Raw genomic sequence first — 72,089 nt, forward strand, 5'->3', positions numbered from 1 at the left:
CAGTCAGTTATTAAGGTGGACTGCCTTCCTTATTCATGACTTGGCTTTTCATTTGATAAGAGGTCCAAAATAAAAGTTAATGCTCCCTTGGGTATCTGTGTGACACCTGAAACTCAGAGCTAGAGCTCGGCAGAGATGAATGTCAATCTTAATGCATACAGCAACTGTTAAAAAAAAAAAAAAAAAAAAAAAGCTGAAGAAGAGCCATGACTTCAATTAGAGATATGAATGAAGCAGATCTGGTTAAGACTAGAGCAAACTGGTCCAAAGGGTAAAGGTTGAAACTGACTGTGTGTTAAAACTTCAACTTCCATGTGAGACCAAGGGAAGAAATGTTTATTTGGTGTAGGATCTTTATTTTCTAAACAATATAACTTCTACAGTTTGTTCAAATACCAAAATTACATGGAACTTTGAATAGGAAGTGAGATATGGTAGGTCTGTATAGGTTGGAGTGAAATAGCAACACATCCCAAAGTAATTGGGGTGGAGAATAAAAACATATATTCGGGCCCCCCCTAAGGAGCTGGTGGAGGATGAGGGGGTGTTGGACTTCCTCACCTGGATTGTTGCTGATGTTCTCACAAACACTGGGGACTGATGGCTTGACATGCTGAGCCCTTGGTCTTGGGGCTGGCCCCTATGAAGCTTGTTACTGTAAAGGAGAGGCTAAACCTGCTTATAATTGTGCCTAAGAGACTCCCCCTGTGTGCCTCTTTTTTTGCTCAGAGGTGGCCCTCTCTCTCTAACTAAGCCACCTTGGCAGGTGCTCTCAATGCCCTCCCCCATACGTGGGACTTGACTCCCAGGGGTATAAATCTCCCTGGCAACACAGGATATGACTCCCAGGGATGAATCTGGACCTGGCATTGTGGGATTGAGAACATCTTCTTGACCAAAAGGGGGATGTAAAATGAAATGAAACAAAACTTCAGTGGCTGAGAGATTTCAAATGGAGTCAAGAGATCACTCTGATGGACATTCTTACATGCTATATAGGTAACACTTTTTAGGTTTTAATATATTGGAATATCTAGAAGTGAATACCTGAAACTACCAAACTCCAACCCAGTAGCCTCGATTCTTGAAGACAATTGTATAACAATGTAGATTACAAGGGATGACAGCGTGATTTTGAAAACCTTGTGGATCGCACTCCCTTTATCCAGGGTATGGATGGATGAGTAGATAAATGGGGACAAAAACTAAATGAGAAATAGGGTGGGATGGGGAGATGATTTCGGTGTTCTTTTATATTTTTATTTTTTATTCTTATTCTAATTCTTTCCGGTATAAGGAAAATGTTCAAAAATAGATTGGGGCGATGAATGCACAATTATATGATGGTACTGTGAACAGCTGACTGTACACCATGGATGACTGTATGGTATGTGAACATATCTCAATAAAACTGAATTTAAAAAAAAAAAAAAAAAAAAAACAACAATAACAAAAAATGTTAATGCTCCCAAACTAGAAATGTTCAAGGCCATGATGCTTTATTAAGGACTGAAAAGTTAGAGACTTGTTTATAAATGAATGCTTCATAATATATCCCTCATTTAAAAATTAAATCAATATTTTTAGAAATCTTCCTCAAGGAAATAATATTCTTTAGATTTATAAGTATTAGCCTGAGCAGGGAAAAAAATATTCATACACATTGCTCATTGTGTGCTTTTAAAAACGTGAAGCTAGCTATTGTGATTGTCTAAATTGCCCTAATATAGTCTGCATAAAATGTTATAGCCATGTTTTTTCAAGGATGATAGAGTATCTTCAAGGTTGTAAGTCATTAAATATATCATTTGTTTCACCTGATCACCAATGATTTAAAAAAAAAAAAGACTTGGCATTGCAATTACTAAATGGAAAGCATTGGCAATTTTAACTTTACATGCGTGCAGTTTTATATATTTCTGTCACTAATAAATTGGATTAAGATTCTATGGCACAACAGTGAATTGGTTAAGAAATTCAGAGAAAGTAAAATGCATGTTTAAATTGGTTATTTTCTAAAATTTTATCCACAAATCCATTTTTGAAGTTGTTTCTTCTAATACAATCAAAATATATAAACACATTTTCATACTGTCAACAAAGATTATCTGATACACAATGTCCCTTATTTACTTCACTGTGTGAATATTACAAAGAACCATATGTAACAATGTTAAAAAAAAAACTCACATAATCTAATTTAAATTATCAGGAACATATTTCCAGTCAGATTACAAGTTACTTCTTCTTTCTCCAAATATAAAGGCAATGGTGACTTCTTCAATTCTAAGAAAGTGATTATGCCTCTCAAGGCTGAAGAAGGAATTCTAAGTAGTTAAGGTTTAGTGATGAGATGAAAATCCTGTAGATTAACATTCATCTCAGCAACTAGAGTTGGAACAGCAGCTTTAGGTAGTGGAAAATAAAATGAGACTCCTAAAAACATCCCACATCTCAGACCAACTGATGTCTGCCCACTTCCTTTCCTTTTACTAATGCCACTTTTTCCTTTTGCCCCTTCCACTACCCTACACTTCTAGCCGAGAACTCTTTCCTCCACAACTGACCAGATAATAGAATACAGCTACAACTACACAGTGATTTCCTCCACCTAAAACAAATTCATGGTCTATTTATTTACTTACTTACTGTTGGTAGTGTTAGGTTAACAGAGATAGGATAAAACATTTACCTTTCTTCATTTGCCAGTCTCTTTTTGTATACAGACATGGAGTGGTAAAAACAAATAAAATACATATCCCTACACTCTCAAACAAAGTAAGTTCCTAGTGCACAGATTAAAAGTAAACACAGACAAAACCCAAGTATATGCCAGGGGGAGCGATCAAGGAAATATCATCATAGAAACTAGGCCTAGAGCTTTGCTCTTATAATCAGGGCACTTGCTGGGAATTGTGAATGAAGAAATGGAGCAGGCAAATACAGATCTCTTGGGCTGCTGAAAACAAAGGTGGGAAGAAGGAAGAATGCATTTGTGGTTTCCTCGTCCAACTCTTTCCCTTCATTCTCCTTTCTTTATTTAAAGTCCTCTTTGTCACCAATACCTCTACCTTGCACCAGCCCAAGGAGTCTGTGAATGTGTAGGAGGTTAAAGAAGAATCCCAGACAGGTATCTTGAGAATGGAGAGTGAGGGGAAAGGAAATTTCAAGTGCAGCAACAGAAAAATACTTGGGCTCAGGAGACAATGATTTGTGACTATTCTTAGTTGGCCATTCCAAAGTAAGATCTTTGAGTGAGTCAGATTTTGGAAACTGTCACCATGTATAGTCTGAAGTTAATTCATATCAGTGTTGTTTTAAAGTTCAATTATCTAAATGCCTCGCCATTTGTTATCCAAAGTAAGCTAATTGTAAGGGTTTGTGGAATATGGTCACAGAAAGGTATCCAGGAAAAAAAAAAAACTACAAAGAATTTCTTCTTGCACAATGGATAAACATTCATTTGTGCATAATATATTTTATATTATTACTCAACTGTTATTTCAGACTTCAGGAGTATTCAAAGCAATCAAAGTAAATGAAGGATAAAATTTTCCAGTTTTCAAAATTTAAGTTTTATATATACCAAAACATGGATCAAACAAATTCAAAGTTTTTTAAATGCATGATTCCAAAAAAATTATTCCATTATTTAACTCAGTAAGGACTTTCAGATGGTCATATAAATTATGTAATAAAAAGACTCTAAACTATGCAAAATATCTAAAAAAAGTCAAAATCAAAATTGTACAGAACAAGTAGGGCACTTGAATGCAAAACAAAAAAGAAGTCCTATATTTTATACATTGAATCATTACTCACATTAGCATAATTTGTCTAAAAGTAAACCAAATATGATGAGTATTTTGGGATACTTCAGTAATTTGAACATTTCTCTTTCTAGAGAAAGAGTAGAGAGAATGAGAAATTTGCAAATAAACAAACATTCCAAGGAAGAATGTCAAAAATAATACATCTGTGACACACTTGAAATAAGCTACATCAAACAAAATGATACAGATAGAAAGGGAGACTAATTAACAGTAAGAGGTCAATATTTCACATGGCTGTATATGTTAAAAACTCTTCTCTGTCTTTATTTCAATTAAACGGCACCTGATTTCAGATTATTTGTAAAAAGTATAAAAAGAGATGAATTAAAAAAAAAAAAAAAAAAAAAGAAGACTTCTACTTAAGGCAGCCCTGGCATTGGCTATATCTGTTCACTCAATCTCTTATTAAAATTTTCTGGAACAATCTTATATTTAACAATGACGTCTGAGGATAAGTAACTCTAGCTAACATCTTTATTTACTGTCCCCCATATCAGGTGACAAACATCTATGCAGCTGAGGAGGTACAGCCTACAACTAGAACAATAGTAAGTATCACTCTGTCCTGAGAACATGGAGATTATACTCACAAGTTTTCTTGGCGTTATTCTCTGGTGGTGATTGATAGGATAAAAAGATTGCTGAAAGATTGTGCTGCCCCTTCCTTCCGACTTTTAACATGTTTGAATGTGTGTGGCTTATACTGACAATGTTCATGATTGCTTAAATAAATTTTTAAAGAGAGCAAAAAGCGAAAGAGACAAGCAACTCTTCCCATAAAGCTTACATAATACACACATGCACACACATAAACATAAAAAGTCTGCTGATCAGAGGAGGCATGATTTGCTTCTTCAGTTTTCGTATATTTACAGATAAAAAAATGTGTGTTGTACCAAGGTTAAAATTACTGGCCATGAATATTCCTCTTTTTTAGTTATCCAATGGAGATAATAATAGCATTGAAATATTGAAAATTTAATGTGTACTTAATCATTTTATCATACCTAGTTGGATTATCTTACAGAAAAGTTATTTAATTTCCCAAGTTTGAATTTTATTTTTAAAAATATCACAATCACAAGACTAAAGAAATTTCTGTGGTTTAGATTACACTTAAAAAGGATAAGCACAAAATCTTTCTGTCTTATTCAGAAAAGAATCACAGAATCATATTACTATAGAGGAGTTATGTTTATATATAAGAAACTATTTACATTTGAGTTAAAGGGTAATTTTATAAAGAAAGAATTATTTGTTCATTTGAACATAGCTTTCATGAAATTTAGTTGTATTATTGAAGTAGAATTAACATAGAGAATTCAGTGTACCACTAAATAAATTATAACTGAGTGTAATACCAAAATTTATTTTCACTCAAGTTTATAGTACCATAAATTTACATAATCATTATAACATTCAGTTGATGCAAACAAGCTACACACTTTTTGCCAGTTATTGAACTGATGGTGATTTTCAAATCAAATTTAGCTGAGCCTATATAAAAACTGATAACTGCCTTAAATACACTCTGTTTTTCTATTAGTACCCTATATGAAAAATGTCACAAATTCAGTTTAAAGCAATGTTTCTAAAAAAACCTTTGATATATAATAATGAAAACATAAATAATTAGATATAATGATTAAGATATATTAAGCTTTTTAAAAGTCTTGATTTAATCCTCCCCGTAATTTAGTTTTTTTCCCAATATACAGAACTACAAAAAGGAGATTAGCTGTTCTCTTAGGTGCCTCCATTTGCTATTTGGCCTTACCAATAAGATGAGTGGATGGATCTGCAGGATTATCATCTGTGGGGCTGAGCTGGCTTTCCTACCCTTCATCTCCTACTATCATTGCTGTCACATAACGCTTGGTTCTAGAGCTCGATGCATGTTCTATAGGCTTGAAATCCCTTTTGATCTCCGACACACCTTCAACATGACATCATCTCATGAGGCAGAATGCCATAACACATTAACACTTCAGCAAGACTACACTGAACTTCAGATTAAAAGGAAATCCAAACAGAAAGTAGAGGTATAGTTTATCTACTTTAAACAGTGGAAACTAGGAAAATAGGTTAATTCTGAGAAGATACAGCAAATTTCTAAAGTTATGGACAGCTAGAACATGAAAATATGAACAATTTTCAAACCTGAAAGAAATGTAAAAAAACTAAAGAGGGAGCACAATATAGAGCAATATAGTTTTTCACTGAATTGAATATTGTCAACATGCAAAAGATCTATAATCACCATAAAATATTTTTGATTTCCTTATATGTACATATGTCAAAACTTTAGACACTTTGATTTAGTCACCGATTTTATCTGGCTCATTGCATTTTTAAAGAATTATTAGATAAAAATGCAATTTCATATACAATGCATTAAAGGAATAGGCTACACTTGGTACTGAAGTAGACATTTTAAAGATGCAAGAATCAAATGCAAGTATAGCAATGAAGGCCATACTAGTACATCATGAAATGTAGTCTAACAATAATGCAAAAACATGAATCAGATTTATGTGAATGAACCCGATTATTCATGTGAATAATTCACTTCATAGAAACTTTTGCACCAAAATGTTGTATCCATTGGGGAAATAAAAAAAAAAATGGGGAAAAATGTGAGCCCTAAATCCCAAATCTTAGTTAATACATTGTGCCATTCCAGTTATAAAACAATAATTCTAACCAAATACAAGAGAAATATATATTAGAACAACGATATAAAGCTTAATGGTAGTATTTTGTTATCATGAGATATTTCTAAGGACATTAGCTTAAAAAGAAAAACACATATTTTGTATTAATCAGTATTTTGCTTTAGTATATATATTATATCCTTTCCTGCTACCAACAAAACTCAGGATTCAGTTTTGTTTCATTATTGAACCAGTAATACGGATAGAGCATATTAAAAGGTTTGGAAATACAGTACTTACCCAATAAAAAAGTTTTAATCGCAGTTACAATTAGGAGTTATGTTTCTATGTAAATACAATGTTGAGGGACAGCCATTTTTATGAAACAAAAACCTGAATTTGTTATGAAGAGTAACTCAAGGTTTTGCTTGTTATATTTTAAGAAGAGAACAAGCAGATGTAACTCTCATAAAATAGGATAATGTTCAATATTCACAAACATTGAGAAAAGAAAAATAATTCACCCTTACAACCATGGCTGTTACTTAGTAATCTTGGGAAAATTAATTCAGAATTCTTTGTTCTGCTGGTTAATTCATTCACTACTTAAATTACAACAAGATTAAGAAAATTTATAACTTGAACATATTTTATGCTCTTGTGACTTCATTGAATCAGATTAATATAAAACTAAAAATTAAATTATCTGAACTTTTACACAATTAAAATAGTATTCCTGTTGATTATAAATGTGTATTGAATTCATATAAATTCAACAGCAGTTCATGACTGAAGAAAATCTTTGGTATAAAGAATGATTTTTATTTATTTTAGGGAGATTTTCTTCATAGCACCCTTAGGTCTAGTGCTACAGTTCCAGATGACAAGAACTACATAGGGTTTCAATTACAGAATGACTAAAGGGGAAAAATAGCAGCAGCAATAACATGAGTCACTTGAAGACAATCAGATCAAAGAAAATTCTCTTCAATACCTGTAATATTTCAACATATGCATCTGATAGCAATGTTGCAACAGATAATCATGTGGTGGAATTAAAGAATTATTTTCAAATCATTTATCCAAAATTCCTATGTGATATTCATATTCATTGAGGTAGGTATTTATTTACTACCTGAAAGATACAAAATTCAGAACTCCTTAAAACTAACGTTGGGTTTATTATTTTGACAGTTGTCTTCGTTTGATCAGATTCACAGCCTTGGTTTCCTTTGCTTCTTTGTAGCCCCATTCCATCTGCAGAGGAAATTTCCTGTGTTACAGAAAGAGAAAAATTTTCAAATTCAGGGCAATTTTAATTAGCAGTAAATATAATATATACTAACCAAACATTGCTGCTTCTATTGCAATATTTACAAATTTGTCATGTCTGTGGCTCACTGTATGCATATATAATTATTACTATTTTCTTTTTTGCTATTTTGAAATAGTATTTCCAAAGGGGCTGTCTTTAGCAGGTATTTCAGGTACTGGCATTAGTTAAAATAAGTATGAAAATCCATATTAATAATCAAATGACCATGCAAAACACCTAGAGGTCAGACTTAGATTAGAATTTGTCACGCAAATATATTTTCCCAGTTGTTTTTAAGTAATAATTACATCTTTCATTTAAACTATTTATGCCTTCTTTCTCTGGCACTGTAGGTAAATTTGCCTTTAGTATTATTCATATCATATAGCAGACTAACTTTTAATGTAATTTTATTTTTAAAATAGTTTCAAATAGAAATTTAAGCATATTTTTAAAATAGTTCCAAATAGAAATTTAAGCATATAAGCTTTGGTTAAACAACTTCAATATAAATACTCAATTTCTAAAAATATGAATATGACTTTAAGTTACTTTAGAAAAATATGCATAATATTATGTGATATATTATGATGTGATATTTTATCAATATTGAAAACGTTACATTTTCTCAATTAGTTGTACAGATGTTATGCCATTTTTCCATTTCAACAAACATAAATATAATTCAACCTATTAACACTATCTTAATAGTGTAAACAGAAATCTGCATAACAGAACAGATGAGGGAATCATCTTTCAAAGTTTTGGAAAGAGATTAACATTGGAAAACTTCATTTTTCTCTTTAAAAGTATTTACAATGCACTAGAATAGTGATAAAATGGCTCTACTATTCAACATTATATTTTATATTTCTAATTTATGAAATTCATCACAAAAATGGATATGTTTAGTTTAAATGTCACTTGAATGTACACAGAAATAGCTAAATCAGGTTTATTTATGGCTCTGTCAATTTTTTTTAAATATCAAAGAGTATTTTTATTTTCATATATTAAGTGGAAACTCAAATTGAGCAAATGCTATAATGAATATTAATAACAAGAAGCTGATTTTGTATTAGGATAGGAGAGAAAATAACAGATGGAAAGGATCTTTCCCACACACAAAAACTAAACTTTCATTTTTATTATATTAGTTATTTTGAAAAGATGTTTCTCTGACTTTTATTACTCATAATTCTACATAAAGCTAGTATTTCTTAAACGCAACACACTTTTCATATTTATCATCAAATTTCTATAAAATATTTTGATAGAATTAATATATATTGTGAAACAGATTTATTCACTATGGCTGGGTCATTATATGACTGCATATTTTGCGTGGAAAAGTAAAATATCAACATATCTTAATGCATTAACATTAGATATTTAATATATAATTGGTTTTTATTTTAGACAGTAAATTATACAAGTGTTAAAAAAACGCTAAGTACTGAAAATACAAAAAAGATCTGAAATAGTATTCCAATATTTTTAACATGGGCCAAATGAGAGAATTTTGAAGAGCTGTGGATATTTTGAATTTTGTAGAATAGTGAATTATGAAATATATGGATTTTCAACATAATGTTGAAGGATTGAAAGCTGTAATTACAAAGTCAAACAGCTTCTCATTCTAAACTCAAAAACTTTCCAGAATATTAGAAGTGAAGACAATAAGTTAATTACTCACATCCAAGTGTTCATCAAGGTTAAAATCAAATAGGTATGGATGGAATGAATGAAGAATATATATTTCATTACCCAAACAGTTTAAAAGTCTTCTAAAATTGTGCTGTCTTGGGTTAATAAGTGAAATTGTGAAGCCACTCTTCACTTAGCCTCTTGTTCTCTGATTCTAAACTTAACAAAACATGTAAATTACATACTAATGATGATCTATTTAATATAGCTCAAATATGAAGACAGCTAAAATATTTCACAATAAATAAAATTTCCTAATTATAATTCATGGAGGAAAAGAAAAGCTTAGAAAAACGTATCAATATATATCCAAAAATATATTGTACCCTATAGTCACATTGCTTTATTGACTAAATGTAGTATCTTAAAATGTTAAAACTCTCCCGCTGAAGAATACTTACAGTTAGCCTCAGGGAAGTGTCTGTCGCCTATGCATGCAACTGCCCTAAGGAATGTTTTATTCCTTCCGGATCACTTTATGCCTGGAGGTAACATTTTCATTAAAAAGATGAACTGATTTCTCAATCCCAGGGGAAAACACGCTATGTTCCAAAAGTCTTGTAAATAGAGAAACATCTCTCCAGGCTTAAAAACACCAGAAGCACATCTTTTGAAAATGCTTGAGAATTTCACTAATATCTCCATTAAGCCAGGCTCAGAACTTGAATACAGTAAGTACAGAACAGCAACCATGACTTTTCTTAATTATTTGAAAACTTAGCCAATTATACCAACAGAGTAAAATTAATAATTAAAATTTAAAACTGGGATATGGATTTTATGACCAAGTGTCCCATCTTATCTTCATTTTCCTTATCAGAACATTTTTGGAAATGTTCTACTAAAATGGAGCCATATAGAAAATATTATCTGCATTTATTTAAAATATATTTAAAATTAACTAGGAACACCCCAGAGAGCTTTCTTGCATAAATTTGCATGCCACGTTACTAAAAACTCACCTAATATACTTATTGATATTTCAGCCATCCTTGCAGTTTATGCCAAGGTAGGTAGTGATGTGATGGACCATTCAGGAAGTGTATGGTACTCACTGAATTCACTTTACTCTGTAGATATCTATAAATACATATTTGTTAATTCATTAGGTGAATACCTTCTAGGTGGCTGGCACAGTTCTAGGATCTGATGTTAGAAACAACCATTATCTCAACTGTATGTTTTTCCAACTGTACATTTATTTAGATGAACTTTCACCAGTTAATTGAAAGAAAAAAATATGATAAAAATAATTCTGGAATTACCCTATTGCATGGAATAGAAACATAAGATTTGTATTAAATAATCCAAATGTTACAAGATGATATACACTAAGACATTTTTATTATTATAAGTGTCAGCTTGCTACACTTACAATATTTTTGAAGACATTAGTTTTGATGCACTTGAGTGTCTTTTCATTAATAGACAGGGTAATGATTTAATTATTTTATTAATAGATTTTGTCATTGCTATTATCTTAAATTCTAATCGGTAGAGCTCTCTAGTTACAACAATCCATAGAGATTCCTTTATGCATTACTGGAGGAAATCAGACTGTCACTGAAACTAGTATATAGGAGTAGAAATGACAATTTAAAATATTGAGAGTGAAAATGATTTCATTTTTGGTTGCCTGTATTTATAACACAGCAGATAAAAGGAAACTGGAACTATTCATATTATTAATCTTTATGAAGGAGAGCAGTTCTAAGTTTAGAATATTTAAATGTTGAATGAGACATTACACATTTATTGTCCCTTTTCCAATTAACTAAATGAAAAAAAAAATTAAAGCACCAGGCCAAAGATCCCTTGAATACTTTATATGGTAGAGATTATTGATAGCCTTTGTCTCCTATTTATTATGGTATCTTAGCTAATAAATAATAGCAATGTCCAGGATTGTTTGAATTAAAACCAAAATAATGGAAAATACTTGAGACACATAATTTCAGAATATGTTAAATGCAAACAAAATAAGCAAAGGTAAGAAAACAACAATTATCAGATAGTTTAGAAATAACACTCAATTTTTAGAGAAATAAATACTGATCATATATTTTTAAGATATACTAAAATGAAATGTTTTCATTTCCAAGAGTAAGAATATGTAATAAGGCCAATAAAACAATATGAATAAGTTTTTTCATTTTAAAAGGAGCTGTGTCTTTAAATATACTATCAGGAGCTACAAATTACCTATTAATTATATATTTTTAAATGTTTATATAGAAATTTAAGAAGTACATTTAAAACTAATATTATTTTATGAATTCTGTATATACGCATATAATATGTATATATATGCACACACAGAGAGTGAGAGAATTTCTTTCATCCGAAAGATATAATCACTACCTTTTATAGGTGCATAGTTGTAAATAGCAAAGATAATTAATTGCATTTTTCTTATTTTAGAAATAATCACACTTGACATACACTCAGTAGAGAACATGAGAAAACCAAAGTTCTTTAAGCTTGTCTTAAAAATAAAAAAGCACATTGTATTCATTTTTATGAATTGAAAATAAGGCAAAGACCCAAGGAAGTTGCCAAAGGACACATCATCAATCTGTGACAGAAATGGGAACATAATTTAGAATTCTAAAATCACTATTATTCTGGTTTTTTTTTTTTTAATTTTTTGTTGTTGGCTATTACTTGGTATAAAACAACAGTGAATAATTTGCAATTATTATTCTATTATTTGAGGCACATGATATTTCACTTCTACTGAGGAGATAAAATAAGATCACAAGCTCACCAAACCAAATCAACAGTAAGATTAAAAATTCCAGCTAATTATATTTATATATTATATTATATATATATATATACATATACAGTAAAGTTAGTTCACATTTTGACAGAAAAATGTTAGAAAGATTCTATGTAAATTTCTTTACATTTCATGTCAGATGTTAGTCTCAGAAGAATGGAAAAAAAATAGAAATCGAAGAAAACAGATTTGAAGGAATCTCATTACACTGAGAATTTCATTACATCTCACTTCTTATATTAAGCATCAGTTTACAAATAACTTATTCCTAATGCAGTCAGCTAACACCAAAGTCAGTACTTTATTTACCCATCATTTTGTCTAAATTTACTGAAAGACAATTTCCTTTTTGTTTGTGGGTGTTTTCTTTTTCTTTCATTCTTTCTTTATTTTTTTTTTTTTTTTTTTTTTTTTGGTTCTAGATTTGTTGGATAGACTTTCCAAGTTCTATCTTACTCTAGATCCTGTAAGTGATATAAACTATTTGATGTTGTGACATTATCTATATTGAATTGAACTTCTGCACTGGTTTCAAGTAGAACAAGAGTTATACATTTTTGGAATAGATTTTGGTGCAAGCTGCAATTATAATTTTCCTTCTTGTACTAACACATTTCTTAAGTTACTCTTGCAGCTTCCCTTACAATGACCATGTGACTGTTGGAGTCAGTGCAGTTTACAAAATCACTTAAGTTAGTGTCCCTGGGAGACTCCAGATCACTGCAAATCATTAATTTTAAAACTTACATTTAAATTTCTAACAAAGGATTCATGCAACAGAGATAAACCATGTCCCCTTTTGGTGATTTTGTTCCCATATTCAATTTGATTTATTTATAATGTAAACCTACATAGTCTACCTCTTGTATTATACATAAAACATTGATAAACTCTGAACCCCTAGAGAACAGTACCTGAAAATCCATGATTATGAAACACAAATTTTATTATTGGAGGAACAAATTTTATTTAAATATGTCTGAAAATGCAAATACTTCCACAGTCCAGCAGGTAGTAGTATGAGAAGCTGCTAGGTTAAGACGATATGGATGGAGCACATCCTGACAAAATGGATTCAAATTCAAACTTGTTTTTTAAAAAGGAAATAAAACTGTTCTGATTAAATAAATTACAGAAGTTTCAGGAAAGCAATCACTTTTTGAGCACTGCTTTAGCATTTATAAGCACATGATAGTGACATTTTGTGAACTATGAGCTACCTTCTTAATCAAAGTGTGTTATTTTAAATATATTGACATTCAAATAAATTTTCACTTCTATATTTTAGATGTATAGTAAAGATGATCACTGATGTGACAAATTCATAAGGATAATATAAATTCTGCTTCCTCACACTCACATTGCCATGTTTACATAGTACTTAGATAAGTACATTACGAATGATATGAGGTGATCATGTTTTTAACACAACAATATGCAGAGGGTATCATTAATTTGAATGTATCCTTAAAATTCATGTAAATGAATTGGAGAAATATGTCAATTTCTTCTATATTTTTGGGGGGAGAAAACTGACTTTAGTGACAAGAATTGAACATAGAGACCATTTTTGATGTGTGTAACCTTGGGCACAGATCCATTAAATAAAAAGTATAAGGCAAAGCAATAATGAGACAATGAAATGACCGAATTGCATACTATGCTAGAAATATATTCCCTTAGGTAAAAATTCTTAAGTGAGGACGTAGTTAGTTGTTAACTTAAATATAAGCCATATGGAATTAACAATTTTACAAATGTGGAAGCTTATACAAAGAACATTTGGAAATGGTTTTCTGTGCAAATAGTTTAACTTTGGACAAATAGTTTAAAATTGTAATCTGCATATTCAATATTTAATAAAAATTTTTTCTTGTTAAAATTCCTAATGATAATTTTCGTCTGAGAATTGTGGGTTTGAACATAACAGGGTAAAAAGAAGAAAATTATATTAACTTGCTGTGTTCAAATGAAAGTTTGATGAATGACTTTGAATATTCTTTCCCATATACGAGTAATTTTTGAATCTGAATGTTCCCCTTTTGTGGCCTCTTATGTGAATAATGCTATTCATTAGCTTTAAAATTTAGAAGATAATCATAAAATTGAGGGACACTGTTGAAGGGAACAAAATATGATTTCAATGTTAACAATTGCTAGTTCATAATATAGTATTTTATTATCTGGTACCTAAGTATCAAACAACTACGAACAGGAAAAATATTCTGTGAATTAGTATATTTCAAGGAGACAGAAGGAACAGAGTTCAGTAATATAAAAAAAATTCTGTATTATAAACTTTATGTTTGGAAGTGGAAATTTAAAATAGATAGTAAAACCCAAAATTTAAATAAATATGATAGTTATTGTTTTTCCATTATTATTAGGATTTTCAGAAGTGAAACACTTTCTTCTTTCAGCTTTAATATAGAAAAAAAATCTATAGTTGCAATGTTATAAAGCAAGATTTTTCTGTGGATAATCTATGTGCAGATAGTACTACAGATAAAATATATTTATTGGTCAGGGTTAAATTTTGAGTATCAATTTTATACTTAGTATTTAAAATTTCAGTCTACATGACCCTGATGAATCTCTTATCCACAAAAAATGCTGATCAAATTCTCAAACATAGTATCTGACGAAGAACTTTGCTAGTCAATTAACATGGGGTTACTTTGACCCCGCATATTTTATTTAAATAACTACATACCTATTTACAAATTGAAATTATAGAGGGTAATTTTGGATTCACATACCCAATATTAAGTTTTGCTTTAAATGAACTGTACAGTATGTTTCTTAATGAATATGTTACAGTTAGGAACACTAGAATTTATCCCTGGTGGTAGAAATCAATTTGAAAGAAAATCTAAAATATGTATATTTCCGAACACTACAAAGTATCAATTTCATCACTTGCATATTTATATGAATATATTATTACTAATTATTGAAATGCAACAACTAGAGTTTAATTGATATTATATTGTGATGTTGAAAATATTTCTTAAAACATAATGATCCACAAGTAAGTGTTTCCAAAGTATACCAAGGTATTAGTAGCCTTCAGGATAAAGGCACAATTATATCTATGCATATATTGAATTAAAAATAAAAAGAAACCCAACTCATCCTTGAAAACAGCAGGTCATAACATTCACTTTTAAAAACACATGAGTATTTTAACATGTACATGTATACCTTATAATAGAAATATACAATATTCCTTCATGTTTACTAATAATATAGCTAATTAAAAAAACTAACTGGAAGAGTTCCTTTCAACATATCTCCAATATTACACTTTCTATATAACAACTTTCTTAATATCGAATAAATATATCTCTGATATGCTTAACACAATGCAGTTTATCATTACATTTTAAATCTGACAAACAAAATGAAAAAGTCAAATTATTTAATATTTGCATTACATCAATTTTCTATTAAATATTTATTTATGATATTTAAAAGTTATAAGAAACAGTCTAGATCACTCAAACTAAATTTGGATTAAATGTAAAAAATTAAATTTAAAACATGGGTTCAAAAAACTTAATTTGAAAGTCTTTTTTTTTTGCGGACCACAGAATGGAAGATTTATTTTGGATAGTGATAGTAAAAGGACTTTATATTTGTAAAATTGGTGTTAACCAGTTTATTAGTTTACAGTACTTTGTACATAATACTGGTAAAATTACCATGAGAAATACTTGATCCGTGTCTTGTAAGTCAAATGTTTTTCTAAAAACAGAGGAAGAAAAAAATGTTAAATTATTATCATATTCAAAGATTATACTGCATCAGATTATTTTTTACTCCCCACCTGTGACCTTCCTAAAGCATAGAAGAAAGTATCCTTGAAATACTTAAAAATGTTAGATATAAAAAACACTGGATTAAAATTGCATATGTAATGAGCTTTTTGATAATACATTTGTTCTGTATGCCATATGCATGTTATATATATTCATGGACATAGCTATGAATATGTACACAGACATTAGACTCGATTAAAATAAAATTTATTATAAAAATGCTTAGAGGTTAAAAAAAATCTACCAAAAACCATTGCCAAATGCAATGTTAATGGATAAATGATTCACTTGGATAAAGGTGTTAGATAATTATATCTAGGCCCATGACTACTTTCTATCCAACTACCTTAATTTTCATTGCTATTATATTTGCATTTTCATGATATTGGAGAGCTCCAAGGAGTCTGAGGAACATTTTACATAAGATAAATAGTTTGATAATTTTAATTACCACTCTCACGTTTTATTCCCTTGAATATCAATTAATTAAATGTTCTAGCTCTTAGTGTTTAAAATGGCCTCTCTTCTATTACCAGCTCTTCTTTCTTAGTGTAAACATTTCCTTTTAAAAATAGCCATACCAAATATTTTGCCACTCCTGCAAATATATTAATTTTGGGCTATCTGAAAACTGCAACAACAGCATATTTCCCAATGAATTGGAAGTATATTTGTGTTTTGCCCTGTTTTCATTTATTTAGAGTTGTGTAACTTTGGGAACAATCTCTTGAGCTCTTGACATTAAGTAGCTAGTTTTTGGCATTTTAAACAAAGACTAAACTATTTTCACTTTTTCCATTGTCGCTGGAAAATGATGAAGAGAAAGGATAAAGAGAGAGAAGGAAAGAGAGAGGGAGGAGACCTAAAGAAAGGGGAAGAGTCTGAGAAAGAAAAATTAGAGTAGGGAAGAAATAGATACTTAATTTGAAGAATTTGGTGACAGCATAGTAACAAGAATAAAATCAACAGTGTAGGGCAACAAACTGATCTTAGATCAAGTTCTTAAAATATACCCTCTTCCATGTTATGTGTGGTTGTTTTCATTACACACTAGTTTAATTTTGCTATGAGGATGAGGGAGAAGTTCTGAGAGACAGACTAGCTATCCAGGAAATTTGCCAAATTTCCACTTCACATATGTAAAGGTGATTATTCTGCTTAAACTTAATATGTTTCAAGTATGAATTTTATGCTAACATTGATTAACTCATAACTCAACCAATAGTTTAACTCTAAATTATTTTATAAATTGGCATAACAATTACCGACAGTTATAAGAAATGTACTTACTTTTCTCTGAGTTAATTTTAGTATTTACATTATAATCTTACGTAGATAAAACAATATTTTGTAATACCCTCCTGGAAATATATTTGTATAGGATTATGTAATATATGAAATAGAACAAGAACAATGAGTTAGCTTAGTTTGCATCCACATTTTAATTGATGCCTGAAACATTACATATTGCTGTTCCCAAAATTCTATGGAGAGACTTTGCAGGGTTCCTTAATCCAATCATATACTACTGATTTCCCCAGTCTAATTATTTACTCAGTGAACCTGAAATACCAAAAATCAAATCTTCAAAAAACACAAAACTTGTGTTCTATTTTATATGTTAATGTACTGGCAGGAAACCCATGGACAAGAAAATAAATCATTCTAAATCAATATAGTTTCAGAATTCTGGCACATCAAAATTTTATCATGTTTATTAGAGTCAGGATGAAATTTACTTTTACCTTCTTAATACAGCTGGGAAAATTTAGTTTAAAAAATTAGAAGTAACTTTGCTCATAAATCATACAATTGACATTTTCTAGATTTAAAAAATGTTGCTCACCTTGAGAACTATAAAGATTTAAGTGAGTCACATGTGCCAAATTACGGAAAAAGTTATGGTTTGAAAATGATACTATTCTATAAAGCTTTGAAAAACATATCAACAAATTTTCTTTGGAAGCTAATTATGTTTTTCAGAACTGTTTTAATTTCCTTTAATTCTTATATCTTACTTTTTCAGCATCAATTAAGAAATAAAGCTTAGCTACATGGGTGATTCCACTTTTTATTAATATTTTGTAATTTATATAACACTGTCATATTTATGTATAGTAATGTTGAAGTGATTTTGATGTTTTTTTAAGGAAAATCCACTGTGAAAAAATATTAATAACAACCCCAATGTGAAGTCATATGCTAGTATTTATTTTTCTTTTCTAATCCTGGATCTAATATGGAGGAGGTAGATGGAGAGTATGAGATACATTTTTTTTCCCCATGATAGTATCATGGCATATTAAGCTTGTTCTTTTCCCTTTGAAAAAAATTTTGGAAGGGAAAATGTTGCAAAGGATGTGGATAATTTACTGGACTTGGCCGATTCAGCGTTACTATTTTTTTTAATTCCTCAGGGAAACTGTTACCACCTGTTCAATCAGAATTCAAGCAGTTGTTGTCAACTTAATCACGGGTGGATGCTGCCTCTTTGTGGCAGAATGCCACGAAAAGTGTTCCTTAAATATAATGTTCATGAACAGCCCTTCATATTGTACACATTCCAAGTGAGATTGTGGGAGATCCACCAATGGCAACGAAGCACATGATTTTTAGGTTTCAGATTAATTCATACAATCGATAGTAGAATGCACTGGCAAACCGTATGCAGAAGTGAACAGCTTATACCCATCAAAATTTTGAACATTTAGGGTATGGATCAAGTTTGGATAAAGTATCCATCATAAAATTGGTGAAGAGAATTTTATACATGTTAAAATATCGAACAATGGAAAACTGTAGAATGAATAAATAATACCAAAATGACAAAAACACATAACATGAGAGTAAAAGGAATACAAAATATATTACTTACCAGGTTCCATGTACTAGATGAATACTTCACTAAGAAAATGAAGTGTACAGCGGAAATATCATTAATAAACACATTAAATGATACATTTGTAAATGGATACTTCCTGGACCAAGAAAGGCATAAAGTATACGTATTTCAATTTTGAAAACTTTTTTCTATTTGTAATAGAAGTTTGCTACTATTGCCTAAATCGTGCATATTGGATATTCAGTCAATCACACATAGCTAAGCCTTTTGTACCTCAAGGAATCATACTTCAATCCCTCAGATTTGACATAGTTAACAAGTGTTTATTCAGAAACTATTTTAAAAAATTACATGTGCTGGGATACATATGAGACTGTAACAACAGTAGCCCCATCTTACAGAGATCCTGGTAATGGTTATCATCATTGCTTGCTGCCCAGAGGGATAAAGACATTGTATAGAGATTTGTACAGTCCATCATTTGGTCTTCCAAGGAGATGCCAGTACACGTGGATCTGTACAAATGCAACTGGGTTTGGTTAAACAATCAAAAAACCGGCTACAATAGTAGTCAAAACAATACATCATTTTGGTTGACTAATAAAAATACTTTCAAATCTTTTCTAATAAAACCAAAAACTTCCACATTATTCTCACTTACATGGCCCAATTATTTGCCCTAAAAGATTTTCTTTTATATATTGGGATACAATCAATTTTTTAAAAGTACAGATCCAACTGAGTGGGCTGCATTGGCATTTTAAGATTTTTCCATAACTTATCCACATTTTCAATGATGTTAAATGCCATTTTGACATCACTTCAGTTTTGGGAATACAGCTCCTAATATAGTGCAACACCTCTGCAAAAATCATAGGCTAAATAGTGAAGGAAAGAGAAATGCTAAATGTGCATATAAAAATAGGTGCTACAATAAAATATTTGTATATTTCATCAATAAGTTATTTTGAGACTAATCAATTATGGATCATATAGCTCTGTAATTTTAATGATTTGTCCACATCTATGGTGATCCTTTTCAAGATCACAATACTTTTGATTTTAATTCAAATGTCCAGAATGCATACAAACACATCCTTTAAAAGGAAAGGGAAGAAATGAGGGAGAGGAGGGCGGGGACAGGGGAGAAAACAAACTTCACTTAAAGTTGGAGTGTGCTAACCTCTCCACAAAAGCCATTTAGACCCACCCATGGTTTAAAAGGGGAGATGGGAAAGGGAGCAAAAGAGGCAGAGGAGAATCTATGCGCTGCCATCTTCTACCATTCTTAACACTTCCAAACACTACAAATGACTAAGACCTTTAACAAGTCCCGCGCAGCAAACTGCCCTCCATAAAGCCCTTTTACCCTCCTTCCCCACACGCAAGAAGAGAAAAGCCATGTGCCCAGTTTACACAAATATTTCCCGCGTGTAAAATTAAAAGGAAATTGCACACCCTTTCAGTATCTTCCGCCGAAGCTGAGAATCCCGTGCCAAGGCACTTCACCCTAAACGTTGAAACAACACAATTAGTCGAATGTGTTCAACGTGTGTGTCTCCTTGCTTCTTTGCTTTAAATGCAAAAGCTCCAAGGGAGTTTCTTTGCTTTTAGAACTGGCTAAATGTGGTCTGTTTTTCCAGCACTTCGAGGTAGTCCGGCTCAACGTTTAGTTTTGCTTTTAACTCCAGATACTCGTTCCGATTGGGTTCTACAAAGACCGAACTGGGGGGACTGTAGAGCACCGGTTCCCGCAGCCTGCTGTCCCCTGCCCCCGGGTGCAAATACTGATGGGGACGTCTCAGGTCATAGTTTGGGGAGAATGTGTAAGCAGCGGGGCTGCATGGGAATTTGGGATACTCCGGGAGACTATTGCCGGAGGGCGTAGAGGAACAGTGTTTGTCTGGTTCTAAAATACCCCTGTAAAAGCGGTCGGCGTCCTGCACTGGGGACAGCAGGTCCTCCCGGGGCTCGATGGTACTGACGCTGTAGGCGGGGCTCCGCAAGTGATGGCTTTCCCGCCTCTCCTCTTCCCCCGGCTGCAGCTGCAGCTGCGGCGGGGGCTGCTGCTGGGGCTGCTGCTGCTGCGGCGGCGGCTGCTGCTGCTGCTGCTGCAGGTGATGATTGCTGTTGTAGGTGACCTTGAGCTCGTGCAGGTCTTTGTAATCCTCCACCGAGTTGCCCTCTCGGGAGCGATAGATGGGGTTTTTGCACATGTGGCCCAGCGGATGTGGGATGTACTCGTATACGTGGCCTGCGGGCGTCTTCACCTTGGGCAGAGCCGGCCCGCGATGGTGCACGTGTGCGTGCGGGTGACCGCCCGCGCCACCGCCGCCGCTGTACACGCTGTACTGCATGTTGAAGGAGCTCACGTCCGAGTTATTGGTGCTGGTGTGGTCGCTCTGGTTCTTCTTCCTGCGCTTCATGACCAGCACGAAGAGCCCGGCGGCCACGAAGACAGACATGATGAAAACCAGCAGCAGGCTGAGGATCAACACCGACAGGGGCACGGAAGACGCACCTCCTCCCGCGCCCAAGCCAGCGAGGGCACCGCTACTGTTCACCCGGACGGTGGGGGTCACGGCGCTGGTCTTCGCGGGGACCTGGATGGAGGAGGGCGTGGGTGTGGAAACCACCACGTCTGAGTAGTCTGGACACAGCAGCTCCGACTTAATGGAGCGCATATCGGTCTCCGCGAACTTCTTGGGCGCCTTGCAGATCACCTCGTCCACCAGGACTCCCACTTTGAGTTGTTCGACCCACAGCTTCATGCCCACGACATCGCAGGTACAATCCCAAGGGTTGTCGTGGAGGTCGATTTGGATGAGCGACTTAAGCTGGTCCAGAACTCCACTCACGGGTAAGGAAGAGAAGTGATTACTCCTCAGGTTCAGCCTGAGGAGGGTCAGGCCAGAAAAGACGCCTGAGGGCATGGCCTGCAAGAGGTTGTTATTTAGAAATAGCAGCTGGAGGTTCGGGACCGGATCGAAGGTCCCAGACTGGATCTCTCGAATGAGATTGTACTGGAGGAAGAGATACTGCAGGCTCTGCAAACCAAAGAACAACTCGGGGCTCAGCCTCTCGATCCTGTTGCCATTCAAGTAGAGGCGCCTCAGGTTGGTGAGATCCCCGAAGGCGCGGTCCTGGATCATCGAGATGCGATTGTTGCCCAGGTGCAGGAGGTCCAGCCCCGTCGCCTCCAAAAAGTCCGTCCTGCGCACAACGGCAATGTAGTTCTCCGTCAGATACATTTTCTTGGGGTTATAGGGCTTGGGTTGCAGCTCAGCTATGCTTTCGATCTTGCGCTCCTGGCAGTTGACGTTGAGGCCCAGATCGGAGATCTGCAGGTTGCAAGTGCACGCGGTGGGACACTCCAAAGGCACCGGGGATTTGGTCTGATAGGCGATGCTGGGCCCATAGTTGCTGTAACCCAAGTCCTTGGAGGGCTGCCGAGAGGTGGGGCGTACCCGGGGCTTGTTGGGTTGGCGGGTCCCCTTAGGAGGTTTCAAGGGGGGTTTGTAAACAGCAGAGGAAGAAGTGGCCACGGAATTCACCGAGGCCGGAGTGGTGTATAAATACCCCGTGGTGCTCAAAGGCGTCTGCGGCCTCATCTCATAGTCTGAAATGAGTTTCCTTGGGCAAAGTTCCTGTTTGGACACCTCATCTAAGTCCCGGCCATGTAAGCGGAAGGGGGTCTCACAAACCACATCCCCCACTAGAGCCGAGTAGGAGATACTGTCCAACCAATCTTTCAGAGAGATCAGCTCACAGGAGCAATTCCAGGGATTTTCCTCCAGCTGTAATTCCACAACTTTATCCATATGCTGCAACAGCCCCACATAGGGCAGAAGTTTCAGTCGGTTCCCCCGTAGGTCCAAGTGCGTTAAGGGCACAAAACGGAAAAGGTTGTTGGGTAAACTGGACAAGAGATTGTCATTGAGAATAAGCACCTGCAACAAATGCAGCTTCCCAAAAGCATTGGGTTCAATAACGCTGATGTAATTGTAATCGACCTGTAGGTACTCCAGATTCTCCAAACCAAGGAAAGTGTCATCATGCAGAACTTCCAGCTTATTATTATTTAGATGCAATCTCCTCAAACCCCGCAGCCCGTGGAAGGCCCCGGTCTCAATGTCCTGGATAACGTTGCTACCCAGATGCAAAATTGAAGCCCCAGTGTAATTGACAAACTCATTGGGATAGAGTCTGCTCAAAAGGTTTCCAGACAACAAGAGGTGGTAGACTGGGAAACGGGGAGGGCTAATTTCAGAGAGGCTGATGATTCCCCGGTTTTCACAGCTGACTGTTAAAATGCCATCCTTTTCCTCACAAGGACATGCATTGTCACAGATTTCCCCATAATAATCGATGGTTTCTGCACACGAAAGGACGAGAGAAGTTATAGCAAACGCTAGAGTCTGCAGCATCCAGCTATGCATTTTTCTTTGAAGGTCCTGTTCCAGAGTTACTGGGGGGCAGCAAGCGTGCATTTTACTTCCTGCAAGAGAGAGAGGGAAAAAGGAGACAACAGAATATAACAGAAAAAAAAAAAATTAAAGTGATCAGTCAGAAAGTCTCTCGCCCTTCTCCAAGACTACTGCTCTGAAATTCAGGAGGGTATATGACTGACAACCAACTCCCTCCCCCATAAATATCGATATACTTCAGACTTTATTAAAATCAGATATTTATTTTGATTTCCTAAAGAGTACAACACTAAGATGCTGTTTTTTACAAGATAAGGGCAGGTTAGATAAAGTCTCATTTTAGTGTTCTTCGTCGCCCCCTCCTTTTACAAAATCAATCCATAAATATACATAAAATGGCTGTCAGTTCAGTTTAATGGTTCTAATTTAAGAGAAAAGCACCATTTTTCAAGGTTCCCCACCTCGTCTATACCCAGCCCCCTTCGTTTCATTCAGAACCTCTTCACTGTGAAGGTCTCCCATTTCCACAAAGAAGCAAGGAACCACAGTGCTTGGGCTATTTTAAACCACAGCTGGAAATGCCAGGGTGGGAACCTAAATAATACTTTGAGTATGGAAGATAATGCATCAAAAAGAGCCAGAAGAAGCTCTTAAATCACCAATTGTCTTCTGAAGCTCTAAGTAGAGGGGAAAAGGAGAGCGCCTTAGCTCTGATGGTGGACTTCACCACCACGCTATTAAGCAGATCAGCGTCCTAATTGCATGCACGGTGCCTCTAAGCAGCGCTTCCGAGAGCACCCTGAATTCACTTCTCCTCATTGATCATGTCAGCGACGCTACCAAACTGCATCTTTAAACCACTGAAATAGTTGGGCACCATGGATTACAAAGAACTCTGTGAAGGCATCCGCAATCCCGGAACACCTTCTGATACCTTGAATTTAAAGAGGACGTTCTCACCGCTTACCCGGAATCAGCTGAAACTGAACCAAAGACCAGCGCCAAAACCTCCCTTACCTCGGGCTCCGCGTCTGTTTGCCAAGGTATGCAAAACTAACCATACTGAATTAGCGAGATTTAGACTGAACTACAGCATCGCGAGCATCCCCGTCTTTGGAGTTGCTTATAGTAAGTGGTATAATATTTAATTATAAATGTTTTTTCTTCTTTTTTGTGTTCTTAATGGAAAAGGTACTTGAGTTGATTAAGAGACAAAATAGAAAAAGGTGGAGAAGAGAGAAAAGCAAGGGACATACGTCAGTAAAATATCCGAATTTCATCTCCCCCGGGATCGATCTGACCCCCCTCCCCCTTTTCTTTCTTGCTATATTTTTGTCCCCTGGAAGGCTTCCTTCGACTTCGTACTTTTGGACCACAGCAGCATTCACGAAGGAAAGGAAATAAAAGGAGTGAGTGTGTCTGAGAGCGAGTGCGCGTGTTGCGTTGGTTAGCAGGAGGTGGAGGGGGGAGGGGCGAGCACATTTGTTAGAAATGCTGGGCTCCGGGAACCGATACATTTTCTCTGGTCAACCCTGCGTTTGCCTCACTACCGAAGACTTATGTCCAATCGCAACCTCAAACTCAAGCCAAGGCGTTTCTGAAACACGATTCAAAGCTGAAGACCTTGCTATTGATTCCCAAGCAGACCCCAGCCCGTGTAAGAAAGCGCTCCGCATTCACGCGCACATGGGCAAGTGTGCCTGCGAATCATTTCACGTGTGGCCACCCAGACGTCTCGAGAGGAATCGGAACCACACTGTATATACCTCGCAAGTATCAGCGACCTCCCAAGCAACAGCAAACGCTTCCCGGTTAAAAAGCGGCAAAACAACCCCTATGAAAGCAAAAACGTTTACCTTGGAATTTTGGCTCTCCGCTGGATCGAATCTGCTCATCCATTCAGAGGGGTTTGGGTCCCCTCCCCCTCCCTCCTTGTGCCTCCCCGCCCCCATTCATCTCTCACCTCCCACCCCCATCTGACAGCACAGTGCAAATTGTGACCGGCCAGTATTAAACTGGAGCGTTTACAACTTTAATTCAATGCTGGGTAGCAAGGGTCGAAGAGCTTCCTCTCACCCCACTCCCCTTCCCCTCCTCCTTTCCCATCAAAGGAGGCCGAAAATTTGAGAAAATAAAGTTGAAAGTACTGGGGAAGGGTGACATTCTGACTGGGAACGTAAATTCGCGGGTGCGCTGCATATTCTCAGATTATCAGAGATTTTTTTTTTTTTTTTGAGGGCGGGGGTGGAAGGTTGGTTTTGGTTCCCCCTAAAGAATTTAGACCCTGGATCACCGCCCTTCATATCTCCGCATTAAGCAGCGAAAGAGCAGCGCTGGCTAGAGCCTGGCACCCAGGCCGGACCCACGGCTCCGGGCACAGCTGCCCAAGCGGTGGCCCAGGCAGAAGCACCAGGAGTTCCAGGGCACAAGACTCCCCCTCCCCCACCCAGCCCCAAAGCAAAGGGAAAGGGGAGGAAGATGGGGAGGGAGGAGAGGGAAAGAAAGCCACTTCGCCGCACACACAGGAACCTCTTTTGCAAAGTAAACGCAGACTTACCCTGTCTCACATCTCCAGGGCCCACTCATCATAGCCATCCTTAAAAAAAAAAAAAAAAAAAAAAATACCTCTTTGGGGTGTGCGCTGGGTTCCTGGAGCCCAGGAAGGGCGGGGAGGCGAACAGCAGTGCGGTCTGAGCGGCTGGTGGAAAGAGACGCCCGGACGCGGCCAGCCCGGGGCCGCCGCGGCGGTGGCGGCCCGGGGGCTCCGCGGCTCCCCAAGCGGCTCTCCCCGGTGCTCTCCGCTGTAGTCGGAGCCGGCAGCAAGGTTGGGGAAGGGAGAGCAGAAAGGGGGGAGGCGATCGCTAGCCACGGGATGGAAGGGGCGGAGGAGGGGGCGGCGGAACACCCGCTAGAGAGGCGCCTCGCGGTAGGGACCGGGAGCGGGAGCCGGGCGGGGCGGGGCGGGGGAGGTGTTCGCGGGGTGCGGGGTGCGGGGAGCAGGGAAGGGGGCGAAGAAGGCTGCCTGGTACCGCTGGCCCCTACCAACGTGACGGTCAGACCCGCCGAGCGCTCGCAACCCCTTACACTCACGCTCACTCGCTCCCAACCGCGCTGCAGCCGCCGTGCGATCGTGGGGTCCCCGGCACCCCCAGAAGCACACATCGCCCCACGGAGGGTACTTACACTTCCCATCTGCATAGGAGGCAACTTTCTCCGAGCCAGCCACAGTCGCCGCCGCCGCCGTCGCCGCCCCCTCCAGCTACCTCTGGCTGCTTGCACCCTCGGGCCTGGGTTCCCGCGGGCGACCCTCCCCTCCCCCCTCTGCTCTCCTCCGCGCCGTCTTCACCACATTCCCCCCTGGTCAGTGGCGCACGCCCGAGGACAAGCCAGAGGGAGCGGGGCGCGAGAGTGTGCGTGCATCGCCCGCCTTCTTCTTGCAGCGCACACTGTACATGGTAGTGAGGGGGCGAGCGAAGGTGGCACCGAGCCCCTCAGCTGCTCCCGCGGCGGCGGCGAGAGCTGTGGCTGCGGCTCCTGCGTGATTTTCCGCCCCCAGCGCCGCGGTGACCACCACGCTCCGAAGCCTCCGCCGCTGCTGCCCACTCCTTCGCCTGCCACCGCCACGGCCCCTAGGTTAGTATTTGAGAGGTTCCCACATCATATTGCCGGTTTCATCGCTCCCGGCGTTTGCAAGGCATCGCCAGGGGCTTTTCTCGATCTCTTCCCCAGATGCAGCGCACGATTCTCATTATTTGGGACTCTCCATCTTCGGCATCCTTTGGGAGGTCTGGGGGCAGGAACAGCGTTGTTGTGCGTTTGTGTCTAGTCCCCGAGGCCCGGCGGCTCTAAAAAATTCGGAGCAAGTTGCGTCTTCTCTTCTGGCGCCAGGAGGGGGACAGCGCTGCAAACAACACCCGGGTCCCAGAGACTACTGATCCGGCACGGACTCAGGGCCCTGTCCCGTGCACTTGTTTATTGTCGCGCCGCTGGTGCGAGCCAAGCTGCAGCAGACATGATGGCCCATGGCGAAGGGGGCGCTCCGTGACCGATAGATGGCAGGCGAGGGCGACGGCGTCCCTGGGCTCGGCGGCGCAGCAGGAGCCCCCCTTGGATGTCACATTCGTGGGAGACAGAGGAGTCTTGGACCATGTGCGTAACACTAGCGTGGGACCGTGCAGTCCTCGGTTTGAGACAGGGCGGCGCGGAAATAACCCCGACAGTACCAGGCTTTTTGGTGGTCAGGGATAGATGATTCCATCCTTGTGCTAATGGTCTGCCTTCCGACTTCCTTTTAAAATAGTAGAACCCACGCCGCTGTCTCCTACGTACTGTAAAGAACCCTGGAAGAGGCAGTGGCTCAGCCTAGCTGCAAAAAGGGGAGGTTTTTTTTGTTTGTTTGTTTGCTTGTTTTTCAGAAGTACGTTTTGTAGGTGTGTGTTTGTCTGGACACCACAAGAGAATGTGAAAGATTTTCAGAGAAAATGTTTGTGAATACATATGGTGTGCCCTAAAAAGCTGGAAAACACTAAGTAACATACAGTACCGATAGAAAGCGAGTTTCTTGAAGAGTCACCTGCTAAACTCCACTAGCGCCATCTCTACAGTAAGTATCCCTGGTTCTTTACTTGAAACCAGACACCTCCCTTCCCAAAAGGGGGGTCTTCACTTTCATAAGACGTGTTTTCAGTATTTGTAATGTAAGACTTGCAGTGCGTCCCAGATATAGAAGAAAAGGTCATAGTAAGTGGTCCAGTGCAGGATGAGTGCACATTAAACTCTTCCTTTTGTAAATAGGTACTTTTACCATGAAAATATATTTCATCTATTTTGTTTTGTAATTAATTTCATAGTAACCTTTGGGACTGTCTTAAGCATTAGTGATACTGTTTCATTATTGTTAACATGGTATAATATGGTTATAATATCCTGGTTAAATATATAATTAACATAGATTCTTTTATATATATATATATATATATATATATTATAGCCACAAGCATACGTCTTTCCGCATCTCAAGTATATGTTGAATTAGAAGCGTTTACGTAAAGGTGGTGATGAATATTGGGGTCTCCTGCCGTTTTGCAACATTTCTTGGAATTTCCCTTGAATCTGTTGTGTATATATACATTTTTTAGTTGAACCATAAATACTTTATTTAGAATCAATTTTGTTTACGTATGGGGCATGTACAAAAGCAGGGAGAAAAATAATCTGTAATATCAGATAATGAAAATAAAATCTTACCATAGGACCTCCTGTTAAATTTAGAAACATTTGGCCTAGGAAATAGCCACTGGCTGTGGGTACTTTATTTAAACAGACAAAAACTTAACTCACAAAAGGGTTGTAACTGTATTTATTATTTGGTTATTGTTTTTTGATATAAACATTTTAGAAAATTTGTTTTTTAAAGTACCAGAAGCTTTTATATTTTCAAAATGAAAGTATTAAAGCACTATAATTTTAAAATTATATCTTAATTACCGCTAGAAATTTTTGGCAAATAAACGTTGGGTACTATAGAAGCAGAATTTTCAATGTAGATAATTAAATTCTACAGAAGTTCTGATAAAGTGGCTTAATCATTTGGACTTCTCAAAATAGTTAAGTATAACTATTTTACTTCATTACTTTATTACTTTCCTAAACTTTGACAATTGCATTTAATATCAAACGTTTAGTTAATTTTTTGGATTTCTTTTATTTTAATTTTTAATACGTATTGTCCTAATTAAAATAAATTTTGTTAAACTAAAAATATTAAACATGTTTGCAATTAGTTTAGGTTATTGTTTTGTTAGTAACACACTCATTAATAATATTCCAGTTTACCCTCTTGTGGTTCAAAGGAATAAATGAAGAACAGTCATTAACTCAGTATTAAGGATGGAGTGAGAAGCCACCATTACCATTTACCACTAGGTGTCCCTATGAGCTGCTCTGCAGGAAACTGCGTTTTGAGAAAATACTGTGCCATGAAGAGAACAGAACAGACTATAATCATAAAAATAAGGAAAAGAGAAAGACTCATTTATAAATTTGTGGACTCCTATTTGCTTTGACTGTTGACTATTGCCAAGTAAAGAAATAAATGACTCATGCAATAATGATCAAACGTGAGTGACTTTTATCCATATGAACAAAGCATCTAAGTTGAAGTATATGCTATGCAACATATAGTCATATGATGTGTATACATGCTTCCACAAATACTCAAATCCATGCATATAATTACATAAATACACTTAGAAAATAAAAAAATAAGGTAATAGATGGAATAGTTCTCTCCAGAATTAATTTTACTAATACTAAATTAAATATTATACGGCTGGATTGGATATGAGAAGCTGAGAATCTTTGCCCAAATGCTCGAGGTTATATTTATACATATTATCATTAGCTCATTGCTAGTATCATGATACTTATCACATATGGTAATATATTTGGCAATAATCCATGCATATTATGGCCACAATTTAATACCTGAATATTAAAATTTCAAACTATGATTAGCATACTTGGCACTTGAAAATTATGATATATGTTTGTGAGTTTATATTTATTATTATCTGGGATTATTGTTTTAGTGCTCATGGACCCTTTGGAGGAATCCACGTTAAATGATTTCTTTTAGGATCTCGTACTACATTTGTATATCATTGTATATTATCTTTAGAATACTAAAATGTTTATCCAGGAATGATTGTACTTCATGAAGCAATGTAATGAAACAAGGGAATTATTTGGTAGTACTTGTAAGAGTCCACATGATCAGTATCACTTGAAATCTAAGGCTAGTACATCTTGCAATTCTTTTTGTTAGCCTAAATGGTGATTTAGGATTATGGAATTCTAGTACTAGATGTTTTGTACATTACTTTTTTTTATTACTTTTATGATAGTAATTGCTAAGAAGTCGATAAAATCCAGTTTAATAAATGACAATTTTTTTACATCTAAATTAAAGGCTATATGTTTTAAAGTTTTGAAATTTAAATTATATGTGTCACTTATCCTTAAAAGGACAAATCCCTAAAAGGAGAAAACAGAAGTTTCTCCTGGATGTAAACTATGAGTCATCATTTATGATTGTTTTGCTATGTAATTGCTGAAGTCAGCAACTGTATGGCATATGTTGTTGACTCTTCAGATATGTTTGGAATTATGATAATCAAATGTATCATGTACTGATACTTATCAAATCTAAAATGGCTAGCTAAAATGACTAATTTCACTGAGTTTATTTATTCACTTGAAAATTTAATTAGTTATTTACAGTCTTAAAAAATTTGCTCTCAGAAGTATAATAGAATGTTGGGCACAAAATAGTTGATTTTCTTCATTGCCTCATTCAGTTCCTTGTAAATGCTCTCTCATTTCATTTTTTTTCTCCTATCTTTTGATGTACTTATATACTGAAACATGCTCTTTGGAGTACTAATTGGAAATATCATCTGAAGTTTAAAATGTATATGTCTTTTGAACAAAAATTTTTGGAAATTAGCCAAAATAATTATACCAAAATAATATGTATATGACAATATGTAAGAGGATAATAATTGTAACAGATGCCTGCATTTGTAAATGACTAAGAATAACCTAAATGTGTCATTAAATGAAAAATAGTACTTATCCATCCATACCTCAGAATACTGTTCTACCATTAATGACAGTGTATATAGAAATACTTTTTAGTCAGTATTAATAGCACAGATAGCATCACTTTGTACACTGAGAGAAAGACAGAAGGATAGGGAGGAGAGGGAGAGAGACTTGTATAAGTGAATGCTTGAATAAGCACTACATCTTTCTGGAAGGGTACACATGCACACATCTAGTAATGGCAATTAGGACTCTTGGAAGGATTGGAAGAAGACTGGGGATACTTGAGTAGACTGGAGATTTATGTTTAACCATATACTCTAATTTTTGCTATTTGAACTTTTCAATTTGCATGCACTTTTGCAACAAAAAAATTGAAAGACAAATGTGTACTTGAGAAAATAAGTATGGTATTTGGAAAATGAAAGGAGAGATGTTGAAGAGGACCTGCCAATTTGTTCTCGAAAATGTTACGTTTGTATATGAAACACTATCAGTGGAGAGACTGAATATATTTCTGACAACATGAGTGTAAATTAATTGATTAAAATGGCTTCTCTTCATAGCTCTTATGGATATTCAGTCCTATCTGTCAATAGCTGTCTTCCATCACCTTCATTATACAGAACCATGCTGTGTACTGGGAATTTTAGTTTTTGATGCTGTGGTGGGTGAAGGGAAAAATAAAAATGGTTCCATAGGGAAGAGAAGCGATAATACTTGAAATTGTCAGCAGCAGCTCTTTACTGCTACTTGCAGGAAGATAAGTGAGTGTGTAATTGTGACATATTTTAAACACACAAACTATTGTCAGAATGTGTTAGAACAAAGGCAGCTGCCATCTGGCTTGTTCTTGCATTGAAATATGTACATTCCACTGGAAAAGAGGAAGCTTTATTATATAGCTAGATTAGTTTTTCTATGTACCTTTCTATTAGAGTTACAATTTGTCTCTTGAGACCCATTGGTTCCTTGTTCTCACATATTTTCTAATCAATTTTAGAAAACAATCGAGAACAGGCATTATTTCATATCAATATTTTCTGTGTCCTTTCTAGGTTTTCAAAGACAAACAGTTAATCATTCTAAAACACAATTTTATCACAAAATTTCATGAAGACCATTGTTTTATGAAAATGTCTAAATTGAGCAAAGTTTAGTTATTCAACTTTATCTACATGAAACTCCCATTCTCTCTCCATCCTGTCAAAATAAGTTAGCCTTTTCCCCAAGCTTTGAGCTGTTTTTTTTAATCAAAAACATTTTTTGCTTTTTTAAACTGTGGTTTTCCCCATCAGAAAAACGTTCTTGTCCACTCTGAACAACACTGATGACTTGCTCATCAAAGCATTCTCTTGCATTATCTAGCACTTGTTACATATGCTCGGTATTGCTATTTCCCACTTAATTTTGATGTTTTCTTCCAGATTAGATCATTACTTTTTGAGAAAAAAAATTTAATTTTTGCTTATTAGCCCCTTAATGACAAGATAAATGAACTCCAGAAAACTTATAAACAAGAAATACTTGTCCATTTATGAATTTACTCTTTCAAAATACCTATCACATGCTAGACCCTATTTCTTATGCCAGAGATAAAATTAATTTGTTGGACCTTACCAGGGTAGTTGGAAGAATTACAGAGATATTTTGACCTTCTGACAAGTAGTCTACATTTTCCAGTCAAAATAAATGGAATATAATGTATAAAATACTATTGAATGAATTGTGTACTTGAATTACATTTGCTGTAATTTTTGTCATATGTGCCTATTCTCTACAAGAGTGCTGCCCAATAGAACTTCTTTGTGAATGATAGGTATCTGTGCTGTTCATTATGATAACAGTCAGCTTTATATGGCTATTGAGCATTTGAAATATGAATGGTGTGATAGAGGAACTAAATTTTAATTCTATTTAATTTTAATTTATTTAAATTTAAATATCACACATGGCTACCATATTAGACAGACCAGTTCAAGAACATAAATTCCTAGAAGCCTGAAACTATGTTTTCTGTGCAATTTCTGGGATACCTTGGAATTTAATCAATATGAACCTCTGCACTCACAAGAAATTATCATGATTATGACACTGTCAATAAATAAGGGCAATTATGATTTGTACTTGGCAATGATCCTGATTTTCATACTGTTAAAGGCCTCTGTTTAATTCTTTTAAATTGCATTCAGTTGAGGGCCCCTACCATTCTTTTCATGATTTCAGAGCACATTTTGCAGGCATTTCAAAATTCCTCATCACACACTTATACAGAAGGAAAGATGGATTATTTTTAATCAGTAGCACTTTATTAAGAAGATAAGTGTCTTTTTATGTATGATGAAGTACTCTGTAAAGTACTTTTCTCCAGATCACATAAGGGGTTGTTAGGAGAGCTGGAAAATAGATTCTTAAGTGGGTATTTTCCTTCAGGAATTACCTGGGATAGACTTTTTTGTGCAAAGAAGTCTGTCAGTCGGTAATGAAAGTACACTTGTACTCCTGCATTCCATCCATTTGAATACCAAAACTCTATTTTGAAGCATAATGGTGTTTTGTTCTATTAGAGTGGGAAGAGTTTGACCAGCAAATAGTAATTAATGAATTTATAGCCTACAAATATGACCTCTAATTTGAGCTGGATAAATCTCAGTTTTTTTCTAAATCATACTTATGTATTTACAACAAATTTGTAATTTTCTAATTTGCTAACCCCTCCCAGACATACTAAACTATTGTAATTTCTTAAGAATAAGTTTTATTTTTTGTTACTTTATTTAAAATATTAGGAAGATAATTGAAACATATTACAAAAGGTATACTTCTTACATGGGCAACATTGCTGTAACTTCAGAAGGAGGGCTAATTGCTAAGGGTTTTAAGTCCAAAATAATTAGGAAGCCATCTGATCCAGAGCAGTAGTGGTTTTCGGGAGATCATAACTTCATTCTTGACTCCGGCTTTGTATTAATTGTGTACTTACATTTATGAAGACATCTCTTTGGATAGATCAAACTTTTTTATATATAAAAAAGTTAACTGTAATTTCTCTTCAATGAACCTTATGACTACCACTCAGGTTAATCTAGTAAGTGTGAAAATGGATTCTCCTTGGAAGAAAGATAATATATAATTCTTGGTCTTAAATTATCAACATCAAATTATTTATTTTATCCTAAAATATCAAGTTATTTTCATTTAAATAAATATTGATAATAGAAAACTGACTTGTAAATGGTATACCTTATGTGAAACAGATCTATGGGAGCTCAGTATTTGTTTCATATTACCTGGTATGTTTTTGATCCTGTGATCAAAAACATTCCATCAATCTAACGAAGCTTTTATAGTGACAACTAGATTCATAGTTACTGGCATATTTAATTGACTGTTACATAAACACATGAAAAAATAACCAACTTAGATTTGGATTACCAGTGTATGATGTGTGTTTCACTCTATAATCAACTTGTGTCCTTAATTGCTATATTATGTAAGTAATGACTGATACGCAGACAGACTTTGGTGCATGGCTACAATGCCACTTACTTTACAATGACACAAGTAATGATACTCATTAATTTATTCTAGATTTATATATATTTTAAAATATTTCATTAGAACATCGGTATGTTAACATTTAGAAGATATCAGCACATCCCATCATTGAATATATTGAAAAACAGAGGCGTCACTGATTTGTTCTAAAGATTAGGATTCTCTTTGATTGGATTTTTAATTTGTAATGTGATTTTGCAGGCATGATTAACACACAAAATTTACACAGTATTTATAACTCAAAATAAAAGGGAAATCTGTATCTATATATGTATATAATCACCATTTGCTAGCTATTTTATGTAGATTATCTCACTCTTTAATTATAACAAATTCATAAAGTGTCATTATTCCTTATAGATGAGCACATTGAATTCCAAAGTAGTTGGTGATATGCTTTTACATCACCAGCACATAACAGATCCAACCTATAATATGAATTACAAGGACTTTTATTCTCTGTTTTACTTAGCTGTACTAGTTCAAATTCACACCTTTGAAGTTTTACCTCAGTTTAAATGAAAAGTGAAAATAGTGATAACAATATTCAGTAATGTGCTTCAGTAAGGATACTTATGAGTGATTCATTTCTAGAAGGCTCTTTTTTTGGAGAATGGCAATGGTGGAAATGTACTCCACATTATTAACACAGAACAATGTTCTTTTAAATATAATAATAATAGCTATAATAATAATAATAAAGCAAGCTAATCATGAACTATACTTACAAATAAACCATCTCTATTTTGATTTGCCTTATGAATACAAAAGACATTATTAACTGCTGTAAGTTGTCACAGTAACACAAATAAATAGGGGCTACTATAATAGTGCTTATTTATATACATACAGTGTACTTGTTTCCTCAGTAACAAGTGTCTCTAATAAAAGTGTTTGTGTTGTCTCTGAGCTTTTCACTCATTATTAATTACTTTGCATTTGATGAGCCAGGAATCAAAGCAAGCACTATATATCTCTTAATAAATAAAAATAAAACAGTAAAATTGTTCTTTTGAGGAGGAATCACACACACGTTCATACATAAATTTAGAAAAAAAGTCCCATAAACCTGTGACAGTAAATGTCACATAAATAATTTAAAAGTGAAAATTGCTTGACATATATTTTATAAAGAATTTGTTTTCAAAGAATACCTAAGTTATATATCTTATGACTGAATTAAATTCCTAAATAATTGAATTTAATCACTTTAACTTAGGGAAATAGTAATCACAAGCCATGAATATACATTACGAATGACTACATTTTATTTTATTAACTCCTAAATATCTGACCTTAATTTACTGAATAGCCATGTCAAATAGTCCAATTTTGTTATGAATGCAACATGAGTGTCTCCATAAAACTCAGAGAAAATATTTGAGTGTTTGGGTACGTCAGTATTTCTTCAATATAAGCATAATTCTTCATGGAATGATTTGAAATAATTATCAATTTCCAGATAGTGAAAGTTTAATATCAAACTCATCATTGACTATCGCTTTACCTCTTTGTAACTCTGCTGAAATAAATAGGTAGAAAGAATGCAAGTATCTGTCTACCTTAACAGTTTCTTGACGTTTGACCACCTTCTCCTCACATGCACTCACAGAGCCTGCAGCAGCACTTGAGAATGCCTCTTGGAGTTCTTCCAGAAACTCTGAGTCAAAGAGCAATGCCTGCATTCACAAAGAAGCATTCACAGCTGTCAGAAGTTAAATGTCCATGAGACTCATAGTACAGCTGCAGTGCTTCCAGTTCACTGACAATATCTGTGGAAACTTGATAACTATTTCTTCTGTGGAAAAATATCACAGAAGAATGCTTAATCTTTACCTGGCCAATAATAAATAATTACGCATTCATACTACATAAACATCATTGTCCTACAACCTTACTTTGCAGTGTTTTTGCACTTAATTTCCACTGATTCTTGCTGCAATAAACTGTCAGTGATCTTCTTGCAGGCAAACACTTGCACATACCTGCTGGTTGTGGGTACATAAGGTTAAGGATTACAGAAATTGCAGTGTTAACCAAATCCACAAAGCAGTCCTGAGTGCAACTGAGCATGGGCAGGCACGCAGTACTGATGAAGCACACACACATGAACAGGTATTTTGTATTTCTATTTATACCTGATAAAGTGAATAGACTGAATTTTCTCCTGCAAGGTATAATGTGGCTGAGCAGAGTAATACAAAAGCAAGCTACATTTGGAAATAAGATTTTCCAAATTTGAGAAAATCTATCCCATTTTATTATCGGCTCTTTTCAGGACAAATGATTGCTATGCTGAAAATGTTTAGCCATAGCCTCTGTACCCTCAAAGAAAAATAACAATTCATTCAGACTTTGAATTAATTTCTTAAAAGCTTTGTGAAAATTTTGAAAATAACTGAAAATTTAAAACGAGGTTATCAATCTTCTATCTTTCTGTAACAGTTTAGGTCAACTCCAAATGGAGGTAAATGGATTAGCTCATCTTTTGATAACTTTTCAACTTTATGATTGAATGAAGGAACCCATAGGAATTTATTTTTTAATTGTTGGATCACATAACAGATCAGTAGCCCCTAATATAGAGATCTGGTTCCTAAAATCTAATGATTTATTGGAGGTTTACTTTAAAGAGAATTTCCATTATTACATCTTAAAATAAAAATAATTAAAGTAGAGTATGGGTTACGAGAAATGGGGAAAGGGGTGATGGGGAGTTAAGAAATGAGTGTAGGGTTTCCATTTGGAGGGAAGGGAAATTTCTAGTAATGGATGGTGGGAAGGTGATAGCATTGCAACATTCTAAGTGTGTTTAATCCCACTAATGGAATGCTAGGGAGGGGCTGGAATGGGAAGATTTAGGCTGTATATATGTTTCCACAATTGAAAAAAAAAAAAAAAAGACAGTCTAAATAGATAATAACAATCAAATGCCAAGGATGATCCTAAATGGGATCTGAGTATGGAGGAGAGGAGGCTCGAAGGGACACCGTTGGGACATAAGAAAGGGAAAAAAGGAAATACAGAATGTAAGCTTTGCATCAGTGTTGAATTTCTTGAACTTCTTAGCTGCGCTTAATGGGATTGCATAAAAGAATGTTCTTGTTCATAGGAAATGTATATGTGAATTATATTGTTTGCTCAAGGATATGTGCAGCTTGCTCTCATATGTTCAGAAGACAGAGCAATAGATGATGGATGATTGGGAGGGAGGGAGGGAGGGAGGGAAAGAAAGAAATGATGTGACAGGATGTTAAAGTTGGTGGATCAGGGTTTCAGGGGAGGGGGGTCAGGGTATGCTGGAGTTCTGTGTATGGAGTTTGTATTGTTTTTGCAACTGTTCCTGTAAGTTTGAATTTATTTCAAAATAAAATTAAAAAATAATAATTAGGAAAATTTTCTAATGCCAATTTTTTAGTATGGTTTTAAAGATGTTGGTCTAAATGTTAGAGAAATGATGAAGAAAATTGGAGCTCCATTCGCAGTATCTTTTAGAAGTGGTAGGATCCTTAGAGATCATGGAGTACTACACCCTAAATTAAAGGACTCAAACTGTAAATGTTTTAACCACAATACACAGTTGGTTATTGGAGAATGTGGATGGGCCTTCCAATTTTCTAACTCCTTAATTAGTAGACACTATACTGAACAGTGTATAGCTAAGTTAACTTGATAACTAACTTATTCTGAAAAGCACAGTACTAAAAATAAAACACTAGCTACCACAGGCCCCATAAAACTTGTGTGAGACTTTTACATCATTTGCATAAGACCCTCAGGTACTAAATGGATGACTATACTAAAGTCTCCTTGGTTTATTGAAAATTTTCATTATAAAGTAAGAAGAGCAAGAGATTGACTGTTGATATGTAATTTGTGTTCACTGACAGAAAAAAATCAAGCAAATGAGTTGATTGACTTTTGGAAGATAAATAAAATTTGCCTGTGAAGACAGTATCAGTTCCCTCTGACTTTGGTTATATGCAAATTAATTTATATCTATTAGTTAGGTCTGGCTTGGGGTATGCTTACTTTTCTCAGGAGTCTCATATTTGTACATATTTGGTAACAAATGATATATCAGGCAACTGTATTTTGGATTTTTGTGAGAATTTGATGATAGTTTTACCAGGAAACAATTAAAATGCAGAATATTTCTTCTACATAGATTTTGTGAAAGATAGGTTAAATAAGGAGGTTAAATAAAGATCTGAAGTATATAGTGCTATTTTTCCCCAAATCATTGTTTAGGAAAAAAAATCCTTTAAACAAATAAATATTTTTTCTTAGCATTTTCTATCTCAAAGTGTTTTCTCAAGATATATGAATTTAATATTTGCAGCAATGGAGACATGAAACCTTTTTTATTTTGGTTCCTGCTTATTACTGTGTGTGATGAACTTTTGCACAGATAGCATAGTGATTAAAAATAGAAGTTTGGATAAAAATTCTCAAGGGTCCCTATTCCATCTTTACCTTTTAGTAACTGTTTAAAATATTGGTTAATTTTTTTAAATCAGTGTCCCTGTTTCCTCATCTCTAATAAAATGTATATAATAATAACGCCTACATTTGTTGTGAGGATTAAATGAAAATAGCTATACAAAATGCTTAGCACACTTCCTAGCACATAGTAAGCATTAAATTAGATTTGGCCACTATTATTGCTTTGTGTTTATTATAATAGTTTTTAAAGGTACCAATATAATTTGAGTCTATGCTGTAAAGCAAACAGTTGGAGAAGGCCACATAGGATTGCAGCAGAGTTTTTCTTCAAAGTAGACATTGTTCAAGACAAATTGCATTCATTATCACTGATTCTGATAAGTTATAGATTTATAGTACCAATGGTCCACCATAAGGTTAAGCAGTTGCTAGCTTGCAGAATTCACAAGCTTTTTTTGGCCCTTGGAATGAGAAAATGGGAGTGCTTCCAAGACAGCACTTCCTAGTGATGAGTTTAATGAAATGTGTGCATGCACATTGTTCCAAAAGATCTGGAGGACAGAATAGAGGAGAAAGTAGGCTGTTTTAGTTTCCTAGGCTGCTTAAAACATATACCATGGAATATTTATTTCAGCTTGAACAATGGGACTTTATTAGCTTACAGTTTTGAGGCTGAGAAAATGTTCAAATAAAGGCATCATCATGGCAAAGCTTTCTTCCCCAAGTCTTGCTGCTGGCAAAAGCAAGGCACATGGCTGCATCTGCTGGTCTCTCCCTTCTCTTCTGGGTTTCATTGATTTCAGCTTCTTGCTTCCATGGCTTTTTTTTCTCTCTCTGCATTCATCCTGTTTATAAAGGAAACTAATAAAAGGATTAAGTCTTATCCTTAATGAGATGGATCACACCTTAAGTGAAGTAGCTTCATCAAAAGGTCCTACTTATAATGGGTTTACATTCACAGGAATGGATTAGATTTAAAAACATGCTTTTCTGGGGTACATACAGCTTCAAACTACCACATATGCTTTCATATCTTGGGTTTCCAATGTCATAAATAATGAAAATTGAAGAGAAAGTTTATGGGAAACTAAGTCTGGTTTAAAACTGTAGCATAGTTTATACACTAAAGCAAAATTATGAAACAATAGTAATTATTGTCTTCAGATGATTGTATCAATGGTGTATCTTTAAAATAAGTTTGTAGCACCATAGTCAATATTTAACTGTGAGTGTGAATGCCAGCTTTTGGAGAAAGTACAGGAAAATCAGTTTAATTTATAGAGACATTAAACTTTATTTTAAATTAATTCATAACATGTAGAATGCTATATAGATGTACCATTAATTCAAATATTTCTCTGCTGTATTACCTATTAATTTTGGCCTATATATACGCAATTATGTATCAAAAATATGATTTGTTGTGCCTTTTTAAAAATTTACATTTACTTTTGCTTGTATATGTTGAATGTTTTCTGTAGTCCCTGATTTCATATTTTAAGCATGCAAAATGACTAATTTTGAAATCTTTGTTATTTAACATTAGTATTTTTGTATATGTCCCTATTAAAGAAATACTTTAGTGAAGATCTGAATCCAACATTACTATCTTGAAATCACATATATGATAAAGGCTTGTTTCTTTTTGAAGACTATATTTTGACCATGTGTATTTTGTTTGAATCCACAAAGATAAATTTTGGTGCATTTGACTTATAGTTACTACTTTGCACATGACAATAAGTTGTATAACTTTGCTCTCATATCTGTGGAGATGGATGGCCCAGTTTTTATAAATACACACACATGCACATATATACGGAGAGTGTGTGAAAATAAGAAATGTATATACCATGTGTGGAATATCCAATTTCAAATTATCAGAGCACAATAAAATGTACTCTCCATGAATGCCATCCTGGAAAAAAATGTATTTTTCCCCATCCATTTCAAATAGCATTTACCTGTGTGAAAATAAATTCTTCATGTGTTCTCACAAATCTATAATTTCCTTCTTTGTAGCAATTATGCTATGCTAATATTTGTATCTCCTAGTATCTAATCTATTTGTTGATTAATAATAACAATTATTAGGGTATCCACAGATAGCTAACAGACCCTTTTTTCTGAAAGAATACAAAACAGTTCAGATTGTACTGCATTTTGGGGATTTAGATGTTTATAAAATATTTATCATGCCTTAATTATGTATGCCAAGGTCATGCATTGGAGCAATATTCAGATACCATGTTTAGACACAGTCCCTAAATCTGTTTTATGTATTCCTTGTCATTTTTAAAAACCAGGATGGAAGGATTTCAGTGTTTGTCCTTATTTTGCTTTTTTAAAATTTTATTCCCTACCCACTCAGATATATTCTTAGAGAATGCAGAACAGCACAATCCTTAGGGCCTGATCTCATTGAAGAAGAGGAGACTGGGGTCACAGTAGCTGTAGTTTCTGGGGCCCAAAGCCTCCTCCATCACCCAGAGGACTCCTGCCAGAAGAAACCCTTCAGAAATGCATAGCCATGTAAATCTTTATTGGTTGACTAGGAAGGTTGATGTTGAACATTAAACAGCTCTATTCTATCTTAAAAGACTGGAGAAACCTTCTGGAGGCTGTTAGTAAAATTATTTCAGTGGCTCTTCCTTGTCTGCTAAGAGCATTGGGGACTCTGGAATTCCTAAATGCACAGTGTAAGTTTTTATGATACTCTACTGAATGTTTTCACAAAATAAGACACTGTGCAATGCTTTTTTGTTTGTTTGCTTCAGAACTCTTCTGATTGTGTGATACAAAACAAAGAGCTGGATGTGTGCCAAAATATGCAGGCTATATACAGAAATTTGCACTGTAAGAGGAAACATTTTTGGTAGGAAATGCATTATTATTATTTTAAACAACCCTCAGCACTTAAATTAGCAAAAGGTTTACAGGGCCTGGCCCCCATCAAGAAGGCAGAGTGAGAAGCTTCAGGGCTCCATCACCCCACAGAATCTTTGAACAACCAATAAGAACTGGAAGAAACATCTTTCTCAAAGCTCCAGAAAACAGTTCAAGCATTGCAGTAAAAGGGCAGACAGTGAAACAAAATAAATAAATAAAATGCAGCTTAAACATTGGTAAGAACTTGTGTTACCCTGTTTGGCCCCTCCCCCATCCTCCCACCAGCTCCATGCAGAACTGGCCTATGCTATGAATAAACTGTTTCCTAGGGAAGAGGGGACATTTATATCCATGTAAGTTGGGGAATTGCTAGGTCCACACAGACATACCCCGTATATGATGACAGGAAGGATCAGAGTGGCCCTATGTTTTGATGAGCTATTCTTTAAACTCATTGTATGGATAAACTCTGAAGGAGAGCACTCACACACATCAATCTGTAAAGACTGGGAAAGGTGTTTTCTTGTTTCTTTTTAGCTCCAAGCATTCAAGGAAAGGTTTGTCATAACACTATCTGGGTAGATGCCTTAGGAATAGATACCTTAGCATCTAAACTCCAGCAGTAAAATAGTAAAATATCAAAATTCCAGGTTTAAACAAAAGATTACAAAGCATGCAGAGAAACATCAAAATCCCCAGCAAGGGAGGAGATTAAAGCAATAGAAACTGTCAGTGAGGAGAACCAGATCTGGGACATACCAGAAAAAGGCTTTAAAAATGATCTTAAAAATGTTCAAAGAACTAAAGGAAAACATGAACAAAGAACTAAAGGAAATTAGGAAAAGAATACATGAATGCAAAAAGAATATTAATAGAGAAGGAAATTATGAAAATGAAATGAACATAGCTGAATATTACAGTAACAGAAATTAAAAATTCCATAGAAGTGTTCAATGGCAGATTACAACTGGCAGAAGAAAGAATCAGTGAACTTGAGGACAAGGTAATTGAAATAATCCAGTTTGAGGAGCAGAATAGAGCCTGAGGATATCAGCATATCAATATAAGCATTGTGGGAGTTCTAGAAGAAGAAAGAGAAAAAGGGGCAGAAAGAATGTTCAAAGAAATAATGGGTGAAAACTTCCCAAATTTAATGAAAGACTTCCAAAACACTCAGTGAACTCCAGACAGTATAAAACCCCAAATAGACCCACACTGTGAAATATTATAATCAAACTATCAAATACCAAAGATAAAAAGAGAATTCTAAAAGCTGCAAGAAGCAATATGTTACTTACAAGGGAGCCTCAATATAATTAAGTGCAGAATTCTCATTGGAAACCATTGAGGCAAGGAGGCAATGGGATGACATATATAAAGTGCCTGAAACAAAAATGTGCCAGCCAATAATTCTATATCTGGAAAGACTGAGTTTCCAAAATGATAGGGCAATTAAGACTTTCCCAGATAAACAAAAGCTGAGGAAGTTCGTCACCACTAGACTGGCTTTATAAGAGATGCTAAGGAGAGTTCTGCAGGTTGAAAAGCAAGGACAATAGACAATAGATTGAGGCTGCTTAAAGAAATCAAGATCTCCTGTATGGGTAATTTCATGGGTAAATAAAAATGCCAATACTATTTTATTTTCAGTTTGTAATTTCACTTTTTACTTCCTACAGGAACTAAATGGCAAATACATAAATTTAATAATAAATCAGTGCTTTGGGGTTCATAATATATAAACATGCATTGTGATAAAACTACATAAAGGAGGGGGAACAGTGGAGTATAGGAACATAGTTTGTGTATACTATGGCAGTTAATTTGCTATTAAATCAAATGAGATTGTTAAAGTTTTAAGATGTTGAATTCAAGCCCCATGGTAACTACAAAGAAAATACCAGAAAACATGCAAACTCACAGGGACAGAAAGTATAATATAGGCTGCCAGGGGTGGAGGGTGAGAAGAATGGTATTTTAATGCATAATGGACATTGAGTTTCTGTTTGGGGAGACGGGAAAGTTTTAGTAGTGGAAGGTGTGAGGGTACTACAACATTGTGAATGTGATTAATTATACTGTGTGGTTATGCTTGGGAGTGGTTGAGATGGGAGAGTTCGTGTTGTATATATGTTCCTGCAATGAAAAGAAATGAAACAAAAAGAATAGAAGAGAAAAAAAAAAAAGAGCAACTAAAGTGCAAAGACAAATAAATGTATTAGGTGATCTGGCTTAAAGGACATTATTAGGACTGGGAAAAATTGGAATACAGACTGTAAGCTTTATATCACTGTTGCATTTCATGAAATTGATAACTGCAGTTAAAAGTGGCTATGTAAATGAATATCCTTGCTGTTAGGAAATGTGCATGGCAGGTATTAAGTGTTCAAGGAGAATGATGTATACAAACTACACTCAAGTGTTCAGTAGATGGATTGATAAATAGACGTATATAGATGGATAGATAGAATGATATGGCAAATGTGGGAAATATTAGAATTAGTAGGTATGGGTATCTGGGGAAATGGAGTATGTTGGAGTTCTCTGATGGGGTTTGTATTTTTTTTTTTAAAGGTAATACAGGATTAATAGCAATAGTTATTATAAAAGAAATATAAATTTGGTTACATTCGCTGGTCAAATTCAAGAAATGCTCAAAATGATTTGCTTATGGAATAATAAATATTTAATATTTATAACCTGATATTCCTAAAGTGCTGGATTACTGGATATGCACTGACTAATTTAGGAGAGCAAATATTGTAGGGATTTTGCTTTTTGCCTCAGATGATTTTCATATGAAGCTCTTAGGGTTATCCTCAAACTCCCAATGTTCAACCTTAATGAGAGCTCATTTCTTGCATTTGCTATTGAGGGTAAGTGATATAATAACTTTTCTGAGCACTCAACGACACTTGATGATTTCCTCAAATATAAATTGCTAGTCTAATTATTGATTATTCCTATTCTGATCTATTCTTCCATCATATTCTATTAATTATTGTTCTAGTTTGCTAATGCTGCAGAATGCAAAACACCAGAGATGGATTGGCTTTTATAAAAAGGGGGTTTATTTGGCTACACAGCTACAGTCGTAAGGCCATAAAGTGTCCAAGCAATCAGGTACCTTCACTAGAGGATGGCCAATGGCGTCTGGAAAACCTCTGTTAGCTGGGAAGGCACATGGCTGGTGTCTGCTCCAAAGTTCTGGTTTCAAAATGGCTTTCTCCCAGGACGTTCCCCTCCAGCAAGCTTGCTCCTCTTCAAAAGGTCACTCCAAGCTGCACTGAGTTCCCTCTCTTTGAGTCAGCTCATTTATATGGCTCCACTGATCAAGGCCCACCCTGAATGGTCGGGGCCACACCTCCATGGGAACATCTCATCAGAATCATCACCCACAGCTGGGTGGGGCACATTCCAAGCAAATCTAACCAGCACCAAAACGTCTGCCCCACAAGACTACAAAGATAATGGCATTTGGGGGACACAATACATTCAAACCGGCACATTCCACTCCCTGGACCCCAAAATGACATTATCTTTCCAAATACAAAATACATTCATTCCATCACAATATCACAAAAACTTAAATCATTTCAGTAACAAAAGTGAAGTACAAGATCCTATCAAAATCAATTATAGGTGTGGTGGGTCCTAAGGCATAATTCTCCTTTAGCTTTGGATCTGTGGAGTTAGAACAAGTTATATGCTTCCAATATACAAAGAAGGGACATTCATAGGATAAACATTCCCATTTCCATAAGGAGAAAGAGTAAGGAAAACAAGGTTAACAGGACCAAAACAGTTCCCAAAACCCGCAGGATAAACTCCATTAGATTTCAAAGTCTGAGAGTCATTTACAGAACAATGTTGCATCCTTGGGGCTTGAGAGAGTGGGAGTCTAGCACTTCCTAAGTGCCTTTGTGGCAGCCCTTTTCTCTCCAAATGCTTGGGTGAGTGCTCCAACATTTCCACACATTGGGGAGACCACCTTCTTAGCCCCACCCTCCTCAAACATCGGGGCAGCTCCCGGATTCCCTTCCATCTCTGGGGCACACGCTTAACCCCTTCAGAACAGTGTGGTGGCAGCCAGGCTCTCCCCAATTCCCTGGGAATGTGCTCCACCCTCTTTGGGACCTCAGATGGCAAAACTCTTCCAGAGCATCAAGGCGGAAAGCCCACCCTTGACCTCCGGGGCAAACTCACCCTTTCCATGCATGTGGGCTGCTGCACTCTCCCAGCCCGAGACCTCCTGACTCCAGGCCTCAACCTCCATGGCTCTGTCTTTGAAGAGATTTTTCCTTTAATTTTTTCCTTGTCTGTCTCCTCCAGTCCAGACCGGCAATGGCTCTGTCTATAAAGATCTCACAAAAATTCTGTTGGCTTTGCATGAAGCACACAGAGGTCAAAGCCATTAGACAATAGGACTTTCCACAAATCCTTTCTGGATAATTCCATCTCCAATTTTGGCTTTTACTGAAATGGCAGCTGGGTTCCATGTTCGGTTACATCCTCATGTTGGTCTATAGCTTCAGGGATTCCACCCCCTGGAAGCTCGTAATTATCCAAGTCATCAGCCCCTGGTCTCTTTGAACCCAAGAGTTCAGTTCTAAGTCTACCTCTTTCCGCTCGCATTTCACTATAAGCTGCAAGGAGAAGCCAGGGTACCTCCTCCACATGTAGTCTGGAGATCTCCTCAGCTAAGTATTCCAGGTTGTTGCTTTCAAATTCTTCCTTCCATCTGACACCAGGACTCAATTTTGCCAGATTCTGTGCCACTTTAAAACAAGGATCGCCTTTCTTCCAGTTTGCAATAACACATTCATCATTTCTGCTCAAGTCCTCATCAGAAGTATCTTTAGACTCCATATTTCCATAAACAGTCTCTTTAAAGCAGTTTGGCCTTTTCCATCAAGCTCCTCACAATTCTTCCAGAATCTTCCCCTTATCCATTTGAAAAGCCGTTCCAACATGTTTGGCATTTGCAAACTCAGCAGCAAAAGCACCCCACTTCTCTGGTACCAAAATCTGTTCTAGTTTGCTAATGCTGCGGAATGCAAGACACCAGAGATGGATTGGCTTTTATAAAAAGGGGGTTTATTTGGCTACACAGCTACAGTCGTAAGGCCATAAAGTGTCCAAGCAATCAGGTACCCTCACTGGAGGATGGCCAATGGCATCCGGAAAACCTCTGTTAGCTGGAAAGGCACATGGCTGGCATCTGCTCCAAAGTTCTGGTTTCAAAATGGCTTTCTCCCAGGACGTTCCCCTCCAGCAAGCTTGCTCCTCTTCAAAAGGTCACTCCAAGCTGCACTGAGTTCCCTCTCTTTGAGTCAGCTCATTTATATGGCTCCACTGATCAAGGCCCACCCTGAATGGCCGGGGCCACGCCTCCATGGGAACATCTCATCAGAATCATCACCCACAGCTGGGTGGGGCACATTCCAAGCAAATCTAACCAGCACCAAAACGTCTGCCCCACAAGACTACAAAGATAATGGCATTTGGGCAACACAATATATTCAAACCGGCACACAATACATTCATTTCCTCAATATAAATATTAAGTGATTAGGTTACTTCCTTATCTTCATGAATTATGTATTATGTAAATGATACAAGCGGATTTTATTTCAAATTACTCATGAGAACAATTTCAAATCCATATCCATGGTTCATAAGCTACTTTTTGCAATTGTGTCTTATTCTGACCTTAAATGTAATTAATAAAATGGGAGCAAATCTTTAATGTTAATATTTGTTTTATCACTGCCTTCATCTCAGTCAGATAACTTTAGATATCTTCCATGTTAGATGCTTAGCTGAGCTGTATACTGTTAGCACGTGTTCATCAGTTTTATTTGTGAACTTAATGATAATAGTCTTTATTCTAGTCTTGTTTAAGAGTCTCCCAAATTTCTCGTATCTACTTTACCAAGTAGCACTGCTTACATGTGTTAATGTATACCTTAATTAATTTCTCTAATTCACTTAAGCATCTATCAAACATTTACTAATCCCTTAACATGGGTTGGGTCCTTTGTCAATCATCAGAAACAAATGGAACTACCATGGATAAAAACTCTTCTCTAGGGAGCTCATATTCTATTGGAGAGATAAAGAAAATATAGTGAATTATATACTCATAGTTCAACTAAAATGGAAAAAAGACACTAATTTTGAAAGGACCATGAGTCAAAAAGTATAATTTAGAAGAAACAGAACATGAGTATATCTGTCTGAGAGACAGAGGGAGAGAGAGAGAGAGAGAGAGAGAGAGAGAGAGAGAGAGAGAGAGAGATGGAGAGATGGGGAGAGAGAGAGCATGCATGCACAATGGAAAATACTAAAATTAGAAAGTGTGGTAATTAACATGGATCTTTAATTTCCCTGGCTTTCAGCAGAAGAAAAAATAATTTTATCAGAAAACTGTCCCCTGGAAAATTTATAACCCTAATCCATGCTTCTTTAAATATATAATATGAAACAGAAAATGTTGAAAGGATTAAACATCAATTCTATTAACTTGCAGTTGATTATGGTGTGAATGTTTTCTATTAGATAAGAATTTAAATATTTGCTTTTCAATGCATTGCTTTCTAAGAGAAATTTATTTTTTCTTCTGAAACAATGAACATTTACTGAGTGACTGGTAGGTTCTTGACTTCACAATTTCTTCAAAAGGGAAAAAAGAGATTTCCTTAATCAGTATCATTAGGAAATTAAATCTGCAGAAATCCTTTAACTTTTGAGGAATAGTATGACATGTGATTTTGCTTGGTAGACAGGTGGTAAGATTCTAGGAAGAGAGGAAAAATAAAGGTTTCCTTTACACTATTTTTAATGGCAATGAATGATAGAAAAAAGAACAAAAATGATAATTCTGCTTTGAATATAATTGGCTTAAGAGATATTTTTACTATAATGTTGATATGGGTTGGAAGAAATTTGATTAATAAGTATGAATATTATTATGGCATTTTATATCCTCTGTGTAAAGTTATGAGTGCTAATAATGCATGATTTAAAAATGGACATGCAAATATGATATTTTTGATCTGGGTAAACAATTTGGAAACATACCTTGGATACAATGGATTTTTCTAGGAATTGCTCAAATATTGCTACTCTGTACCCTTTGTATATTCTCCTATAAATTTAATGTAAAATAAATTCTGCAGTGGTGCTAGTTTAGGAAACATGAGCTTTGCTTTTAACCAGATTGGAACGTCTAGGATATAATGCATAGTGAATATCAGGGGATGTGTCAATTGCTGATTATGCATATGCTTATAAATCACCATTTTGGAAGGGACAGGGTTTTTAGCTTGCATCCTTAATTTGTGATTTATTTCTTAGGAAGCATAATAATTTGTTGATGCTGCTAGATTTTTTTCCATATCTAATTTAAGGTGAAAATAATACAGAAGTCCATGGGGAATTGTTAAAAGTCATCTGTGGATGACAGCTGAGAAGTAAAACAGTGTAAATAAGAAGGAGTATAAGAAACAGAGAAGAAAGACACAGAGAAATTCAGAGTGAGGCAGCAAAGATATCCCTGCCTTCCCCTCCCTTCTCCTTGTATTTCACCAAGGCTTAGCTGCATTGTTGTTCACTCTTGCTTGACTTTGAAAGGTGTCAATAGCAGTTTTTACACAACTTTATAACAATAGTCACCTGGCTGACAGTGATAAGACACCACAGACTATGAAATACACCCCTATTTTCAAGATATGGAAAAAACATGTGTCTTAGAATTGACAAAAATATATAGGAATATAGCGCTAACTAGAATCAAGGTTAGAAATTAATTGATACTCAAGTCCCTGAAAGAAAGGCTTCTATAGCTCTTCAGATGTGTTCCATTGGTTTGAAAAGTCTCTCGCCACCTCTTTATTTGGGTAACTCTTCCGCTCAAATGCCTTTAAAGCTTAAGTCGAGGATCAGCTTCCCTGGGAAGATTTTCTCTGACCCCCTCCAGGATTTTCATATCTGCCTTTCCTTTGCTTTACAGAAACTGTGAAGACTTCTGTCATAGCAGTTATCACACCAGGGCATAATGGTTGATTTATTTGTCTTAATATCTTATTGTAACATAAGGCCTTTGGATTTTAAAATTTAATAAAAGTAGTCTCTCAAAAATCAAGTATAGCATGCAAGCAGATTATGATAAGGGATAATAATATTTGTTGGATGAATAATTGGGTAAAATAGTGGACAAACTACGTATGTTAAGCATATTGGTCACTGTGCTAAAAAAGAGAAAACTGCAGACTTAGGGATGTTGAACAATTTGCCCAATAATGGGGCCAGGACTCAAATCTAGTTGCTCCTCTATATTCTGGTCCAAAAACTCTATTGTTAAAACATAATTATTTCTTAGTTATGTTGCAGTTCTCTCCTGCTAATTAGATGATAACAAGTGATCTCGCATCAGATATTGGCTTAGGAACAAGGCATGGCAGAGAAGAAACCATTTTGAGAATTAATGTTTTGGCAAATTGAGTGAGAATGTTGGACAGTTATGTCCACAGTAGTCATGGAAATAAACCTAGACAGGTACAAACAGTCTTAAATGGATGGATCTTTAGAGGTTATTTGTAGTGGATTCCATCATGTGAGACTTATTTCAGATTATCTTTTGGGTCTAAAATCAGGTATTAGAATACAATGACAACTAGATTTTGGACTTATTTAAAATAGTAAATATTAATAATTTTGCAACAATTCAAATGCTGAATATTCTGTGATTTGCTTACCAAAATTTAACTTGGGCTTAACTTAAATTTTCTTTGGCTGAAAAATTTATGTGAAATTTTACAAATTTATAAGCTTCTGTCCCACTCAACTTCTCTCTATCTTTTTGGTTAAAATTCTTAGCTCATAGTATATGTCAACAACAAAAAAACCTTTGTGATTAATATTGTATTCCTAAGCAAGCAGCAATACGTCTTTGAAAAGTCATGAATTTCAAACTCCTAAGAAATGCATGTAAATTACAAGCGGACGAAGTGAATAATTTTGCTTTCACGATAGCGTTCGTATAAATTATGAACATCTTCTGTCATAATTATTCCTTAAAACAAGAAGGTAGAATCCATGAGGTGTTTTAACATTAGCCTGGCTTTCCTTTTAGTAATTAGTAGATGTGGTTCAATAATACATTTTCCAAAATAGAGATAATCTAGTCTTACCATTAATATTAACAATAATATAAATATTTAAAAAAACTGTTGAATAACATCACACACTGTTTCAGAAAAAAAGTTAGATTTAGTTATCTTTTATAATTTTGGATATCTAGTAGACACATTTTGAAAATTAAATAATCTTTTCCCCCAAATTTGATAATAGGTTATAACCCCAGAGAATGTATAAGCAACAAAACAAGTAATTGGAACCAATGGTATATTTTTAATTATCAGTACTACATATTTATCCACATTTTTTCTATTTTATTACATCTAAGAAATCATATCAATTTGAACTATACAAATAAATATCTTACTGAATTAAATTAGAAAGAAAGTAACAATTTTGATGGATTTTTGAGCAAAAGTAGAACTTTACACATTATTTTACACAGGATTTTTTTCATTTTCCTCTGCAAAACATTTCTTGAAATTACGGCAGAATTTAAGTAATAGAAACCTCATCAGGTTTGCATTTCTGTGCTAGCAAATATCTAGGCTTCCTGGGAATCCCATGAATTTTTATTGAATGAACGTGAGTGAAAGAACGTAACCTTTGCCTGTTGTAGTTAAGTACAAATTGATGGCTACAATTCATTTCTTGAAGTGGCAGTAGTAAAACTGGGAGGCCTAAATTTCACTAGCTATGTTGTCAAGGCAGGAACATGTTCTTTGGATATTTTCAGAGGATTAAATTAGGAATAAGCAGATTGACCAAGGGAAGAATAAACAGGACATTTTTAAAAGGCTTGGTCAATATATAATCACAGAAATATGAAGCACTGAAAACACTGACTACTTATATGAATTCTTTACTTTCTTTGTGCCAGATGAACTTGTCTTTTAAGCTGTCAGTTTTAACGTACATACATTAGATTCATCATTTATTAAACTAGATTGAAAATTTTAAACATGTACATATATAACCATGGCCAATCTTTTTCATCTAAATCTGTACCTACCCATTCAATCCCCAAGGTCTATTGAGGTAATTTTCACGATCATTTCATTTCATTCACAAATATTTCAGCATACATTGTTAAGATAAAAATGCATTTTTAAAGCTTAACAACAAAATAATTTTCACACTTACAAATTAGCAATAATACCTTAATATCCTCAAGAAACCAAAGTTCAGATTTTCCTGGTTGTCTCACAATTTGTTTTTAAAGGAAGTTGTAGGCTTACAGAAAAATTATGCAGAAAAAACAGAATTCCCATATACTCCCTCAAAAAAAGTTTTCCCTATTTTAACACTTTGCAATAGTAGGGTAACTTTATCACAATTGATGAAAAATTGTAATATGATTATAAAATTATTATCTATAGTATACATTAGGTTCACTGTTTCAGTTGCAGAGTCCTATGTATTTTTTTAAAATTCTTGTTCTAGTAAAATCTATACAACTTAAACCTTTCCCATGTAATCATATCCAAATATATAATTCAGTGGTGTTAATTACATTCACAATGTTGTCCTACCATCACCACCATCCATTAACAAAACTTTTCTGTCATCCCAAACAGAAACTCTGTATCAATTAAACATTGATGCTCTATTCCCTACCTAGACTCTGTTAATGATTCTATGAATTTGCTCATTTTAATATTTCCTATCAGTGAGATCATACAATAAATGTAAGTTTTTCACTCAACGTAATATCTTCAAGGTTAATCCATGTTTTCTCATGAAGTTTACAGAACTTCATTCCTTTTTATGGTTGAGTAATATTTCATTGTATGTATACACCACATTTTGTTTATCCTTTCTTTAGTTGATGGACACTTGGCTTGCCTCCATCTTTTGGCAGTTGTGAATATGGCTGCTATGAACAGTGGCATCCCTATGAACCAGACTTTGCTCCCTGAGTGCCCTATTGAATACCTTAAAGCAGTAATCCTTTGCCCCAGACCACTTGAACTTCAATGTTTCTTAGAGTGCTTTAGCTGTCTGAAAACTGCTTCTGCTTGCAGGGCTAGTTCTGGAAAGGCGAGCAAGAGACCAGTTTCCTGGTACAGTCTCCCACAGGATAGATTGGCACTGACATACAGGCACCCTGGGATGCACAGAGCAGTTATTCTGCTCCCTCCAGAATGGGGCCAGAGACCCACAGTCAGAGCCCAGACTGGCTCCACACCATGCAGGGGAGGTAGGGGAGGAGCCAACAAGGAGGCCATGAATTTCTCCTACCATTTAAGCTGTGTTGTCTTGATTCAGGCAATTGCCCAGTCACTGCCACCTTTTAACTCTTTACTAGGGTTTTAAGGAAGATGGCTCTGCCAGTTTTCACTAATTGTTCAAAGATTCTGTGGAGAAATGGCATCTGGAGTATCTTGTGCGAACTTCTTGGTTGACTGGAAGCTCCTGCCTCATAATTTTTTATTGTTCTTCAAATCAAGGTGGAACTAATGTTCAGATATCACAATTAGTTGATATGTTTTTAAAGTCTATTTCAATATATATGTTCATGTTCAGCCCTTTCTCGCTCTCTTCCTCCCTCCATCTCTGTCTCTGCCTCTCTCTCACTCTATCTTTTCCTTGCAAAATATTGGAAGAATTTGGATCATTCTCCCAGTCTGAATTATACTGTTTGCCACCTGTGCTGTCATTTAGTATGCTCCTCATTTCCTTGTATTTCTGTTGACTGATAGTCATGCTGTGAAGCTGAGAAAAAAAGGAAAAGCATTGTAGATTCATATATTTTTTCAGATGTAAATTGGATGTGTATTTCAATCATATTTGATAGATAATGAAACTGAGACATGGAGAGACATAAAATGGTATAAAGCTTGTGACAGCCTGCTTTGTACTAGAATCCAAGTGTCTTCAATAGAAAGGATGGGAGTAGCAATTACAGGACACTGAAATTGCCCTGCACCTAACAGTACATATTAGTAAGGAGGTGGCCATTAGAATTTGAAGATTAGTGTCTTCCTTCCTACATACTAACCATGCAACATTATGCACATTGCTGTCTCTAAATCTATAGCAGACCCCAGACTGGTTATAATTTTTTTTTCCATGATAAAAGCATAGAGATGGAAATATTTAGTCACATAGCATTAATTTGGCTGTTAAAGGATGCCGTGGATTCATCTGGACTGTCAGATGCCCTGATGGAAAGTAACCACTGTCATTCAAAAGTACAACTTCAGAATTTTCCAAAGTCCTTCAGGAGCCAACAGCCCTCCTAGAGTGCTTTTTTCTAGGTCCAAGTGGTCAACTAAGGTTGGTTTTTATGGCACTATAGGGAATGATACTAGTTAGAGCTTGAGGTGCAGGTTTTCTATCTGTCATTCCTCTGTTTTTAAGTATTTTTATAACAGAATAAACATTTGTGCTTCATATTATATCATTCAATGATATAATACTATCAGTGATGAAAACTGTCACTGAAGGTATACAATTTCTCCCTCTGGATTTCCCCCAGATGAACTTTCTTAGTTGATTAATCATCCAGAAATGTGGGCTTTCTAAAATATCTCTGTTGCATGAATCTCCTCCGTAGACACTCAGTTTCCTCATTTATCAGCAGGGAAGGATGATGATAATTTAAAATGAAGTAATGGCTGTGAATGTGTTTTGCAAACTGAAAAGCATTCTGTGAATGCTAGTTGTTACAACACCTCTGCTTTCTTACCAAGTGAAGAATACCGTGTCAGTGTTACTGAATACAAAATAAGTAAACCAAGGACCATTGTTGTAAAGGAGGTATACACTGGAATTTGGAAGAGCAAAAGGTCCATTTTTGCCTCCAAGTATTTTTTCCCATCATTTTAGATTGTAAGACCAAAAAACTCAATAATTGATGTTTTGGTATAGCTTCCAGTCAACCCCTGTTAAAATATAAATAGTTGCTTAGAGTTCCTTATCACCCTTATATCAAAATACCACTATATAGTATGTCAGATTTATTAGCTGTTATAAAGTTGACTTGAGAACTTAGAAAGTCAACATTGTGTGAAACATGAGATACCCTTCTTATGTGAGTATTCCCTATTCACGTGAGTTGCACAGGTAGTAGGATGGCACTGGGCATGTATAAGGGGTAGTGTATGGAGTTGCCAAATGTTTGGCAAAAGTTTACAAAGACAAGGTAAAGGGCAGTTTTTCATCAAATTTGTCTTCTTTATATAACATTTTGCCTAAACCAGGTTTTACTTTTACTAGATCCCTGGAGTTAATTAGAGCTGATTCCATTGGCAGCTTGCTCTGGTTAATTACTATCTTGTTTTAACTGAATGCCCCAAGGTATTGATATAGCCTAAGACCACTTCAAGCCTCAGAACACTTGGTATCTTAGCAGAACTCTGAAGACAGTTTATCAATAACTTATGTATTTATTATTTTTTTAAAAAGCTACCCAATCTATAGATGTGTGGATAATGATACACAGTGTTTAAATAGTATTATTAAGTGAAGATTTCTTAAAAATTGAAAATCACTGTCTTGCTAGTATTGCAGGTCATAAATGTATTGAACATCTATTAGCATATGCTTTTTGCAAAATAAAGTTCAAGAGACTATTTTATATAACAATATTTAGAATTTCAAAAGAAAATAAAACATAATGTTTTACTTTAACAGTTATCTGGGGTACTGATTTGGTAAACAGTATTCTCATAGTCTAGTAGAGACATCATTGGCCTGCACATCAGCAAACATAAACTTGTAGTTTCAAGTCAACTCACTACTGTGAGTTGTGGGATCTTGCGACTATTTGATCGCTATAAGAGGTTTTTTTTTTTTTTCATCTCCTGAGAAAGCAGTTTGCTCCCCTCTTTGCCTACCCAGGTTCACCTCTCTCCATGCTACCTGCCATCTGCCAAACTCTAAGCCAAGGTACTGCGGTCTCTTTGAACATGCCTCCCTTTTTCCTACTCTCTTCCCTGATAAAATATCTATCTATCCTTTTTGTGCATGGTAGATGTCACTTCCACCCTGAAAGTTTTTCTGACCAACCCTCTTAGATTAGATCCTGGAATGCTTTATGTGTGCTTCCATATCACTAGGGTGAATGTAAATACTGGGTTTTCAGTTTGTATCTGTTTTTCTAAGTGAATTATTAATAGTGACCTCTTTCATTTTCAAGTGCCCCAGTTTGGGGAGTATATTACATAGTCACACTATAGAGCATCCTCTACTTGTTCCTCTCATGCCATTTATAACTCTGTATTGTTATTGCCAATTTATATGACTCTTTTCTCCAGAAGAATGTAAGATCCTTGGTATCAGGTGAACTGGATCTTATTTGTCTCTATATCATTAGATTCTTAGTAAATGTCTAGCTATTGGGCCCAAGCATCTAGACATGCAATCAGGTTTAGGAGCTTGCAGCTCTCAAAAGGTTCTGTTATCCATCATTTGGCAATTTCTAACATTTATACTCCTGATGGAAGCAGGGTCACCAGTATTATTGATTCTATCCTCTCAGTAAAAGAAAAATGTATGCACACTAATATATGTCAGATTATTTACATTTATATGCAAACAACAACAATATAATAATATATTGAGAACATTATAAAATAAATGCCTAAAATACATTGAAAACATCAGATAAAATAAAAATACATAGTGCATCTAATATTTTCCTGTACTTTAATGAAATATATTGAGTCCCTCCTTGTGTCTTACTATTGGATAAACAATGAAAGGGGTGTATAGAAAAATCCCTTATTTGAAAGAAAATTTATTCTGAGTATATAAAACGGCTCAATGGTTGTATTTATTCTGCTCAGAAGGCTTTTTACGCCAACCACAAAATCAGAGAATAGAGGATAAGAAAAACAACAGACTTATCAGAGCATTTGGTTCCATGAACAAATTGAATGTTTTGAAAATAAGGAAGCTACAGATAGTTTTTTCAGTGTTACAGAACTTTCACTGACATATTCCTTCAACTTCTTATATCAGCTCTTGAAATTATTTATTTCTAAGCCCCTAGAAATCAAGGAAACAGGACTGATAGGAAATGTATATATAAACAAATATGCTCATCATTATTATTTGAGAGTTGTTTTTGTGAGTAAAAGTTTGGTAACTTTCAAGAGATAATAAAAATAAGGCCCAATTTAGGATAATCTATATTTAAAAATTGTATTGTTTTATGATTCCTTAGGCCCTAAGAGTCACAAAAATGTATTAAATGTTGAGTGTGTTCTAGAAATAGACAAATATCATATTTAAAAATAAACTATGAAATATCCAAAAGCTCATCAAAAGGTAATTTCAAATTTATTCATATTTAATGGATTCATTAATGTTGGCTATTTATTCAACTTTCTAGTTTTCATCAGTAGGTCTTAGCCAATGTTAAATCCTCAAGGAGTTTTCCCTGAACCACCCTATTTAAGTAGTACACTATGCTCCTGTCCTACCCAATTCATGTTTCAACATTTTTCTTTATAGAGCTCATCACAGTTGAAATTTTCCCTTTTAGAACTCATCACTACCTTAACGTACTCTGTGTTTATATCTGTCAAATTTTGTACTGTATCTTTTCCCTGACTAGAATGTTAAGCCAATTGAAGGAAGAAACCCTGACTGTCTTGTTTGTATCTGTGAGCACCTAAGAGACACCAAATGGTACTCAACATATCTTGGATAAATGAATGAATTAATTAATGGATGCATGCATTACAATTATTCTAATGATACTGAAATAATGGAAAGACATGGGATTTGGAATCAAGTAAACCTAGGTTTGGATTTTGGGCAAGTTAGTGTCTTTCTATGTTCTCTCAGCTTTAAAATTGCTACAGTAAAATACCTATCTCATAAGATTAACAAGATCATTAGACTGTTGATGTTTGCATTCCGATGGCAATACATATTTTATGTTTTCAGGCTTATATCCTAAATTTTTGGTAGACACAATATAGTATAATTATTAGGATCACAGCCTGCCAGACCATCTGGATTCAAATTCTCTCTCTACTATGCAGAATGTCCTGTGATCTTGAGCAATATATCTAATGTTTCTATGCTTTGATCTTCTCATCTACGTAAAGAGAATATATGAATTCTTATACTGTAAGTTTTAAAAATAATAAACTGTTTGTCATTTAAGGACTAATTATTAAAAATTATGGTTGTATTAATAATTGTTCATTTATTATTATTTCCAGGGACCATGTCTACTATTTATTATTAGTAGTAATACTATTTTTTCATTATTTCCTTGGGCTTCTTGGAGAAAGTAGTAAGTTCAATTTTGAGTGGAGTTGGTAGTGCTTGTAAAAATCCCAAATGGCTAGGTTTAAGAGACTGGTGTAGTTATGGTTTGGATGCTCAGCAAAGTGGCTTGTATTTGAAATTATTATGCAAGGCTGATAAACTAAAACTGCATCACAGAAATGAGTGAGTAAGAATTTTTAAGCAAAAAGAAACCTACATAAGACTGAAAAGTGGAAGTCTGAGGTGAGTCTAAGGGAACACAGAATCCTGGAAACCAAAGAAAGAGAAATTCAGAAAGGAATAGTGAATTATGGAAATTGCTAGAGGGGGATCAAGTAAGGGAAGTTCCAAAAAGTGTCCACTGACATGGCCAGTCAGGGAATCAGTAGGGCACTGATGGTAAAAACCAGAATAGGAAGGGATAAGCAGGGATTAGGAGATGAAAATGTAGCCACAGCAAAAACAGTTCAGGTCGGACAGGGTAACAGTGAAGGAGTAAGGCATGCTTGAGGAGGAGGTTTTATTTTCTATTATTTACAATGGAGCATACTTGAGATGACTTATATTCTCATGGGAACTACTCACTGTTGGAATTTTGATAATTGACTATGCATACTTGTCAGTATCTAAAGTAGAATTGAAGCATTACCCTTGATAAGATCTAATCAAATCAGAAAATTAGGCAAGGAGAGAAAGAAATAAAGATGGATGTAAGTATTTGCAGGTATTGACTAAGGTAGCTAAGAATTCATGCCCCATACCACCTCCCCCCTAACCTATGGCAAAAATAGCATTAAATCTCTTTGCTTTTACAATATGCTCCTGCCCCTTTCAACACTAAGTTCTGTGATTCTATGTTATGTGTTCCTTTTTTACTTCAGTTCTCCTCCTTTTTTTTTCTTTTTCCCCTTTACTTTAGTTGTGCCTGATTTGTATCAAAAGGGCTCATTTATCACAGATAAACGAAATACCTCAATTTATGAAAACAGGAATGAATGTGAAAGGTGAACCTAATAGAGTAAAAAAATTGAAGACATAAAATGGAGATAGAAATGAGATTAATGCAAAATGTACATACAAATGTCCCAGGTAATTACTAAGGATAGGCCCATATTTGGTATCAAGTTTTTTTGGCAGCTAATATGGAGCAGAAATCATGATCGTTACTCTATATGAAGCATATGCAAATGCTTTGGGAAAACACAAATATTTGTAGTATAAGAGAACCACTCGGGAGTGCTCATGTGAAATTTAGAGAACATTTTCAGATACAATTCAGCCTACACACAGATGAATTTAAAGAATTACACTGTTACTCTTTGTGAGTAATGACCTCACACTGAAACAATTTTCTGAAGGACCATTAAAATACATGGCTAGATGTATGGCTATCTGATTGCATGGCTTAATCCGGGGTAGATTTTAAAATATACAGGGAAAAATGAACTGAAAAGTCTTCAGATTTTACCCTTATAGATTGTTTAATCTTACATGTTGTTTTATTAGATATCAGGTAGCTATAAGTTGAAGAGTGTACTTCCTGGCTTTTGCCTATATCACAGCTAAGTGCAAAATTATATCCATTATCAGCCAGCTAAATTCACAGTTTGTTTGAAATCTCATTATGAAATTTTAGGAACTATCGGGAACAGATGACTGGAGAAGAGCTCATAGAACATCCATGGACAGGGCCCAGATCATCTGTGGCAAAATGTTCTTAATCAATGCTCTGCACAAAATGAACTGAAACCAAAGATTTACTAAAAATACTGCAGCAGCAACAGTTTTAACCTGGGAAAAATTTAAAGCAATTGTAAATCAGCATCAGTTTAAGTTATAATAATAACAAATACTTTATAAAATAAATTTTTAATTTTGTACACTATTGTTTCACTTACTGATGAAACTATAAATTTTTAAAATTATGTCAGAAACTGAAACATTTGGTTTTATTTTAATCATTAACCATAAACCTTTGAATTCTTTTGAAGTTCTAATAGTATAAATTACTCCAGCTATAATTAGCTAGCCTTTCTTCTAAGGCTACTCAGGTATCAAACTCTAAAAAAACAATTTGTTGTTATATCAGGAGATACTTATTTTCTGTTCTCTATAACAAGGAATGTGGCTTCAGATAGTTTCAGATCATGGATGAAAAAAGAAAAGGAGGTTGAGAAATTTAAAACGTCTCCCTGAATTACTCTGCTGGAAGCTATTAGCTCATGTATCAAAATACCATTCCTACCTTTGTTGCTTTGACCCAGTGTTAAAATGCTGGGTCTGTCTGAATCTCAACAGCAAAGGGCTTCTCCTGTGTTTGTGTGGCTTACCCCTTAGCTCTTATTTTCTGTAACAAAGGCTAGGAAAAAGGCACTGGCTCTGCAAACAACCTTATTTTATTCTATACACATTTCCTCATGAGGTCATAAAGGTTGGCACAATGGTCTGCAATACAATAGCTTTCACTAAATCTTGGTAGTTGCTCTTCCAAAACGTAAGATTGAAGGTTATCACACAAGCAACCAGTATGCCCTTTGGATGGAACTTCTGTAATTTGAAAGGGGTAAAAATTTGCCCTTCAAAAGGGGGAGGCTAAAATAAAATATATTCAAAGCAAAAGCAAGCAGTTCATGCCTTTTTGCTACACAGATGATCAAAGACAGGAATTCACAATTCTGAACGATCTCTGGGCAGTTTTAAGCACGCCACATACCTGAGCTCATTCAAACCTCATTACATACGACTGTTTTAGAGGTGAGGAAATTGAGAACAGGAGACCAAGTAACTTGCCCAAAATTACACAGCTCTTTAATGTTATAGCAGACTCAGACTGGAAATTAGTCAGCCTGGCTGCGGAGACTGTGCTCATAACCCAATAGAAACCCATACCATTCTTGTGCAGAGAGCAGTCCTCTAGCTCAATGCTGTTTTGTGCTGTGGACACTTCCACAAGAGACTGTGAGCACTTGAAATGTGGCTAGTCAGAGCCTATCAGTGCTGTAAGTGTAAAACATAGATTTTGAAGACTTACTACAGTTAAAAAATGTAAAACATCTCATCAATGATTTTTTTTAATCATGATTTTATTGAGATATATTCACATACCACGCAGTCATACAAAACAAATTGTACTTTCGATTGTTTACAGTACCATTACATAGTTGTACATTCATCACCTAAATCAATCCCTGACACCTTCATTAGCACACACACAAAAATAACAAGAATAATAATTAGAGTGAAAAAGAGCAATTGAAGTAAAAAAGAACACTGGGTACCTTTGTCTGTTTGTTTGCTTCCCCTACTTTTCTACACATCCATCCATAAACTAGACAAAGTGGAGTTTGGTCCTTATGGCATTCCCAATCCCACTGTCACCCCTCATAAGCTACATTTTTATACAACTGTCTTCGAGATTCATGGGTTCTGGGTTGTAGTTTAATAGTTTCAGGTATCCACCACCAGCTACCCCAATTCTTTAGAACCTAAAAAAGGTTGTCTAAAGTGTGCGTAAGAGTGCCCACCAGAGTGATCTCTCGGCTCGTTTTGGAATCTCTCTGCCACTGAAGCTTATTTCATTTCCTTTCACATCCCCCTTTTGGTCAAGAAGATGTTCTCCATCCCACGATGCCGGGTCTACATTCCTCCCCGGGAGTCATATTCCACGTTGCCAGGGAGATTCACTTCCCTGGGTGTCTGATCCCACGTAGGGGGGAGGGCAGTGATTTCACCTTTCAAGTTGGCTTAGCCAGAGAGAGAGGGCCACATCTGAGCAACAAAGAGGCATTCAGGAGGAGACTCTTAGGCACAAATACAGGGAGGCCTAGCCTCTCCTTTGCAGCAACCGTCTTCCCAAGGGTAAAACTTATGGTAGAGGGCTCAACCCATCAAACCACCAGTCCCCTATGTCTGTGGTCATGTTAGCAACCATGAAGGTGGGGTAGGCAAATACCCCTGCATTCTCCACAGGCTCCTCAAGGGGGCACTACATCTTTTTTTTTTTTTTTTTTTTCCTTGTTTGTCTTTTTTCTTCTTTTTTTTTTCTTTTTTAAATCAACTGTATGAAAAAAAAAGTTAAAAAGAAAACAAACATACAATAAAAGAACATTTCAAAGAGACCATAACAAGGGAGTAAGAAAAAGACAACTAACCTAAGATAACTGCTTAACTTCCAACATGTTCCTACTTTACCCCAAGAAAGTTACATAATATAGCAACATTTCAGTGAACTTGTTCCTACTACATCCATCAGAAATTAACAGACCATAGTCATTTCTGGGCATCCCCAGAACATTAAATAGCTTATCTGTTCTTCTTGGATTATTGTTCCCCCTTCCTTAATTGCTCTCTACTGCTAGTTCCCCTACATTCTACATTATAAACCATTTGTTTTACATTTTTCAAAGTTCACATTAGTGGTAGCATATAATATTTCTCTTTTTGTGCCTGGCTTATTTCGCTCAGCATTATGTCTTCAAGGTTCATCCATGTTGTCATGTGTTTCACCAGATCGTTCCTTCTTACTGCCGCGTAGTATTCCATCGTGTGTATATACCACATTTTATTTATCCACTCATCTGTTGAAGGACATTTGGGTTGTTTCCATCTCTTGGCAATTGTGAATAATGCTGCTATGAACATTGGCGTGCAGATATCTCTTCGTGTCACTGCTTTCCGATCTTCCGGGTATATACCGAGAAGTGCAATCGCTGGATCGAATGGTAGCTCTATATCTAGTTTTCTAAGGAACTGCCAGACTGACTTCCAGAGTGGCTGAACCATTATACAGTCCCACCAACAATGAATAAGAGTTCCAATTTCTCCACATCCCCTCCAGCATTTATAGTTTCCTGTTTGTTTAATGGCAGCCATTCTAACCGGTGTTAGATGGTATCTCATTGTGGTCTTAATTTGCATCTCTCTAATAGCTAGTGAAGCTGAACATTTTTTCATGTGTTTCTTGGCCATTTGTATTTCCTCTTCAGAGAACTGTCTTTTCATATCTTTTGCCCATTTTATAATTGGGCTGTCTGTACTATTGTCATTGAGTTGTAGGATTTCTTTGTATATGCAAGATATCAGTCTTTTGTCAGATACATGGTTTCCAAAAATTTTTTCCCATTGAGTTGGCTGCCTCTTTACCTTTTTGAGAAATTCCTTTGAGGTGCAGAAACTTCTAAGCTTGAGGAGTTCCCATTTATCTATTTTCTCTTTTGTTGCTTGTGCTTTGGGTGTAAAGTCTAGGAAGTGGCCTCCTAATACAAGGTCTTGAAGATGTTTTCCTACATTATCTTCTAGGAGTTTTATGGTACTTTCTTTTATATTGAGATCTTTGGTCCATTTTGAGTTAATTTTTGTGTAGGGGGTGAGGTAGGGGTCCTCTTTCATTCTTTTGGATATGGATATCCAACTCTCCCAGCCCCATTTATTGAAAAGACCATTATGGCTCAGTTCGGTGACTTTGGGGGCCTTATCAAAGATCAGTCGGCCATAGATCTGAGGGTCTATCTCTGAATTCTCAATTCGATTCCATTGATCTATATGTCTATCTTTGTGCCAGTACCATGCTGTTTTGGCAACTGTGGCTTTATAATAAGCTTCAAAGTCAGGGAGTGTAAGTCCTCCCACTTCGTTTTTCTTTTTTAGAGTGTCTTTAGCAATTCGAGGCATCTTCCCTTTCCAAATAAATTTGATAACTAGCTTTTCCAAGTCTACAAAGTAGGTTGTTGGAATTTTGATTGGGATTGCATTGAATCTGTAGATGAGTTTGGGTAGAATTGACATCTTAATGACATTTAGCCTTCCTATCCATGAACATGGAATATTTTTCCATCTTTTAAGGTCCCCTTCTATTTCTTTTAGTAGAGTTATCTAGTTTTCTTTGTATAGGTCTTTTACATCTTTGGTTAAGTTTATTCCTAGGTACTTGATTTTTTTAGTTGCTATTGAAAATGGTATCTTTTTCTTGAGTGTCTCTTCAGTTTGTTCATTTCTAGCATATAGAAACATTACTGACTTATGTGCATTAATCTTGTATCCTGCTACTTTGCTAAATTTGTTTATTAGCTCTAGTAGGTGTATCGTCGATTTCTCAGGGTTTTCTAGATATAAGATCATATCATCTGCAAACAATGACAGTTTTACTTCTTCTTTTCCAATTTGGATGCCTTTTATTTCTTTGTCTTGCCGGATTGCCCTGGCTAGCACTTCCAGCACAATGTTGAATAACAGTGGTGACAGCGGGCATCCTTGTCTTGTTCCTGATCTTAGAGGGAAGGCTTTCAGTCTCTCACCATTGAGTACTATGCTGGCTGTGGGTTTTTCATATATGCTCTTTATCATGTTGAGGAAATTTCCTTCAATTCCTACCTTTTGAAGTGTTTTTATCAAAAAGGGATGTTGGATTTTGTCAAATGCTTTTTCAGCATCTATTGAGATGATCAGTTGATTTTTCCCTTTCGAGTTTTTAATGTGTTGTAATACATTGATTGTTTTTCTTATGTTGAACCATCCTTGCATGCCTGGAATGAACCCCACTTGGTCATGGTGTATGATTTTTTTAATGTGTCTTTGGATTCGATTTGCAAGTATTTTGTTGAGGATTTTTGCATCTATATTCATTAGGGAGATTGGCCGGTAGTTTTCCTTTTTTGTAGCATCTTTGCCTGGTTTTGGTATTAGATTGATGTTAGCTTCATAAAATGAGTTAGGTAGTGTTCTATTTTTTTCAATGTTTTGAAAGAGTTTGAGTAAGATTGGTGTCAGTTCTTTCTGGAAAGTTTGGTAGAATTCCCCTGTGAAGCCATCTGGCCCTGGGCATTTCTTTGTGGGAAGATTTTTGATGACTGATTGGATCTCTTTGCTTGTGATGGGTTGGTTGAGGTCTTCTATTTCTTCTCTGGTCAGTCTAGGTTGTTCATATGTTTCCAGGAAATTGTCCATTTCTTCTACATTATCCAGTTTGTTGCCATACAGTTGTTCATAATATCCTCTTGTAATTTTTTTAATTTCTTCAGGATCTGCAGTTATGTTACCTTTTTCATTCATTATTTTGTTTATATGGGTCTTCTCTCTTTTTGATTTTGTCAGTCTAGCTAGGGGCTTGTCAATCTTGTTGATCTTCTCAAAGAACCAACTTTTGGTGATATTTATCCTTTCTATTGTTTTTTTGTTCTCTATGTCATTTATTTCTGCTTTAATCCTTGTTATTTCTTTTCTTGTACTTGGTTTAGGATTGGTTTGCTGTTCATTTTCTAGCTTCTTCAGTTGATCCATTAGTTCTTTGATTTTGACTCTTTCTTCCTTTTTAATATATGCGTTTAGTGCTATAAATTTCCCCCTTAGCACTGCTTTTGCTGCATCCCATAGGTTTTGGTATGTTGTGTTCTCATTTTCATTCGTCTCTATATATTTAGCAATTTCTCTTGCTATTTCTTCTTTAACCCACTGATTGTTTAGGAGTGTGTTGTTTAACCTCCAGGTATTTGTGAATTTTCTAAGTCTCTGATGGTTATTGACTTCTAATTGTATTCCATTGTGGTCAGAGAATGTGCTTTGAATAATTTCAATCTTTTTAAATTTATTGAGGCTTGTTTTATGTCCCAGCATATGATCTATTCTGGAGAAAGTTCCGTGAGCACTAGAAAAGTATGTGTATCCTGGTGATTTGGGATGTAATGTCCTGTAGATGTCTGTTAAATCTAATTCATTTATCAGATTGTTTAGGTTTTCAATTTCCTTATTGGTCTTCTGTCTGGTTGATCTATGTATAGGAGAGAGTGATGTGTTGAAGTCTCCCACAATTATTGTGGAAACATCAATTGCTTCCTTTAGTTTTGCCAATGTTTCTCTCATGTATTTTGTGGCACCTTGATTGGGTGCATAGACATTTACGATTGTTATTTCTTCTTGCTGAATTGCCCCTTTTATTAGTATGTAGTGGCCTTCTTTGTCTCTCAAAACATCCCTGCATTTGAAGTCTATTTTATCTGAGATTAATATTGCTACACCTGCTTTCTTTTGGCTGTAGCTTGCATGAAATATTTTTTTCCATCCTTTCACTTTCAGTTTCTTTGTGTCCTTGTGTCTAAGATGAGTCTCTTGTATGCAACATATTGATGGTTCATTTTTTTTGATCCATTCTGCGAATCTATAACTTTTAATTGGGGAGTTTAATCCATTTACATTCAACGTTAAAACCGTGAAGGCATTTCTTGAATCGGCCATCTTATCCTTTGGATTATGTTTGCCATATTTTTCCCTCTCTCTATTAATATCCTTTATTGTACCCATACCGAATCTCTTTAGTACTGAACCTTTCTCCAGGTCTCTCTGTCCTGTCTTTGTTTCTCTGTCTGTAGGGCTCCCTTTAGTATCTCCAGTAGGGCAGGTCTCTTGTTAGCAAATTCTCTCAGCATTTCTTTGTCTGTGAAAAATTTAAGCTCTCCCTCAAATTTGAAGGAGAGCTTTGCTGGATAAAGTATTCTTGGCTGGAAATTCCTCTCACTCAGAATTTTAAATATATCGTGCCACTGCCTTCTTGCCTCCATGGTGGCTGCTGAGTAGTCACTACTTAGTCTTATGCTGTTTCCTTTGTATGTGGTGAATTGCTTTTCTCTTGCTGCTTTCAGAACTTGCTCCTTCTCTTCTATGTTTGACAGTGTGATCAGTATATGTCTCGGAGTGGGTTTTTTTGGATTTATTCTATTTGGAGTTCGCTGAGCATTTATGATTTGTGTATTTATGTTGTTTAGAAGATTTGGGAAGTTTTCCCCAACAATTTCTTTGAATACTCTTCCTAGACCTTTACCCTTTTCTTCCCCTTCTGGGACACCAATGAGTCTTATATTCGGACGTTTCATATTATCTATCATATCCCTGAGGTCCATTTCGAGTTTTTCAATTTTTTTCCCCATTCTTTCTTTTATGCTTTCATTTTCCATTCTGTCATCTTCCAGGTCACTGATTCGTTGTTCAACTTCCTCTAGTCTTGTACTATGAGTGTCCAGAATCTTTTTAATTTGGTCAACAGTTTCTTTATTTTCCATAAGATCATCCATTTTTTTATTTAGTCTTGCAATGTCTTCTTTATGCTCTTCTAGGGTCTTCTTGATTTCCTTCATATCCTGTACTAGGGTCTCATTGTTCATCTTTAGTTCTTTGAGTAGCTGCTCTAGGTGGTGTGTCTCTTCTGGTCTTTTGATTTGGGTGCTTGGGCTTGGGTTATCCATATCGTCTGGTTTTTTCATATGCTTTATAATTTTCTGTTGTTTTTGGCCTCGTGGCATTTGCTGAACTTGATAGGGTTCTTTTAGGGTTTGTAGACCAGTTGGAGTCCTTATCTCTAATTTATCAGATCTACAGCTTCGTGGAGTACACTTTCTCTAACTAACCAGCAGGTGGCGTCCACGAGCCACCTGTTCTCCACAAGCCAGATCTCCCCTGCTTAGCCTTTTTGGTGAGTGGGGGAGTGAGTCTTGTGGGGCCCAATTGGTGTACCAAGCTTGCGTGTGTAGTTGGTGTTGCCTGCCCTGTATGTGGGGCGTGTTTCTGGGCAGTCGGGGAGGGAGGGTGGCCCTAACAATCAAATCTCCCTGATGATCCTAGAGTTTTAAAGCTGCTGCAATAGTCTAATCCTTCAGTTCAGTCCTGCCACAGTTTGTCTCTGCCACTGACCCACAAGTCTTTGGTATTGGCGTATGGCTCCTGAGACTTGCAAGTGGGCCCCTCTTCCAGGCTGTGCACCCCGGGTCCTCTGTTGAGGGATGACTGTGCTATGTCACAGGTGAGTGCCGTCCCCCCAGGGCAGTTCTGGGCTGCTGGGCTGTGTTGGGAGGCTCCCAGTCTGCTCAAATGATGGCTGAATGGGGCTCTGTTAATTCACACTGCTCCCCCTTCCCAGCTCTGGGACATTCAGCTGAGGTTGCAGGGAAGGCTAATGTCCACGCCCAGTTTTGTGGTGTGTGCCTGTTATTTGAAGCACTTCCGTCACACTGGGTTGTCTGGGGCAGCTCTGGGCTATGGGGCTGGCGATGGGCAGGAGTGTTTTCTGTCCACCAGGATGGTGGCTGTGAGCGGACACCCCCCTTTTCTTGGGAAGTTGTGTTGTTTAGTGAATTTTCTCAGCCACTGGAATATTGCCTTTTGTCTCAGAGCTCTCTTAGTTCTGCTCTTGACTTGACGTGCCCAAATTTCAATTCTTTGAAGCTTTCTGTATTGAGCTTCTTAGAGTAATTGTTTTAGAAAAAGCAAAAAGGATTTAAAAAAAAAAAAAAAAAAAAAAAAAAAACGGCCCTCCTCAGAGATCTAATGGGTTATTGAAATGCTAATAGACAAAGCAACCAGGGCCATTAAGGAAAGGTGCACAGGGCAGAGAGATCAGCTTTGCTTCGGGATTTGCATATGAGCCTCAAGGCCTGATCTCCGCCCTTCCCCTTTCTGTGTTCACCAGAACTCGAAAAATCCTCTGCTTTTATTTTGGAGTTTTTTGTGTTGTTTTTTTTCTATGTCTGTCTCCTCTCTGCTGGGCTGGCTGCTCTCAGAGTCTCTGGTGTCTGGTCTCAGTCTATCTATGGTTGGAGTTTGAATCAGTAGAATGAGTTTCCGATAAGAGCAGCCACTGCAATTCTCCCTTCTCCTTCCCGGAGCTGACAGCCCCTCCTCCCCCGGGACTGAGCCTGGCAGGGAGGGGCGCGGGTCCCCTGGCCGCAAAAACTTACAGATTTCGCTGATCTCAGCAGTTCCACGTTTTCATGAGTGTTGTATGAAGTATGCCCAAAGACAGATTGCTCTGTGGTGTCCAGTCCACGCAGTTCCTGGCTTTTTACCTACTTTCCTGGAGGAGTAACTAAAACATACAGCTCACCAGTCTCTCATCAATGATTTTTTATATTCACATGTGCTGATTTGAATCTCTTTGTACCCCAATAAAGCCATGTTCTTTTAATCCAATCTTGTGGAGGCAGACCTATTGTGAGTGGGGCCTTTTGATTAGATTATTATCATTATTATTAGATTAGTTTACTGGCATCCTTTATGAGAGGATAAAAGGCAGAAACATTTTGAAGAGAGTTCAGAGATGCTTAGAGAGAAAATGCCAGAGACATTTTGGAGACAGCCATTGAAACCAGAACCAGGAAAGAAGAGCTGAAGTCCGGAGTTTGTCCTGAGGAAGCTAAGAGAGGACCCCCAGACACTTAGAGAGAAATGCCCTGAGAGAAACAAGAAAGGATGCACAGCAGCTGAGAGAGAAAAGCTAACACAAAAGCCCAGAGACATTTTGGAGAAAGCAAAGGAAACCAGAAGCTAACCATGGGAGAGGCCGACCAGACTGTCCATGTGCCAGAGGAATCCCAGATGCCGTCAGCTTTTCTTCAGTGAAGCTATCCTCTCATTGATGCCTTAGTTTGGACACTGTTATGGCCTTAGAAATATAAATTTATAACCTAATAAATCTCCTTCATAAAAGCCATCCATTTCTGGTATTTTGCATTTCAGCAGTTTTAGCAAACTGGAACATGTGAAATTGATATTTAGAATATGTTGAGTTAAATACAATATTATTAAAATTAATTTCATTGTTTCTTTTGTCTCTTTTTCAAGGGCTGTATTTATAATTTATTATATTTATAAATCGGTGATGGGTTTGGCAGAGATCTTCAAAGTCATTTTTCCTGGGAGAGGACCAAGATTTGGAAAGACCCTATATTTTTCTCTTCTTTGATTCAGCATTTGTGGGATCCTTCTCCAGTCTATACCTTCCTCCAGAGTTCAGAACAAGTGAGAATTATCCCTTTTTTTGCTGATTCTCTGGGAAAAGGTTTTCAGTGGCTCTTTATATTGCCATGTCAATGACATTACCCCTTTTGTCTCTTTTAATGTGATAAATGGGATGTTAGGGAGTAGAATCCAGATAAATATTGGTTAAATGAAAAAAATTAGTTGATTAAGACATTATAGCTACTCTTCTGTTCGAAACAACAAAAGTGTATTTTAATGTAGATGTGCCAATATTTTGACTCTGTGTTTGCAGAACAGGGATACTATTAATAAAATAATATAATAACTTTTAATTGAATGTTTGCTGGATGGCAGATACTCTTACCTCATTCAATATTCAAAATTCTATTATATAAATACTATTGATAACCTTATTTCACAAATGAGAAAACTGGAGCCAAGAGATGCTAAATAAACTTCTGAAGGTCAATTAGTGAATGACACAAATCAAATACAAATCCAGGCAGGGCTTAGTCTGGAGCTCACATTCTGAGGCAAAATACTGTCCTCAATTGCCTAAACTATAAGTTCATGGAGGTGTGGGAAAAAAAATAAAGTAGTGAGTAAGGGATCAGAACACCCATTTTATATAAAGCTCCTGTCTCCTGCTTTACCTTGCTATGTAATATTGGGCAAGTCAAGTAACTGCTATTGGTAACATTGTCAGTGGAATGAAGGAATTTAATTAATTTGAACATGTTTTTGTTAACAACTCCAAATTCTAAATTTATATTATATACTCGACTTTTCTTCCAGGTTTTATCTCAGCAATACTTTATAGAAAGCTTCCACCTCAACCAAAGTGGACTATTTATAGGTCTTGAATGCATTCAATATGCCCTCTATTACACCTTACACATGCTATAATTTCCTCTGCATGTAATCCCCTTCATCTCTCACTAAGAAAGATATGTAATTTCCAATGCTCATATCAGTCTTTGTACCCTGCTTTATTCTTTTTGATTATTCAACTGCTTTGCCTTTTGAATAATCATTTCATTTTGAACTTCTTTTGGAACATATCTTGCTTCGCATTATATTATGCTTACTGTACACTTGCCTAATTATTGCTAATTTATTAACCACTGTCATCCAACTTCATGTTTTACTCTGTTGGGTATTTTATATATTTTACAGTGGTTGTAAGTGCTCAGAAATATTTCTTGATTTAAATAGTGTCATCACCTGGCTAACACATTCACTATGCATTTTTTTTTTTCTGTGTGTGTTGTGTATGTATTTCCCTTGCAAAAAGATATGGCAGTCATACCTTTCGAAATTCACTGTAACAAATATGAGAACAAATAGAAACACAATTACAAAGTTCATATTTCTTTTCCTTCCTAGCTAGAGAAAATGTTATATGCCTAGGTATGTTCTTATAAAATTATACATAAAATATCATTAAGTTAATACTAAATTTGCTATGTTTAGTCTTAATGAAATAGAAAGATATGGCACTTTTTGCAAGTTCACATGTTTTCTGTATGTTAAATCATACTACCAGTTCATTTTTATTTTCTTCAGTTTTACAAATAAAGATATTTCAGAAAATTTAACAGGAACATGTTTATTGGATCAAAATCTTGTCTTAAACTTATTAATTACAAAAAACAATATTATTCAGGTGGAATTAACATCAAATTTGATTTATATTGACGTAATTTCCAGTGTTTTTTGTTTTCTGTTTTTTTTGGTTGAGGGGTTGGGGGTTAATTTTACAAAGTGGAAGTGCAGTATGCTTTTTCAGGAGAAATTATTTTTTTCTTTGATAATATCTTAAAATTTCAAATTATTCAAAAAACTGCTAACTGAATACACCTATCATGGGGAGGTATTGAGCTTGACACTGAAGGTGAGCTATGTTCATAAGATTAACAGAGATCCAATGTTAGCAATTCAGCATTATTAAAAATCATCAGCTTTTAATAATTTGTTTCAAACTTAATAGTCTCAATTTTAATATTCAGAAGATACTTCATTTTCCTTAAGAACATTTTAAAGTTACTCTTGTTAATTGCATCATTTTATAAATAAACATGTTTGTCATAACCTCTTTCA

General features: G+C 35.8%; 1 protein-coding gene and 1 long non-coding RNA gene across 4 annotated transcripts; one reads left to right on the top strand and one right to left on the bottom strand.

Annotated features, from left to right (window-relative positions):
• Window positions 1-19,130: 19,130 nt before the first annotated feature.
• On the bottom strand, window positions 19,131-26,596 carry SLITRK5 (SLIT and NTRK like family member 5). Of its 3 annotated transcripts, XM_037800335.1 has the most exons (3): window positions 26,565-26,595; window positions 25,939-25,977; window positions 19,132-23,452 (listed from the first exon to the last, which is right to left on the bottom strand). In XM_037800335.1, the coding sequence occupies exon 3, from the start codon at window positions 23,442-23,444 to the stop codon at window positions 20,565-20,567; it is 2,880 nt and encodes a 959-aa protein (XP_037656263.1). In that variant the 5' UTR covers window positions 23,445-23,452; window positions 25,939-25,977; window positions 26,565-26,595; the 3' UTR covers window positions 19,132-20,564. The 3 variants fall into 3 exon arrangements, with proteins under 3 accessions (XP_037656265.1, XP_037656263.1, XP_037656264.1); XM_037800337.1 differs by lacking the exons at window positions 25,939-25,977; window positions 26,565-26,595 and adding an exon at window positions 25,238-25,251 and having other exon boundaries at window positions 19,131-23,452; XM_037800336.1 differs by lacking the exon at window positions 25,939-25,977 and having other exon boundaries at window positions 26,565-26,596.
• Window positions 26,597-26,857: 261 nt separating this feature from the next.
• On the top strand, window positions 26,858-32,774 carry LOC119507213. The gene is made up of 3 exons (XR_005211167.1): window positions 26,858-27,014; window positions 27,111-27,984; window positions 29,212-32,774. It is a non-coding gene; the product is annotated as an uncharacterized LOC119507213 (long non-coding RNA).
• The last annotated feature ends 39,315 nt before the right edge of the window (window positions 32,775-72,089 follow it).

The sequence above is a fragment of the Choloepus didactylus genome, chromosome 12, assembly GCF_015220235.1.
Source record: "Choloepus didactylus isolate mChoDid1 chromosome 12, mChoDid1.pri, whole genome shotgun sequence".
Taxonomy (NCBI): domain Eukaryota; kingdom Metazoa; phylum Chordata; class Mammalia; order Pilosa; family Megalonychidae; genus Choloepus; species Choloepus didactylus.

Excerpts from the sequence above, each read along its gene's own strand:
- SLITRK5 (XM_037800337.1), bottom strand. The coding sequence starts at position 23,444 with ATGCACGCTTGCTGCCCCCCAGTAACTCTGGAACAGGACCTTCAAAGA.